This window comes from Lissotriton helveticus, chromosome 3_1 (assembly GCF_964261635.1).
Source record: "Lissotriton helveticus chromosome 3_1, aLisHel1.1, whole genome shotgun sequence".
Classification (NCBI taxonomy): domain Eukaryota; kingdom Metazoa; phylum Chordata; class Amphibia; order Caudata; family Salamandridae; genus Lissotriton; species Lissotriton helveticus.
Window position 1 is genome coordinate 514,322,442 of NC_136061.1, and position 72,089 is coordinate 514,394,530.

The window sequence follows — 72,089 nt, forward strand, 5'->3', positions numbered from 1 at the left end:
TCCTCCAACCCGCTGCGTGTTGGGGCGTGCTGCGACTTGTGAACTACGTAGGAGCACTTAAAGTGAGGAACTATGTGTCGTGCAGTGATGGGTGTTGGTGGAGTGGTGTGGGTTAAAAATATCTGACTAGTGAGCGGAATTGCTTTATTCTTGCTCTAGTTGATATATTAAAAACGGGGTGGGTCTCTAGGTATTCCTGGTGATTCAATGAGTCAGGAGCCCTAGTAGAGTGCAAACATGTTTTGAGCTGTACCCCATAAGCTCTTCTTCAGGACAGCACAGGGACCAGCCCTGTGAGTACCACTCCAACGTGTAATGTGAGTAAATGCCTATCAATGAGCATATAAAATAAATCAAGATATATACATACGACACAACAATATTCAGTTGTTATCTGTAATGGAAACAGAGGAACAAAGTGAGGATGTAGCGCCCTGTCTAGTGTAGGATCTTCTCTTTCCCTCGTGTTTAAGGGAAAAACACAAGTAAATATGCGGTGCTTTCATTCTCCTGAAAATGCATAAAAGTGATGTCTAATTCAGGATACAATATGGTGCCTGGATTAGGAAAAAAGGACAAAAATATATATATGCACCAGCATTAACCATAAATGCCCTCGTGAAAGCTGCATGCATCTGGCCCTAGAATATAAGGACATTAGATCGATGTGCACGGCGTTTCTGAAATTTAAAATAGACCCATGATAGTGGAGGTGATACCTAAATTAAGTGACATACAAGACAACAAAATAAACAGCATGTAACATTACACGTACTTTTAGTTAGGCCGTCCTGAGCCTCATGGTCATATCGAGGGAGAGGAGGCCTGTGATTCTAAACTAAAAACGAAAAAGAAAGCGTGGTTACTTTTCCGCTAGTAGCAGTTTTTACAGGATCGGGTTGACGGCGCAGGCTCTGTGTATCAAACAAAGTGAAAGAAGCCTTCGGTCAGTCGTTTACTGCAAAAGAATGGACTTACTTCTCACGATGCTTCTCCTTGCCGGATTACCTGCTCGGTGTCCCTTCGAGACCGGATGATGCCGTCTCTATGCGCGGAACTGTTAAAGAAGGAAGTGTTCCCGCCTAGTCATGAGAACAAGACTAGAGCGGGGACTTCTCAAGATGGCCACCAGCTAATGGGCCGAGGTGGAATCCCTGTTGGGTGTCTCATAATGAAACCAAATCGAACACATGAGACAGAAACACACCCGGTGGGACAAGACATAATGATATGATAATAATAAACGGGTAATAATAATAATAATGGTCTAAGCCATGAGTTGCTAAAAAAGAGAGAGAGAGGAGCTGAGTATCACAGATGGTGATGATCTCTCTGTTAGTGGTATTGTTATCAGTAAAGGCTATGTGAAAAATGGAAATATTTTATCTCCTACTCAATTCGTCAATGCAGATTGAATGGGACCTTGGTGAGACTGTGGAAATTTTGAAAGGGTTAAAAAACAATGTCAGTAGTTAGTTGGGTATTTTTTTTTAAAACGATTGATTTCGTTGGAATAAATGTGTTTTTGATTGAATGCTTTTTTAGAAAATACTGCGTTTTTACAAAAAGCTGCGTTTTAGAAAAACTGGTCTCTCCAAAAGCATTTTGAGAACCAAACTCTCAGGTAGAGGACACCAAGGGGAGTGATCTTGCCAGCTTCCCCATGAAATGGCATCATTTAGGCCATTAGTCTTTGTGTGTAACTTGTACACCCATCGTTGCTCTTTCTGTAACAGGCGGTTTTCCAGGTTATCATTGTTTTCAAGATGTTCTAGAATCACCCATTTCATATCATTGGGTGTGGTGTTTTTCAATGAAGTGCGACATCATTTTTGTCGCGTTTCTTTTGCACCTAATGTTGCTTCGGTGCTCGACTATTCTTATGCTTGCTTTCCTGGTAGTCATTCCAATGTAATGTAAGTTACAAATGCATGTAATCATATATACAACGCCAGAAGTGTTGCAGTTGGTGAAATCACGGTTTTCCCAAGTCATTTTGTTGTTAAATTGTACCTTCTTCGTTGCACTAGTCAAGTGACAGACACTGCAGTTGCTGCATGGGTAGTGTCCTGTGGGAAAAGTTCTAAGGGTGCTTTGTTTACTTCCCTTGTCATCAGTTAAAGGACGTGTGTGGACTAAATAGTCTCTTAGGTTTTTTCCTTTTTTGTGACTAAACATTGGTTTGGGGATGTCGAGATTCCCGCAGTTTAAGGTATGCCAATGTTTTTTGATGATTTTTGTAACCTGTCAGAGGCGATATTACATGTGGTGATGCATATGGGTCTTTGATCACCTGTTGTCTCTTGTCTGACTTTTGGTTCCAGGAGCGCATCTATGTTGTTATTCGCTGCTCTTTTCTTTGCCTTTGTGACTAGATGTTGTGGGTAGTGTCGGTTGATGAGTTTTTTAGTGAGGTCTTTAGCTTGTTTGTTGAAGTCCTTTTTCTCAGTGCAATTATGCCTCAATCTCAAAAATTGGCCAAAAGGCAGATTTTCTTTTAACTGTCTTGGGTGGAAGCTATCGTAGACCAAAAGGCAGTTCCTCGCAGTTGGTTTAAAATGATTGGTGGTAATCAGGGTGTCAGCAGTTGCAATAATGTTCAGGTCGAGGAACACCAGTTCTGACTTACTCATGGTGTAAGTGCATTTTAGAAAAGGATCCTGAAGATTTAGCCAGTCTATGAAGTCAGTAGCTTCCGTTTCAGTCCCATCCCATATCAGTAAAACATTGTCGATGTATCTATTCCACAGTCCTAGATATTTTCTGTAGGGGTTGGAGTCATTGATGATCTTTTGTTTCTCCAGGTGATGTACGTAGAGTCCCGCTACACTCGGCGCAAAAGTGCTGCCCATGCTAGTTCCATGTGTCTGGTGGAATAGGGTGTCTTCAAATCTGAAATCTTTTTCAATCAGGGCGAGGCGACAGCATTATAATATGACATGTCTTGGTGTCTGGTATAGCCATGTATTTTCAAAAAGGACATCTTCCAAAATCTGTAATGTTTCAGGATGGGGGAGGCTAGTTTATAAACTCTCCACGTCTAATCTAATTGGGATGTTTTTGGTGGGGTCAAAGTGGACGTCTTGCAGGAGGCAGAGGACTGATTTTGTGTCCTTTAGGTATGTGTCCGTATTTTGAATGATGGGTCTTAAAAATGCGTCTGCAAATTTTGACAATGGTTGAAGGATTGAGCAAATACCGGACACAATGGGTCTGCCTGGTGGTTTTGTGATTGATTTATGAATTGTTGGTATCGTGTAAAAGTAAGGGATTATGAGCTTAGCGTTCTCCAAGAAGTCTGCTTCCTTTTTAGTCATCCAATTATTAGCTGCTGACTCTTCTATTAGGAAGGCGATTTCTTTCCTAAGACGGTCTGTAGGATCTTCTGTGGTCTTGATAAAGTTCCTTACATCTGACAGGAGGTTTAGGCATACTTCTCTGTCAGAGCTGGTGTTTTGTAGTACTATTGCGCCTCCTTTGTCCCCCGGTTTTATTGTGCCTTCCTTCAATTGTGCCAAGTTTTTCAAAGCCTCACTTTCTTTTTTACTCAGATTGTGGAAAACCTTGATGGATTTTGGGTCTATCTCGCCGATTTCCTTCATCCCAGCTTTTTCAAAAGCCAAAAGTTCTACTGGCAGATTGGCGTTCGGTGGTGTGAAGTTGGATTTTTTATGTAGGCCTGTGTCACCAGTGTTTTCAGTGATAGGAGCTTTGTCTTTGAAGAAACCTGGAGTTTGATCTTTCTTATGAACTCATGTAGTTCACATGCTAATAGGAATTTGTCCATACTTGGGGTAGGTACACAGCCCAAGCCCTTTTCCAGGACTTTTTGTTGGATGTCAGTGATGGGGCTGTTAGAAAGATTTACCACTAGGCTGGTGGTTTGCTGGTTGTTGGTTGTTCTTTTGGGCCCATGCTCCTGGTGTGGCTCCTTGTTAATTCCAGTGGTTGTGCCCATTGCACTTGTTGTCCTCTCCTGGATTTTGCCCTCTACTGTCCTCTTCGTCACACTAAAAAAGAGCTCTTTTGTACATGTGATTTCAGAGTTGTGCTCCTGAGGCGGAGAGCCAGGAGCGAGGCATCTTTTTTTAAAACTTTGAGTGTCACAGATTGAATTGTGTTTTAAACTTTAAACTGTCACAGAATACTTGTGTAGTTTCTTAAAATTTCACTCACTTGTTGCTAGCAAGCAGTCACAGCGTAGCAGCGCTCCGTCGCGCCCTCGCCACGAGCGGAGGCCACGCCCCCTGCTTAGGCCACGCCCCCAAGCCGACCACTACAAAGGCGTCGATTTTGGGCACCAGGCAGATTTCAGAGTTGTGCTCCTGAGGCGGAAAGCCGGGAGCGAGGCATCTTTTTTTAAAACTTTGAGTGTCACAGATTGAATTGTGTTTTAAACTTTAAACTGTCACAGAATACTTGTGTAGTTTTTAAAATTTCACTCACTTGTTGCTAGCAAGCAGTCACAGCGTAGCAGCGCTCCCTCGCGTCCTCGCCACGAGCGGAGGCCACGCCCCCTGCTTAGGTCACGCCCCCAAGCCGCTTAGGCCACGCCCCCAAGCCGACCACTACAAAGGCGTCGATTTTGGGCGCCAGGCAGATTTCAGAGTTGTGCTCCTGAGGCGGAAAGCCAGGAGCGAGGCACTTTTTTTAAAAACTTTGAGCGTCACAGATTGAATTGTGTTTTAAACTTTAAACTGTCACAGAATACTTGTGTAGTTTTAAAAATTTCACTCACTTGTTGCTAGCAAGCAGTCACAGCGTAGCAGCGCTCCCTCGCGCCATCGCCACGAGCGGAGGCCACGCCCCCTGCTTAGGCCACGCCCTAAGCTGCTTAGGCCACGCCCCCAAGCCGACCACTACAAAGGCGTCGATTTTGGGCGCCAGGCAGATTTCAAAATTGTGCTCCTGAGGCGGAAAGCCGGGAGCGAGGCATCTTTTTTTAAAACTTTGAGTGTCCCAGATTGAATTGTGTTTTAAACTTTAAACTGTCACAGAATAATTGTGTAGTTTTTAAAATTTCACTCACTTGTTGCTAGCAAGCAGTCACAGCGTAGCAGCGCTCCCTCGCGCCCTCGCCACGAGCGGAGACCACGCCCCGTGCTTAGGCCACGCCCCCAAGCCGCTTAGGCCACGCCCCCAAGCCGACCACTACAAAGGCGTCGATTTTGGGCGCCAGGCAGATTTCAGAGTTGTGCTCCTGAGGCGGAAAGCCAGGAGCGAGGCATCTTTTTTGAAAACTTTGAGTGTCACAGATTGAATTGTGTTTTAAACTTTAAACTGTCACAGAATACTTGTGTAGTTTTAAAAATTTCACTCACTTGTTGCTAGCAAGCAGTCACAGCGTAGCAGCGCTCCCTCGCGCCCTCGCCACGAGCGGAGGCCACGCCCCCTGCTTAGGCCACGCCCCCAAGCCGACTCCTCCCCCACCTGCAACGGTACAAATTATGTGCATATCTCGGTCGCGCAGCGGGCGAGCGCAGCGGGCACGCCGAAGGCGCGCCTTAAGGCAAGCCCGTCTGCGCCCGTCCGCGACCAGAACGCGGCCGGGGCCGGACCCGCTGACGGTGAGAGCACTCAAATAGATAGAATTGTCTGGTCGAGGGATAACCTATGGTCTCTCAATACTTTGGCGGAAACCTGTGCACACAGCATCGATCTTGGGTCCTCCACTCTCCCTTATACCTGTAGGACATGTGGGCTACAACTAGGCATACCGGCCAGTACAAAGGCTGGAGGATCTACTAAATCCAAGCCACCAATCAGTAAAAACCTTAGCGCGGGACTTGTGAACTGTAGATCCCTTGCAAAGCATGCAGATGATATATGGCTGCTGTTGGAAGGTCACCAATGGGACATATTGTTTCTAACAGAAACCTGGCTTAACGATGATAACATGACTGCCATTGCACTGGCTATCCCCTCTGGATATAAAATTTGTTTCTCCAATCGACTAGGTGATAAAAGAGGGGGGGAGTGGCAGTTATATTTAAAGAACAGCTCACACTCACCTCCTCCGCCCCCATATACACCCAGGGTCTAGAGGGACTACACTTCTGCTTCCAGGTGGGATCTCAGCTATCCCTAGCAGGACTAGTTATCTACAGGCCTCCGGGGGGGAAAGAATCCAACCTCACTACTCTGATGGATATGATCATACAAAGCTCCCTCCCTCACCCTCAGTTTCTTGTTGTCGGAGACTTCAACGTTCACATGGACAGGGCAGATTGTCCTTCAGCAGATTTACTGAGATCTACATTGATCTCAGCTAACCTCAGACTCGTTAATAAGGCCCCCACACACAGAGCGGGCCACACGCTTGACCTAATAATAACCAACATTCCAAACGTGTCGGCAAATATACCGCTACCTCTAATTTGGTCAGATCATTTTCTGATACCATTCCTAATCAAAATAACAGTTGATAAACCGGCGCCAAGCAAGTGCTCTTTTATGAAAAGACAATGGAGCAAATTAGTCCCCGATATCATGGGTCCAGTTCTTGCCCAGAACCCTCCGACCCTCACCTCCAATGTGGAGACGGATGCCCGACTACTCAATGACTGGATTGGAAATATGGTAACATATATTGCCCCGGCGACGGCCGCTACATCTAAACGAGACTCTCCATCTGCTCCCTAGTTCTCTCAGGAGCTTAGACTACAAAAATCAGATTGCAAAAAACTGGAGCGCTTATGGAGGAAAAACTACGAACCTCTACAGAAGACTTACTATAATGAAGCATCCAAAAAATTGCATAGAGCTATTAGAAAAGCAAAAAAACAGTTCTATGCAAACTCTATTCAGCAAGCTGAACACCCAAGTAGGGAAACTTTCAAAATAGTACAGTCTTTCTTTAAACCTATGAGTGTTGAGAGGGATGTCCTCCCATCGGTCTCATTCTGTAATAGCATCTCTGACTTCTTTGACTCTAAAATAAAGAAAGTCTATGAGTCCTTTGGCCCAGAGAAGATCACGGAAAAAACCGATCTAGCTGGCACTACATCGGACCGCGCTATCTTGACACAATTTGCTCCGATAGACCTGAGTACAGTTAAGCTAGAACTCAGCCAATGCAAATCGGGCTCGCCGGACGACCCATGCCCTCCCAAACTTTGGAGTCGCATAGCCGACTTCGTGGCCCCCACTATTCAGCATATATGGAATTCATCCATCTCTTCGGGGACATTCCCGAATATCTGGAAACATGCTACTCTACTCCCCTTAAAGAAAAAACCAAATGGGGACCCCAAGGAACTCAACAATCTTCGCCCGATCTCCCTCCTGGCAGCACCAGGCAAAATGCTTGAGAAAGTTATCCAGCGCCAATTGAATCAATTTATTGAGCAAAACAAAATATTACACGAGATACAATCAGGCTTTAGACCCGGCTTTAGCACTGAAACAGCACTAATTGAGGTGGCCGAGTCAGTGAGGTGGTCGATGGATTCGGGAGACTCAGCTATATTGGTGCTCCTGGATCTGTCGGCCGCCTTTGATTCGGTCGACCACAATATTCTGCTGCTGCGACTGGCGAAGCTAGGCATCCAGAGCCAGGCTTTGGAGTGGATACAATCATACCAGACTCAAAGGACTCAGAAGGTGGCTCTAAAGAATGTCTCCTCTTCTCCAAAAACCCTCAGCTGTGGTGTCCCCCAGGGATCGGCCTTGAGCCCACTCCTATTTAATGTTTACCTTGCTCCACTCTTCACGCTAATTGCCAACTGGGGGATCAAGGCAATTTCATACGCCGATGACACCCAGCTGGTGTTCCCATATTCAGAGGTGTCAGAGACATCCTTTCTGAGTCTGAAGGGGTGCCTACAAGACGTGGCCTGCTGGATGAACACCAATAAACTAAAACTCAATGCCAGCAAGACAGAGGTGATCTTTTTCGGAAAAAGCCCCCCTCCACCATCTGAACTATGGTGGCCGGCAGAGATGGGACACGCCCCCTCGCCCAGCCACTCAGCAAGAAATCTTGGAGTCCGGTGGGACGACAAGCTGTCATTTGCTTCACACATCCAGCAAGTGGCAGGTTGCTGCATGAGCAAATTGAGAAATCTCCGCAAGATTCTCCGATTTTTACCAACTAGCTGCCGAAAAACTGTAATCCATGCCACAGTTACTTCAAGGCTGGATTACGCCAATGGCTTGTATCTGGGCTTACCAAAGTATCTTATACGACAACTCCAAATGGTCCAAAATGCGGCTGCGAGACTTTTAATGAGGATTCCTTACAAACACTCTATCTCTCCGCATCTCCTTTCCCTTCACTGGTTACCAGTGGCAAGCAGAATAACATTTAAAGCACTCACCCTGGCTTTTAGATCTCTGTTCGGCAACTGCCCAAATTACCTGAAAGCTAGACTACCAAGATACACCCAAGGCCGGTCCCTTAGATCCAACAACAGTGTACGCATTACAGCCCCTAGAGCAAAAAGAGCCAGGTTAGGTGGACGCACCTTCTCGGCCAATGTGGCGGCACTATGGAACTCGCTACCCCCTGCTCTCCAACAGGCTCCATCCGAAGCATGTTTCAAGCGATTACTGAAAACCTGGCTGTTTGCCCAACCACGCTAGGCACCACGTTAGACTCCAGCTCTCTACCTAAACGGGCACAACACTGTTGCTATAGCGCCGGGACACCTCCTCGTGAGGTAGCTATTCGCGCTTTATAAAACTCTGTATTATTATTATTATTATTATTATTATGTGTCTGAGATTGATCCCAATAGGCGTTGGGTTGTTGTTGGTATGCTGGAGGACCATAGAAGAAAGGGGATGGTCCGTCATATGGTGGTGGCCCGTAGTATCCTGGCCAGTTGAAGTTTTGTCCTCCTCTGTTCCTGAGGCGTCCTCCTCTGGAGCCTCTTGGTCTATTCCGGGTGTTGTTCTGGCTGCCATCGGACTAGTCTGAACTTGTATCTGATCCTTCAGATCCGTGTTATATTCTGGGTTTCTACTAGAAGAGACATAATCTTCTTTTGTGTATGGATAAACTTTCTCATGTGAGAAGTTTTTTAAGTCTATCTTGAAATGTGTGTATTTTATATCTTTAATACTGATTTCCAGGTCAGTCATCTGTTTATTTAGCTCTTCAAGACGTTTTTTCAGGTCTGTTACATTCTGGAAGCTTTTGAGACGTACTTCCAATTTGAGTGCCTCGACTTTAATTTCTTCACATAGCCTACCAGCTGTTTTTATAATTAGCACTATCCAGTTCCTGGTGCAATGCCAGGAAATGAGAGACCAATTTGTTTTGAATTTTTTATATTGTTGAAAAATAAATGGTTTGTTTCTTACAATCAGCCCGCGTGGGGCGGTGTTTGATCGCAGATATTCGGCCACCATAACGCCATGTACCAGGGTTTTAGCTTGGTTCTTTTTCAGTTTTGACAATTCACTCCAACATTTTGACCCATCTGAGTCTCGGTGTGTAATGTCTGTGTGGGGTAACATGGATGCTAAACTTTCTTTCCACTTCTTCCTCAGAAAAAGTGAGGCCTGTAATTTCAGCCATGTTTTATTATGTCACTTAACAAAGGGTGTTGTGGGTCTAGAAGTAAGGTTAGTTTCAGTACAGAGACTCCCACAGCTTTTCGTTGTAAATTACGAAATACAAAAGAAGGGGGGAGTCAGAGGGAAGGATGCTAGGTTCACCCTCCTAATCTAGTATGTGAGAAACTAAAAATCCGGGATGCTGGATAGAGAACTTAGCGGGTAGAGAAGATTATTATCAATAATGGATGTAATCTTGTAAAAGGAAAAAATATCCTTTTTCTTTAGTCCCCTCACTCAGGCAGGCAGGGTGCTACATCCTAACTTTGTTACTCTGTTTCCATTACAGATAATGACTGAATATTGTGTCGTATGTATATAATTTGATTTATTTTATATGCTCATTGATATGCATTTACTCACATTACACTTTGGAGTGGTACTCACAAGGCTGGTCCCTGTGCTGTCCTGAAGAAGAGCTTATGGGGTACAGCTCTAAACATGTTGACACTCTACTAGGGCTCCTGACTCATTTGATCACCAGGAATACCTAGAGACCCACCCCGTTTTTCATATATCAACTAGGAGCAAGAATAAAGCAATTCCACCCACTAGTCAGATATTTTTAACCCAAACCACTCCACCAACACCCATCACTGCACCACACATAGTTCCTCACTTTAAGTGCTCCTATCTAGCTCGCAAGTTGCAGCACGTCCCTAACTGCAGCGGGTTGGGAGGACCCCAATGATGAAAAATGTCACCGTGAGGAAACTCTGGTGAGTGAGGGGACTAAAGAAAAAGGATATTTTTTCCTTTTACAAGATTACATCCATTATTGATAGTAATCTTCTCTACCCGCTAGGTTCTCTATCCGGCATCCCGGATTTTTGGTTTCTCAATGACCAATGGTGAGAGGGATTCTGCAAGCAGTTGAGGAAAGAGTCTCATATAGCCTGGCAGTCTGTACATTACAACACAGGTAAGAGAGGCCATAGGGGATTCTAACTTAATAAGAAGTCAGTCGGTAGAGGGGATAATGAATGATGACAGGCTAGAGAAAATGTTACCCTTTTTACTAATGGCCTAGTCAAAGTATGTTGCCTTTCAATGTAGTCCCTAAAAAAAAAGAAGATGTTCACATGGCTTCCCTTGCCTTGGTAATATTTCACAATGTTATCCAAGGCATGGGTATTCTTGTTAACCAGCTGAGGGAAACTTTTAAGTGGTTTTCAATCTCACACTGTTGTCCAATGGCTATAATTTCTCATTTCCTCCCACGTAGTGAAATCTATTCCAGAGGAGAGATTTGTCTATGCCAACCCACAGGCTTGGCCATCAGAAATAGCCAGCAGGTTGACCATCAGAGAGAGGGCTGCTATCTCTAATGTTTAGGAGGTGATTGATGAAGGGGAGAAAGCTGCTCCTCACCAGGAGTGTCCGCTACTTAAGGCAACTGAGAGAACATACAGGTGCATCTACATTGAGTGGGTATATAGGGGAGTCAACCTGTAGGTTGAGTGCTGTGTAGACATATGTTCTGCTTAGCCGGGAAGAGCATTAGAGGTTGCTTAGATGGTGTCTGGGGACTAGACATCTTCAAGTGAGACTTTGGCGGAAGATTGCTGGCAGTCGTGAGGTGGTCGTACTTGATGGTTGCTAGCAGGGGCCCACAGTGTTTTCTTTCTCTGCTTCCAACACTTTCTTCTTCTTCAGTGGCAGCTGTGGAAATAGCTCCTTGGAAGAAGAATGGATTTTCGCCTGGGACATCACAGTTTTCATTCAATGGGTGTTTTTTGTTTCACTAATAACTTCGGTGCTGTTTAACAACTATGCATGAAACTTTAAAAACCAAAAAGGTTCATCCACCTCCTTATTTTCCACAGAAGGTGTCAGGCTTATCCATCAAGTGGGGGCCAAGAAAAAGGAGGATGCCTATATGTTGATTTCCCATATTAATTCCCATTGGAACTTTTGCCCTCTGATACAGAAAAAACAGCTGAATGGAATCACCCCAAATTTTGTGAAAAGTAAAATGTTTACACAGTAAGTGTGCTTTTTGTGATTTGGTGTAAATCTGGCCAGTTTTAATAAGTTTGGGACCCATTATCATGACGGGCGGATGGCCACCGCCCTAGCGGCGGTGGCGATCTGCCCGACAAAACACCCCGCCGGATGGACTATTACCGCCACCACATTAGCATGGCAGGGGGTACCGCGGCGGATGGAAAGACCATCTGCCGCTTTTCTTCCGGGAGGCAATCATCATGATTGCCTACCGGGCAGAAAAGGCCTGCAAAATGGTGGGAGTGCCTTGCAGACACCGCCATCCATAATATGATGTTGGTGGTTCAATGCCTTTCCATGGCGGAGACTCCGCCATGGAAAAGCATGCAGTCTTTACTGTGGGGGCGCGTTGCAGGCCCCTGGGAGGTGGGGGGGTGGGTGCTGCACTTGGGTGGCATTGACATACACTAGGTGGCAGGCACCGCACGGTGCCTGTCACGTTGTGCATGCCAATGCACAACATGGACATATTGCATTGTGGCGGGTGAGACTTACAGAACCGCCCACCACAATGCAATATATACGGGATGCCACCACCACCAATGGCAGTGGCATTCTGATTGCCATGGCGGTACCGCTGCACCTCTGGCAGTCGGTCCCGAGTACCATTACGGTGGCAATGGACCCCTTTGTGTTCAAGAGGGGCTTTGGTGGGCTTAAAGGGGTTAGAAAGTTAGGTATATCCGAACAATGGTCCTGCAGTACCAAAAAAAATTAAAATTAGGTCCGTCCTAACAGCTAAGGGAGCTTTCTCTCCCATCTGCCACCACAGTACGGGTGCCAATCCTGAAATACCTAGCAATCTGCCTGGCAGGCTGCAACTCTGAAAAAAATGCTGTGGCCTCCAATACAGGACTCAGGGCCTATCTGCAAAATATTGTTTTTTTAAAAAGGGCATACCGGTAGAGACACCCTGACAACCAGGCAGGTTTGGGGGGGACCCACAAGGAACTCCACCTCCAAGATGTTAAAGAACATGTTTCATGTGACAGTACCATTAGGTAGAAGGCCAATTCTCATAGGTTAACTGCATAGAGAAACATAGTTTCATTAAATGCAAGGAGGCTAGCATTATGCATCAACTTCCATTCTCTTCTTTTGAGCAGCAAACAGTTTAAAGATCCAACAACCATAACACTAAATGAGCACACAATAACATTGAATTCTACAGTCCTATATAATTGTTTTGTCCACAACTTCCCTCCTATTTTGGGGCTGATTTGTTACTCTGATCTTCCTCCTCTATGCAACCATCAACCTTCTTTGTTGATGGTTTGCAATATAAAACATTTTCTCTCCATGTCTGAAAATAATCTTGGCAATGTACACCTTTTAAAGAACAAATTACTTATAATGTTAATTTTCTGTAAACACTAAAACAGTAAGGGCCAGATGTAGGAGCCCAAATACCGGTCAGTAACGGCCGATTTCGGCCGTTACCGACCGGTATTTAGGATTTGGCATGTAGGAGGCATGTCATTTACAGAATCGGTAAATTTACTGATTCGGTAAATATACAGAATCGGTAAAATACCGAATCGGTAAATTTACCGATTCTGTAAATGAGATGTAGGTGGCACTTCAAAGAGTGCCACAGGCCCTTAAGAGTCGGTATTTTACCACCCAATTCTATTGGGTGGTAAAATACCGAATACAGGTGCGCATGCACATCTGTGCATGCACACCTGTGCAATGTGACACACAGACATGCCCTTAGGGCATGTATGTGTGCCACATGTTACACGTGCCTGTATTCGGGGTGCTAGAGGGTGTCAAAGTGACACCCCCTGCACCCTTGCAGGATTCGGTATTTACCGAATCGGTAAATACCGAATCGGTATTGCCCATTGATTCCTATGGGCTTCAAGGCCCATAGGAGTCAATGGGAAATACCGAATCGGTATTTACCGATTCGGTAAATACCGATTTTTACAGATTCGGAATAAAAAAAAAATTCTCCTACATCTCCCTCCTTCTAATTTACCGATTCATAAATACCGAATCGGTAAATTTCGGTATTTATGAGTCGGTAAATTAGAATTACCTACATCTAGCCCTAGGTATCTTACTTCTGTCAAAGCCCTCTCCCAAGGGTTAGAAGGAGGAACTAAGTTCATCACTTTATTTTTGATGCAATTGTGATTATCCATGCAATAAACTTATCAGAATCAGCATGTTATGGCAAGACAGGAGGTTAGTGTTATGCATGTTATGCATGTTCAAAGCCTTTCAAAGCACAGCTTGAAACAAGCTTTATTGTTTTAAAGAATGTACTAAACATATCAGTTTTAGACAGATCTGATGTCTTTAAAAACAATTCCAATCTTACCCATGTGATGAAAACCTTACCCAGCATAGCACCTAGTACAGAATATGCTGTAAATAGAGAAATAGGCACCTGCCTTCTTCATAACTGATCTCACCGATTTCACAATGGTAGCAGTACCCTTAAACAGTTTCGTATAAGAAATAAAAAATTGATCCACACATGCACTCCTCCTCTCCAATACCCTAGTATAATATCCCTTGATGCATTGTATTACATGACTTTGGACAGTTATCAAATCTCAGATAAAAAAGGATTTAAACATAATATTTATTCTTCTTCAAATCTCACACACAAATTAATTCAGTTGATAAAATCTACTGTTAACATTCTATGCCCTTACATGTGATACTCCTGAAGGAAACTCAACATAACAAAGTACCCAAACTCCCACAATAGATCCTTTGCTCCAAATTATGTTTTGATTGGCCACCTCTCAAACAACCTAAAAGTGAAATCCACATGCAAAAGGGATTCATGTCTCAATGTAGGGGCTGTCTTCACTCTACAAACTCAAGGAATTCTGCCAATTGACATTCCCTCTACTAAAACTTTCCAGCTGCTATAGCTGATCTGTAACCGTTGGCTGTTATGTATGTTAAACCATTTTTAAACAAATATGTGAAAAAATTATCAATCATTACCTCATCAGGCTCCACAGATCCATGGGATCCAGATCCTTTGCCACGCACCAACATAGCAAGCACCCCATGCACTCCTGTATCTATTTCTACTACCTGGTGACCGAGACGCATTGAGGAATTCCGAAACTGTTCCAAAAAGCTCTCTGAGTCTTCCTAATTTCTTTTAATCTTCCAAACTAGAAGCAGTCCCTTGTAGGATCTAATTCATTATTGCACCTCCATCACCTACTTCACCACTGTTGAAAGCAAAGACTAAGTTGGCCCAACAAGAGTCACCAAGACGTACTGACAATTCTGTTGCCTCACCTGAATTAATGCTCTCCATATCAGAGAGAAAGGTAGAAATGTGAAACCTCTAATTTCTCTCCAATCTTGTGTGAAAGCATCCACCACTGTAACACCTGCATCTGGTTTCCAATTTCTATAATCCTCTAACCGAAAAGTCAATCAGGTTGCAAAAAGATTCACTCTAAATGGCCCTATAAAACTCTGAATCAACTGAAAAAAACTCTTCCTTTAATTTCCAATCATTGAAACCTATCATATCTCTTAATTTCCAGTCATCTCATTGCTTATCCTGGGCACAATGCTGGGCCATTAAATCAATGTTGTGTTCCATAAAAAAAACACATTTTAACTGATAAATCTGAAAATGTTTTTGATCTGCTTCCCAATTTGTTTATGTAAGCCACTGCTGCAACACTGCCCATATACAGCAACACTGAATTCCCTTCAATCTAAGACATTATACTGTATACTTTACGCACCACCTGCAATTTAGTATAAGTTGGGCACCACACCTCCGTTCACATTCTTGTTGCATCACTCGCCACACAGCATTAAATATAATCTGCCACTCTACCATGCACTATGTCTCCAAAAATGATGTAATTTGAGATATCAGAAATGTTATAATGACTGCTCTATGTTCAGATGGTATATGTTATATAATATGCAAGTGTATATCCAGTGCATAAAGAAAGGGCGAGTTATAGTTAATGTTTTGTAGCAAGTGATGTGACAACAATAAGTGTAGAGGTACATGACATATAGTGATTTGAACATGGTGCATAACTTACTTAAGTAACTGGGGATGTGCAAATAAAAAATGTAAATTATAATTATAACTTTAGAATATTTAAAGTTTCTAAAATGTATGTTTATAGAAGGAATATTTTTTTCCCAACTATTACTTAGTTTTACCTTTGTTTAATTCATTACATATAATGATTTTTATTTTTTATAAAAATGTGTTCCAAATCTCAGTGTCTAGTGTCATTCAGCTGAGTGTTGTTAAGTGGCGCTTGGTAGAGTATAGTGTGATACAGTGTAATAGAGTGTACTGTGTTAAAACCTAGTGTTGTACAGTGGAATATAATGCAGTAGATTGGCATACAGTGGAGTATGGTATAGTGCAGTAGCATACAGTGGAATACTTTAGAGTGAAGTGGCGAGGAGTGACATAGAGCGGAGTGAAGTAAAGTACAGTGGTGTATAGTGGAATAGCATACATTGTAGTGGTGTACAGTGTAGTGGCATGCAGTGTATTGGCATACACTGCAATGGCATCTGTGGAGTGGTGTACAATGGAATAGGATACATTAGAGTGGTATACAATAGAGTATTGTAGACTGTAGCAGCTGTGAGTGAAATGAGATACACTGGAGTTCCGTTCAGTCGAACAATGTACATTGAAGTAGCAAAGATTGTAGTAAAGTACAGTGGGATGCTGTAGACTGCTGTGGCGTAGAACAGAAGTGGCATAGAGTGGAATGGAATAGAGTCTAAAGTTGTAGAGTGAACTGGTGTACAGTGGAGTGCAGTAGAGTGGTGTGACATATAGTGGAGTGGCATACGGTGAAAAAGGGTACAGTTGAGTGGCTTATAGTGGTGTGGCGTAGACTGAAGTTGACTAGTGTAGAGTGGAGTGGGGAACAGTAGAGTTACACACAGTGGAATAGCCTACAGTAGAGTGGAGTAGAGTGGATTGTCTTTCTGTGGAGTGGTATAGACTAGAGAGGTGAAGTGTGGAGTGCATTGGGGTAGAGTAGAATAGTGGAGAGTGCTGTGTTGTAGAGTTGTTTACACTTGAGTGGGGTAGCTTGTAGTTGTGTACAGTCTAATAGTGTAGAGGGAAGAAGCATAGAGTGCCATAGAGCAGCATACTGTGGAGTAGAGAGGAGTGATGTAGAAGGAAATAACGTTCAGTGTAGTAGCATACAGTGTTGTATGTAGAGTGGAGCTGTGTAGAGTGGAATGGCATACAGTGGAATAGTATATGATGGAGAAGCATAGAGTAAAGTGCTGCAGAGTGGAGTGGTATAGACTACATTGTCAAATAGTGGTGTGGCATACGGTGCAGCAGCATAGAGTAGAGTAGAATAACATTAAGTGGAGTGAGATACCCTACATTGGGGGAACGTGTATGGGTGTACAATGTAATAGAGGACAGTGGAGTGGTGTACAAAGGAGTGGCATAGAGTGCACTGTCGTATAGTAGAATAATGTAAAGTTTAGTGGCATGGAGTGCAGTGGCATAGAGTGGAGTAGTATAAAGTGGAATAGCGTGGACTGGACTGTCATAGAGTGAAGTGGCATACAGGTGAGTGGCATACAGTGGAATATGGTATAGTGGAGTGGCATGTACTGAATTATAGCTTGTTGGTCTGTTTATTGGTAACTTCTGTGGGGTTTCATGGTTATATGCAGACAATGGCCATCAGAATTGCAGTTTGACCTTGTAAATCTAAATTGGTCTGGTGTATTTATGTCTGATGTTTGCATATAAGTATATTGTTTTTATGATTTAACTTTTACATTACCTGCCTTGCATTTTGGTTTTAAGAGATCAATGTTTTAATCATATTATAACCAATTATGTAATATTTTGTGCTTTTATGGCTCAGTGAATCTGTGCCGAATAAAGCTTAATGATGATGAGGTGATTTATAGGGTGCATTGATAGTGCATACATGAGTGCATGCATAGTATCTGGCAAACTGGATGAGTGCATGAGTAGTGTTTTAATGATTGGATCAGTACATGGCTGCTGTCCATGTGTTTTTGGTTGAGTGAACAGCTAGTGCCCGGGCGTACATGGGCGATGCCTGGATAATTGAATGAGTACATCAGTAGTGCCTGAGTGTTTGGATGAGTGCATGGGTTGTGCCGCAGTATTTCGATGAGTGTATGAGTTGTAAGTGGGTGTCTGGATGAGTGCATGGGTTGGGCCTAGGTGTTTGAATGACTGCTTAGGTACAGCATTGGTGATTGGATAAGTGAGTGGTTAGTACTAGGTGATTGGATGAATGCATTGTTAGTGCCTGCGTAGCTCAGAGAGTTCATAATTAGTGCCTACATCATTGGATGAGTGCATGTTTAGTGCCTCAGTGATTGATTATGTGTGTAGATAGTGTGTGAGTGAGTCAATGACTGCCTGAGAACTGGCTGGGTGATTGGATGAGTACCTGAATGAGTACATGAGTACTGTATCATTGACTCATAGTTTAAGTCCAATGTCAGTTTCAAACTACTTGTTTTAGTGCATCTTTCCTTTTCTACTGAGCTATGTGTGAGTGACGTCTAGATATCACACGTGATATATAATTGGATACATGGCTTCCTAGGAGCATGCACTGTTTTGTTAGTGTGCATACGCATCAGTATGTTTCTAAAACTGAAAACAAGTCTTTCTTTTTCAAAGCCCTAAACCTTGTCTTAGTGGCATACCTACATAATTTCTCAAATATTTCTTGTATTTTTAAAACACATATTGAACATTTCTCAGAAAATTTACACACCAAGTGAAGCTAGCACAAGTACTCTCAAGAGGCATTCTGCAGTATTAATACTCCTCAATTTTAAACAGAGCATGTTTAAAGAAATACACGACCTTCATAATATACATGATTATTCAACAGCCTTAAAGAACTTAGATCACCATGTTAACATATATGTGGTTTCATAATAGATATACAGCTTCAGGCCATCTTTCCAAAAATATATAGTTCTCTGCATCATTAATTAAACTCAAGATTTTTATCATACATATAACTATCTGCAACCAGAAAAAATATATCACTATCCAAGCATATGCAAACTGGTCATATAAGTTAAAAAACCACATTGAGAAACACATCCTATTACACACCTAACAAGTATTACTACTTTATAATTTATATACAGGCACAGCATACTTTTTATCTTTTATTTGTGACTATACTACTCGTGTTTAATAATGTGACTACAAGTACTATAGCTCTCAGAATGCAAATAGCATAAATGTATCTATTCTGCACATAATGCTTAAGCATTAAAAACATTCTTAGTTTATAACACACTAGCAGCCCGTCCCGACGTATGAAATAGAATGTGTGTACTGTGTGTTTTTGGCAAGGGCAATTTATTTTAAAATCTCGCGGTAGACAACATTTTTTGTTTCATTAGAATAGGGACGGAGAAGGGCCAGCTGCAGCCCTGGTTGATGTTAGCAGGCGCGTGTAATTGGTGTAGTGATCCGCCGCCTGAGCCCAGCTACAGCCCTGGTTGATGTTAGCAGGCGCGTGTAATGTCGTTAAATGAGAGAGTTATCAGCCGTGGGTAAATCCGTTTAATGAGAGAGTTCAGTGACAGTGAGTAGGAGAGGCTGCAGTAATTGTCCCCGCAGACACGCTCATTTGCGTGTTCCGCCGCTTGAGGCCCAGATGCAGGCATGTTTGATGTTAGCAGGAGCGTGTTCTTCCGCTTAAGGCCCAGCTTCAGCCCTGGTTAATGTTATCAGGCACGTGTAATTAGTGTACTGATCCGCAGCCTGAGCCCGGCTAGAGCCCTGGTAGATGGTAGCAGGCACGTCTAATTTCGTTGAATGAGAGAGTTCAGTAACAGCGCGCAGGAGAGGCTGAAGTAATGTTACTTACCAGGCCTCCTGCTGAATGCGTTTGTCATGCCCCCAGCACACGGCCACAGCAGACGATCTTCTGATTAATGTACGACCCACATCGCATGAGGGGCGGAACGTAGCACACGCCCCCAGCATGCCCCTTGATGCGGCGCAATTGCAATCACATGGCCGGACACATGCCCCCAGCGTTTCTCATGCCCCCAGCGTTTCTCACGCCCCCAGCATTTCTCACGCCCCCAGCATTTCTCACGCCCCCAGCGTGCCCCTTGATGCTGCGTAGCAACGTAATTGGCGCTTGTATGTACGACTTACATGGCATGAAGGGCGGACACACGCCCCCAGTGTTTGTCACGCCCCCAGTGTTTGTCACGCCCCCAGCACATGCCCACAGCCCACGATGTGATGGCCATACCACATGCCCCAGCGTTAGTCACGCCCCCAGCCCACGCCCACAGTACAACGCAGACACGCCCACAAGGGACTACTTTGCTGGCACGGTTCTTTTACCTTTTAAATGTATATGGTGTCCTACGGTACAATTGTATGTCTTGCACTGTATGATTGTGATGAACACCACTGTTTCTTGAAAAGTTAATAAAAACAATTAAAACAAATTTTTTATGGTGGCTGTCTGCATAGCCTATGTCCTTCTGCTGCAACTGCCCTTTCCAACGCTGTATTGGGTGTTGTGATTGGTGCTGTGGTTACTGAGATTGCCCGCCTCAATGGTTTGGGCTCTCTCTTTATAATATTAGTATGGATTCCTCATTGTAACTTTCAACAATACTATACTGTTGTTTTTCTATAAAGTAAACAACAGAATGAACTCATTTTCCTCTTGCTTCCCAACACATTTGGGACTAACATTTTAAACACATACCCTCTTTCAGATACAGTTAATCTGATATATTTTATTCATATCACTGTGATACTGTTTTTTATCGAACTCCTATATACATCTTCATTTTTAATGTAATTTTCCTAAATGATTACAAAGTTATGTACATACCAGTGAACTGAGTTTGGAGATTATATTGTTGTTTTAGCTCTTTTTGGATAGTTGTGAAAATGTTAGGATTTGTAAACTGTAAGCACAAGCGAGTTATACCACTTTCCTGCAAAGCTTCCATGAAATGGCAAGCTCTTCAACGTTGCACTCTAATATCAGGAGAAAGGCAGCAAATGAAATCATGTTTTTTATTTTAAACTACTGTATCTCCACTTGTGAATGGTTAGTACCTGTTAACCCTTTCTCCCTTATTTCAAAAAGAGATTGCTCTCAATGCATATCTGCGATGTTTTCGCGATCAACACAGAGTAATCATAAAAAAATGTCCAAACCTATATTTACCTTTAGCTGTTCTTTTTATTTAAATATGACAAAACTGTCTATTACGTAGTCCTGAATTGGGAATTAAACTGTATAATTAGTTAAATTTTGTCATAACTCCTCTAGGGGGGCGTTCCTTGGCGCTTGACAGGGAAACACCATCATTCCAGCACCTCCAGCTGCCACAAAAGCGCTGCTGACCTCCTGCAGCGCGGGGCGCGTTCCTTGGCACTTGACACCTGCCGTGAGGGGAACGGCCTGGAAGATCCTTGTACTGCTGTGAGGGGAACGGGTCAGGCATCTTCTCCAATGCCATGAGGGGAACGGCCTACAATCCCTAGCAGCCCCTTCCCGGCGTAGGGAAACACCGTCATAACAGCGCCTCTAGCTGCCACAAAAGCGCTGCTGACCTCTCACAGCGCGGGGCGCCTTCCTGACACCTGCCTTGAGGGGAACAGCCTGGAAGCTCATTGTACCGCCGTGAGGGGAACGACTCAGGCATCTTCTCCAATGCCGTGAGGGGAACGGCATACATTCCCCAGCAACTCCTACCCGGCATAGGGAAACACAAAAGTGCTGCTGACCTCCGGCAGCGCGGGAATGCGCTCGGGCAGCCAAGGGCAGACCCGTCTTTTCCCATCATCGCCAGGAAGAGGCAGGGCAGGGCCATTACCCTAACATCTAGGATTCCGCTTCTTAAATACGATCCGCCAGAAAGGTACTGTGACCGACAAACTTGAGTGCGCCACTATCTGTAACTGGTTGTAGGCTGTGAATTTTGTCACTTATTGGCGACCCTAAATAACTTGCAATTTGCACCTTAAAAATCTCTGCCGTTCGTATATTTGGACTTTGCATTTTTTGCACTTTGCTCATTTTATTCTTTTAATAGTATTCTAACAGTATTTGTACAGTTTGTGAAACCTCCATTATTTAATAATGATCTGTTGATAACTGTAATCTAGTGACAGTATTTGCACTTTTCCCTTCTGGACATTGATATTATTATAGGAAAAAGCATATTGCACTTTACATTTTGTGGGGTAGAGCTAGTGTATAGTTTGTGTATTGGTTGACCCTTCTTCTCGAGAATACTGAGTTGTAGTCCTACAATTATAGTAGGTTATTGATTGATCAATACTAGGGGGAAAAGCAGGCGGCGAGCCACACACCAAAAACACCAACTAAGCATAGGAAGATCAACATGACTTTGTTGAACTATTTAACAGGAGCAGTCGGTGATACTGAAAGACAGATCATCTCCGTGGAGGAAACATTAAATATTGATACAGTGGATCCACTATTACTATCACAAACAACAATGGATAGTATTATGCCAAGGGACATAGAGGGGGTTGAGAAAGATCTCCCAGGCGATATTCCCCTGGAGCAGCGGAAAAATGGGTGTATTCAGGAAATTTCCAAAGACATTTCTATTGGGGAATTAGAATATGACCAACTACCTCCTCCAAAAAAACCTTGTAATCACCAAATTCAAGACTATCCAACAATACTGTAGAAGGTATAGTTACAATTCATCCGACTCTTACCTCTACCCCCAGATTAACTAAGATCCACCCAAGAAAGTTACAGGGAATAAAAAATAAAATGCAGAGCAAAGTAGGCAGCGAAAGTGCCCTGCGGGGAAAAAACACCTGAAATTAATCTATATGTGAACTGGCTAATTTCCCCTCTGTTATTAAAGACCTAAAGGAGTTTGTTACACAAACCATCAATACTCTCGCTGGCAGATTGTATAAAATTGAAGTCGGTCTAGGGAAGATCCTAGCAGCTCAGAACAAGGCCATGCAAGAAAGGGGTGCAAAAACTCAGAAGCCATTGGGTGTGCACACACATCCAGAGATGGGAGTCTTTAAAACTATACCCGGGCCAGTAAAAGGACTACAAGGAGTACGTGAACAGGGTGAGCGACATGATTTGTCTGCAAATGTACTTGTGAATACAGAAAGTAGTACCCCACTAGAGAGTAAGGTGCATAGATTCAAAGAGACGGGAGGGACTTGCCATAAAATAGCTGAAAGAGAGAAGGGTGGGGAAAGCACAAGCACAATGATTACCAATGTCCCCGGGGTGACGCACAGTGCACAAACACTTAAACTGCCACCGGCAGCCACACCGTATACTATTATTTTAGCCAATGTTCCCTTGCTCCCTTTAGCAGCAACAGAAACCTGGCCCGCCCTAAGAAATAAAACCATAATTTGACTGGGAAATAGGACAGGTCTGACCAATGTACTCTTCAGGGAATTCAAGATGGTGAGGAGAATTAATTGGGTAGGAAACAACAGTAAATTTTATGAAGGTGACTGTATAGTTCTCTCATCGGGATCACCTGCCTTGGTAGGGGAAATTTTATTGAGAATACAAAAAACAAACCCTATTAATACTAGTATCCAAGTTCTGCCACTGTGCTTCATTTATCAGCCATCATGCCGAACTAAATATAAAAATTATGGGCCTTATAGGCAGCTTTTGGATGGTCCCCGCTATAATCTAGCAGTGTCATATAGATTTGGGCCTCTAACTACCTTGGATGAAAATGACTGACAACAAACCAATAGGAACCCGCCAGAGAAAGAGAACAACCATATTGCTGAAAATCCAAGTGTATCAACCCTGTTTTTCTTGAGCCAGGTTGAGCAAGTGGATGAAGAGGAAAGTAATCTTAATAGTGAAGATTTTACTGAGGTAGATTATACAGAAACAATTGACCAACTAGCAGGAGTATGTAGAATCCTTTTTTTGGAATATAGCGGGCCTAAGGAATAAAGTGAATGATCCAATTTAGTTGAATTGTATTAGCAGTTTTGATGTTTTGTGCTTGCAAGAGACATGGGTCATCGATAAAGTACACATCAATGGATTTAAAACATTTCACACACCTGCTATGCAGTCACCAAGTGGAAGATCAAAGAGGGAATTATGTGTATATGTCTCAGATGGTCAGTTCCGAAACCTATTACCAAATCGTCCTAATACATATGGACATAAACTGAACACTGGTTCTGATCAATTTTTATAACAACGTGGAAAAAGGGCAGTTGGGTGTTATATTAAAGAAGCCTAGTGAGAATATTAGTAATTTAAAACTAAAAGGTGAGATTGAAACTATTCCTATTTGGGGTGGGGATTTTAATATTAGTTTGTGCCCATTGGCTGAAATAGGAAAATATGGTTTAACTTTGGATGAGGATTCACTTTTTACATTCAGATAAAGGAGAGCTGTATGAACACGACTTTGGTTTCTCAAATTGTTTATGCACGCCCAAAGTGGAGTTTGGCCACACATTTATAGGCAGAGGTGCTATATCAACCATAGATTTTATCATCATGCCAAATCGCCATGCAAGCTATGTGAAAGGGTATAATATCCACCAAAATGTCATGAGTGACCACTTGGCAAAAAGTGTAAAAATAGCTATTTCAAAAAATATAAAATATAACAAGGAAATGCAAAATATAGAACTGGGAAGGCAAAATGGTTACGCAATCCGCTGGGCGAGCCGGGACCCTGCGGAGTTAAGTAAGGAAATAGTTACAAAGGCATTACACCCAATTTTAATATGTTTAAGTGACAGTCCAACATATGAAAATGATTTAAAAGCCTTTACCTGTATTACAAAGATGGTTAAAAGCACACTGCAAGCAGAATGTAAAGTTATGTGTAATTCTAAGAAGAGATGGTTTGACAATAATTGCACAAAAAGTTATTCAAACCTAAAAAATGCTCAACACAGGGCGGCAAGAGATAAAGAGGAGATTAGGGCCTCTAGAAAGTTGTATAATGAAGTTAGAAAAAGCAGGACTATTGAGCTAAAAGAAAAGGCCTGGAAGAACCTTAGTGATGCCTCCTCAAGCAGGGACAGCTCGAAATTCTGGTTACCAGTGAATGCCCCATTCCTCAGTAATAAACTAGTTGCACCATCAATTGAGATGGCAATAGAGGAAAGTACTTTTTTTCAAGGGCTACCGAGAAAACAGCCCATAGGCAGGATATAGGGACGACTCAACAGAATTTCACGCCAATTAATTTTCATATTTCACTCCAAGACGTTATTGCAGCAGTAAAGGCAAGCAAGAGTGTTAAGTCCACTGGCCCGGATGGGGTACCTATTGATCTCTTTAAGTCGAACTTGGAGATGTGGGGCCCCATCTTAACTAGGGTTTTACAAGCATGTCGCGAAAAAGGGATTTATAATCACATGGTCAGAATCAATTATAGTCCCCAGTTTTTAAAAAGGGTGAGCGGGAAAAGCCTGCCTGCTACCGTCCAATATCTCTGTTAGACTCCCTAATGAAGGTAGTTGGCAGGATTGTTTTAGATCGGTTACAGGCATGGGCTGAAGAAAAAAGTATTGTAAGTGATGTACAGTATGGTTTTAGATTCGGTTTAGGAACTAACGAGCAGATTCTTAATCTTAGCATTTTAATTGGAAAATGTACGCAGGCGAAAAACAGGGAAATTTTATTTGGCATTTGTCGACCTCACAGCTGCCTTTGACTGTGTAAATCACAATAAGCTGTAGGGTGTCCTTAGTGAATTAAAGGTCGACCCTGTTTAATCCAGTTTGTAAGGCAGCTGTATTCTGGTGCTACTGCAAAAGTCAGTTATGGACTCAAGGGAGAGTGTACTGTGTCATTTAAAGTGGAGAGGGGCATAAGGCAAAGTTGCGTTTTGGCACCACTCCTGTTCACATTATATACCAATGCCTTGGAACAGGAGTTTGTGTCACACTCTAGGGACCCACCATTTGTAAATACTAGCCCGATAGCCTCTCTTCTCTATGCCGATGATGCGGTACTTATGGCTCACACCTAGATCAGTTTACAGAGGGCTCTCACCTTTTATACCAGTATTATGAACAATCTTGCGTTAAAAATTAACGCAAACAAAAGTTTCATCATGTCATGTGGGAGAGGGCAAAATAAGAATAGGAGTTACTACGTGAGAGGAGCAGGGTGGAAACTATTAACTCTTTTTGTTATCATGGTGTCCTTTTTAATCAAACCGGTTCTTGGGCACAAGCGATTAAGGCCAGGAGCCTACTTGCTATGAAGTCCACTGCTGCCTTTACAAAAAGATTGGGGAAAAGGCTGCCAGAAATTCTTTTCAAAATTTACCAAGACAAATGTTTGAGCATAGCAGTCTATGGGTCAGGCATTTGGGGCTTTCAAGAATGTATATCGATCCAATGTATTGAAAACACCTTTCTAAGATTTATTTTACCGGTCCCAGCCAGTGCCCCAGTTTTTAATTGTCACAGCGAGTTAGGATTACTATATATTTCTGACTTAATTATGGTTCAACCTGTGTTTCTCTGGCATGGAATTTGGACTTCTGCTAGCACTGGCCTTAACAGGGAAATAATACCGGATGCAATGAGATTAGATAATGCCTGTAAGATCTTATTGCTTAAACATGTAAAAAATGTATACTGGACATCGGACACCCATAATTTTTTTCTTCATCTAAAAATATGAATTCTATCAACCGGAAGGATTTAAAAAAAATCTGTATGACCCACCTGGAAGATAATAGGTTAATCCTTGAAATGAATAAACCTATGGTGGTCAAGCACCAAGTAACCACTATAACATATGACATTTAACCATATCTGATATGTATCTTGGGTGGATATGATAGATATCTAGTAACAAGATTTAGATTTGGGACTTTCCACTGCTTGATTAGCCATCCAGTTATTAACAATTGGTCAAGGGAACTCTGCTGATGTCCTTGTGACAACATTTCCTTACAAACAACAATACATGTAATTTTATTTTGTACATTTTATAGCAATGAAAGGCAAAGATAGGTAATACCCCTACTAAAACAGGGAGGATGGAGACAATGTTGCCCAGCCTTTTTGTATTTACAGATGTTGGGAAATTGTTACTGTATTGGTTCTATGGTGGGTTTTCTAAAGAGTGTACTCAGGATTAGGAAATGTTTAAGTACTTAAATCGTAAGATATGAAACATATCAGAAGGAATGGGTTTGAGATGGGAAATATTATGAATAGTAACATAAATTTCGCTCTTTGGACGTAATAAAAACTATTGATTGTGTATTTGAATTTTTAGGAACTTGTATTTATTCTATGTGTTTCGATAAACTTTAGATATAAAATGAAATACTTTTTTACATGCCTGCTTATATGATTTTAATGTCTTAAATCGAATAAAGCTTGTTTCGATTGATTGATTGACTTTTTATAAAATGTTCTGTTTCTTTACACCCTTCCCACAAAAAAAGAGTGTGTGTAGCAGTTAGGTGGAAATAGCATGTCACAAGTTCACTGCACATTCTTAAAGGACCATTCTACTTTCAAATGAGCTGCAGCAGGTATGGTTTTCTCCACAGATTCAAAAGAATATCCATGTCTGTATCGCATTTCTTTTTTAAACAACAGCCAATAATAGGACTTCTTGCTCATGCATTCAACACACTGCCTAGTTTTATTCAATTACATGCTGACAGCATTCAATGAAATATATATGTTTTTCAAAAAAAGAAAACACCTCCATTCCAACTGCTTTTCATTTGGACAACTACCTCATTCAGCTCCAACCTTCTCCTGACAGCTATTGCTCCTTCACTTTGTAATGCTTAGAGTGTGGATTTTTTGTGACAGCTATGTCTATTGGGCTAAAGAGGCTGTAAAAAAAGAGATTTATTGGCAGGGACTTGGGTTTGCCATATGTGGAGATTACTTGGTTTGGCCAGAGAGGGTTACATTTTCATCAGTTTCTGGCTTTGCCTAAAACCACTGTGGACTGTGGAGCTCCTCAACTCAAGATTGTGCACTGTGGTGGAAATTACCTAGTGTTAGACCTGGCATCTTTTGGCATGTCCCCCTGGCTTTCTGCTTCTGACCTCCCGTTTTTCACTCTGTTTTTTGCTGGATTTATATCAATGCAAACTTTGTCACTGCTGTTCAGTGTTACAGTGCAACCGCTCCTGTTGTATATTATGTTATGGTTTGCTGTTTCCATGATTGGCATATTTGGTTACTAGTCCCTATTGAAGTGCACTGAGAGTACCAAGGCCTGTAAATCAAATGCTGCTGGTGGGCCTACACTACTGAGTGCCACCGACTCAAGCAGCCCTGAAAAGGGGTCTCATACCTGCTACTGCAGTATCTGTGCACAGTCTGTAACTACTATGTCGACCTGGCAAGTGAACCAACTTGCCAGGCCCTAATCTTCCCTTTTCTTACATGCAAGTCACTCCTAAGGTAGGCCCAAGGTACCTCTGTGGGCAGGGTGCTGTGTATTTTAAAGGTAGGACATGTACTGGTGTGTGTGACATGTCCTGGTGGTGAATTACAGTGTATTTTGTTTTTCACCACTGCTAGGCTATCTGTCCCATAGGATGGAATATCTTACCATTGGGACAAGATAGGGAAACAGAGTTTGGTATGCCTTGACTCAGAAGGTAAAAATGCATCTTTTGGTAAAGATGATTTTTATGTTCTGTGTTTAAAAATACCACTTTTAGAAAGTTGGTATTTTCGTCTGACTTTGAAGTGACAGGGGCTGGGGATGTGCATTCACTGCAGACAGCCTCTGGGGGGTTGAGGTGTGTCGTGACTTCCCTAGATGAGTCAGGCTGGGCTGAGTAGACGTAGGCTGCATTTAGAGTAGTGGGAGGAGATTTCCTTGCACCTGAATGGGCCAGAGAGAACAGAACTGGTTTGGACTGGGCCCAGAGTCTCCCTACCTGAGGGAACAAGGAGAAACTGACTATAAATATGGGGGCCCAAACCCCTGAACTTTGGAACTCGCTGGAATAAAGGAGCCTGACAAGAGGAGGAGCTGGAAGAGCTGCCAGGAGCAGACTGCCCCTTTGCTGTTTTGGTGCTCTGTTGGGTTGGCCTTCAGTTGTTGCTTCTGCTTTGGGCAGAGAAGGGACTCGACTGATCCTTCTCAATTTGTTTTGAGTATCTTCAAGGGCTTGCAGTAGAGCTTGTCTACTGAAGTCTCAAGGACTGCAAAGACTTTGCCAACCTCTGGGCATCACTTCAGGGACCATTGTTTCAGTTGCCACAGAGAAGGGAAAAGCAAACGCCTCTGTCACCAACTCCCTTGCTGGCTCTATCTCAGCCTGGGTGATGAATGGTAATTCCCAGAAACCGGTCCCAGGATGCTTGTTTCCGGACCAGGGAGGAGCTGGCTTAATAGTTCGGCCTGGACTGGTCCCATGAGGCACAGGGTCAAGACTGATTTGCATATGGCTGGGTCTAAACTGGGGTGGCATGGTGAGCAAAAGAACGATGGATTTAACCTAGATCTCTTGACTGGGGGTGAATGTATGATTTATTCAGCATTCCGTCCCTCACTTGTTTACTTAGCATGGCTCTATGTCCTGAAAGTCACCTCTGCATCTCGCACCGCAACCCTTGTCTTACGACGACGACAACTGAGGCCACTACTACAAGCCGCTGCTTGCTCCATGACCTGTGTGCACCACACTCCTCACCGCTTTGCTACACTTCGCCGTGCTGGTCTCACCGACGCCGTAGCTGCCTGCTGACTTTGACACCCGTGACCGCATTATGGTTGGGGCACAGCTTCACTTCACATCACAACCAAAACGGTTGCCTTGACCAGCTGGCATCAACATGTCAGACGCAATGAAAAAGGTACTGTTAACGAGTCTGCAGACATCCCCGACCTGTTTTCAGTATCGCAGTAGCCCCGTGCAGAGCTATAGACTCCGAAGAAGTGTGTTTTTGAGATATTTCTGCAAATATTTTAAAGTAAAGTATGTTGGACTCTCATCATTTGGTTTTGTTTTGGATATATAAAAATATTGGATATTTTTCTAAACTGGTGTGGTGTCCTATTGTAGTGTTTTCACTGTATTACTGTTGGTTATGTGCAAATGCTTTACACACTGCCTCTGAGATAAGCCTGAATGCTCATGCCAAGCTACCAAGTGGGTGAGCAGGGGTCATTTTATGAGTGTAACTCCCTTAACCTGACTAGGAAGAAGGGTCCCTATTTAATCCCCATAAACTCTTAAAACTGTTACACTTGCTTGATGATGTCATCAGGTTTAACATCAGTGATGTCATTTGAGATGTCATGAGTGATGTCACTGACCACGTCATGACTGATGTCACTGACAATGTCATGAGTGATTAAATATGTGAGGTCATAATCAGTGCATTGCTAGGGCATACTTTACAGTTAGCTTAGGTACCTATAACTACTGAATTTCACTGGCTTTGTATGAGAAAATTTGAGTCTTACTATTACGTTCCTGTAACCTTTGTTTTTTCAGTGAATTTCTATGTTTAAAAAAATTATATTTCCTAACTATAATGTCCCTGTAACCTATGGGGTTTTCTGTGAATTTCTATGGGTTCATAACTGGTAGTTGCATTTTGCACAACCAGCTCACAGGAATCCGGCTGTAAGGAATTTATTGGAGATAATGAGAGGGCTTCTTGGCCCACAGGGTCCCTCAGCATCCAAGAATACTTCATCCACCAACTTCCTTTGTGCCAGGACGCACTTTTGCAGAGTAGTAGAGAGAGGGGGAATGGCACCGGAAGTGCTCACAGCAATCACGCTTTGTGGTAACAGAAGGATAGCTGGCCTCAAGGACCCCATGCATCCAAGGGGACTTCATCCCCCAACCAGCAGTGCACCAGGAGGCGTATTTGCAGAGTGGTGTAGAGATACTAGCTGTTCATTTTTTTTCACACTTTATTTTTTGGGGAGGAGGCAGCATGACCCCCCCCCCCACCTATCACTGGGCAGATTTCAGCCCTGGGGACCCCATTCCTGGGGAATTGGTGGTCCTAGGGGCTGTGGGGAGGCTGCATAGCCCCTGCTTAGTTTATCAATAGAGCCCCAGAGAGGTGGCAGTCCTTGGGACTGTGGGGGGCCATGCAGGCCTCTGCATCAGTGTATTATTGTTTGCCCTGAGAGGTGGTCACTCCTGGGGTGCTGGAGGTACTACATGGGCACCCCTGCATATATAACACCGCACCAGGATGTAGCCTACTCAGGGACATCCTAAAAAGATGCGTGGGAGACCACACATCATTTTTTTAATTGTGTATATGTATGACCCTGTATAAAGCTACGGTTGAAACATGTAGGCCACCGCATGCTGTTAAAATGCACCTGGTGTAAACATTTCATGTAAATATAAACCTTTTTTGCACATCGGTTTAGACGTGCCATGTTCTGTTTTCCCAAAAGCAAAGGCGGGGAGTGAGCAGGGAACGCGGGGGCATTGAGGTTCGCCCCGCGGTCCACAACAAGAGGCAATGCCCCGGGGATGGTAATCCCGGGGCCGAAAATGGCCGGCGAGGGCAGCCACAAACAGAAACAGCTTTATTGACATTCTTCCTAGTCTTCTCAATCTGTGGACTAAATTTATTTGACCACTCCCACTTCTGTCTTTGGCATATATTAGAGTATACAAAGACAGTGTGAGGGAAAAGTGACATCAGTTGTGCAAAGGTATCCTCAAATATGACTTCCAATCCTACCCCAGTCAATGTGCCTAGGTCATTTCCACCACAATGCACAATCGTGAGGTCAAGGGGTTGGAGATGCAAAAATGTTTTAACCAAAGCCAATTGTTGCCACTTTAATCCTCTCTATGCAAACCATTTAATACCCACATTTTGCAAACCTAGGTCTTTGTAAATACCTCTCTGTTAAGCATACCTTTTGCTCCCGACAAGATAGCTGTGCCGTACAATCCATACTATAAGCATTTTGAAGGTATGTGTGGAAGGAATCAAAAGACATCTGCAGCTGAGTAAGTCAGTTGGTAGAATGAGAGGTATCTAAAATGGTGGAGCTAGTGTTTTTGAAAAAGCCGATAACTGATTGGCGGTTCATCAACATTGTGCACTCAAAAATTGATGCATGTTAGTTTGCAGATCAAGCATCTTTTTGATTGGTTATAGAAACAAGTTTAAAAGGTACAGTAGAGAGAATAAGCTAATATTTTGAAAAGCCAACCACACCTGCTCTCCGCAGCATTGGTAAGCTAGTGTGCTGAATTTGCAAATATGGTGAACTTGTCACCTGCTGGTACAGTTTAATGTTGCAGAAAGAATGGAAACAAGGATTAAACAGAATGGGAAAAGGTTGAATCTTAACTGTGCTTTTAAAAAATGAAATGTTAAGTGATTTATAAGTTATATGCTACTACAGTAAGATTTCCCAAATCAGTATTATGTTTAGAAGTGATTTTTTGTTTTTTTCTTAAAAATATACACTTGTATTATTGGAAATAAGTTTTTGAACTCTTGTAAGGATTCACGGTTCCATCACAATGCTGAACTGTGGCATCATAGTGGAGTCGTGACTCCAATAAACTACAGAAGCATATTGGGTAGTTTTAGAAGAGAGTAATAAAGGGTCAATATGTGTAACCAGTAGAAATGTGTTTTAGAATTTTAAAAACTGAATGGAACATTTTGACTTTTTACTTACATTCATTTCAGTGTAAATAGAGAGGGAAAAATTGCCATTACTAGTTTTACCTTGTTCAGAGTTGTGCGCCACATTTATTGTGTTGGAAAGAAAATCTTTTAGGAGTTTCTAACATTTTTATATTCTGCAATAGTATTTCAGAGGAGAGTTACATATGTGTAAGGTGTGTTATGTGTTGCGTAGGAGTACTTCAGTATTTGTAATGATATTTTGAACTTTTTAATGCATTATTTATAACGCTTGTAAACCATTAGAGAAATGTGATGTTTGAAATATGTTATCAAATGACCAAAAGGTGTAATGCAGTTTGTTTCATTGTACTGAAATACAAATTGAAGGTCAAGTTGAAGTTTTGCATGCTTCGTAATGAAAGTATGAGAGAAAAATGAGGTTTAGAAAATATGTAGGCAGATGTATTAAAATGTATACCAGTCCTTATAGCACTGTATCCATGTGCCCTGTATTATGAGCAGAAAGCATACATATATTTTGATGCAGGCACTACTCTTGCATTCATCCGGTCCCCCCAGCACTGCCCATAAATTCATCCAATCAATCAACCACTATCCTTGCACTCAACCATTAACTCAGGCCCTATTCATGTCTCATTTATTCTATCACCAAGGTATTAGACATGTACTTTTTACGTTCTCTCTGGCAATACCCATGCACTGATGCAGTCACCCAAGCACTACCCATGCACTCATGCAATCTCTAATCCACTACCCATGCACTGATTTAGTTACTCAGGTACCATTATTCCTCTTTCTGTATATTTCTTCCTCTTTATGGAGTTCTCTTGCTTCTTTCTGTATTTGCCATGTCTCTTTCTGTACTTCTCTTGCTTCTTTCTGAACCCCTCCTACCTCTTTTTGCACTCCTCTTCCCTATTTTTGCAACTCGCTTGCCTCTTTCTACACATCTGTTGCTTCTCTCAGGACTTTCTTGCTTCTCTCTGGTACCTTCTTGCCTCTTTCTGCACTCCTCTTCTCTCTCTTTATGTACATCTCTTGCCTCTTTATATACCTTTCTTGCACTTTCTGTACCTTTCTTCTTCTTTAGGCACCTCTCTCATCTCTTTTTGCACCTCTCTTTACTCTTTCTGTACCTCTTTTGCCTCTTACTGCACACCCTGTTCTCTATTTCTGCACTTCTCTTGCCTCTTTCAGCACCTCTGTTGCTTCTTTCTGCAATTCTCTTGCTTCTTTCTGAACGTCTCTTGCTTTTTTCTGTACTTCTCTTCCTTCTTCCTGCACTTGTCTTGCTTCTGTCTGCACTGCTCTTGCCTCTTTTAGCACCCCTCTTCCCTGTTTCTGTACCTCTCTTGCCTCTTTCTGTACCCCCTTCCCTTTTTTGTACCTCTCTTTCTTCTTTTTGCACCTCTTTTGCCTCTTTCTGGACTACTCTTGCATATTTCTACACTTATGTTGCTTGCTTCAGGACTTTTTTTGTTTCTCTCTGCAACCCTCTTGCCTCTTTCTATTCCCCTCTGCCCTCTTTTTCACCTCTCTTGCCTCTTTGTGCATATCTCTTGCCTCTTCCTTTATCCTTCCTACCCTTTTCTGCATCTCTCTTGTCTCTTTATGTACCTTTCTTCCTCTTTCTGCACCTTTCTTCTTCTTTCTATATCCCTCTTCTGCCCCTTTTTGCACACCTCTTCCCTCTTCTGCGCCTCTCGTGCCTCTTTCTGGACATCTTTTGCCTATTTCTGTACCTGTTGTTTCTTTCAGGTCCTGCTTGTTTCTGCACCCCTCTTGCCTTTTTCCGTACCTCTCCTTCTTTCTTGTCTCTTCCTGCAATTCTCTGTCCTCTGTCTGCAATTTTCTAGCATTTTCTGCATCCCTGTTGCTTCAGTCTGTGTCCCTCGTGCCTCTTTCTGCACCACTCTTCCCTCTTTCTGCACCTCTTTTGCCTCTTTGTGTACCTCTCTTGCCTCTTTCTGCACTTTTCTTGTCTCTTTCTGCACTTCTCTTGTCTCTTTTTGTACCTTTGTTGCTTCTTTCTATACCCTTCTTCCCTCTTTCAATACTTCTCTTGCCTCTTTCTGCACCCCTCTTCCCTTCTTTTAAATGTTTTTATTAGAGTTTAAGGTCAAACAATAACTACAAACAAAAAGCAAATCATATAATCAATGAAGGCACCATTGAAGGAATATTAACATACCAGGGTCAGTGTGGCCAACAGGAGGCGGGAGTAAGAGCAAAGCATCATTGTTAAACAGAAATTAGATCAAATATACACACCACATTGAAACAAAAAGATATAAACAATGTCAAAAGGGAAAATAAAATTATGGAAACAAGATTCAGCAAGGAGGCCAGTACATTACGGATTGATTACAGTCCACTCTTCCCTTTTTCTGCACATCTCTTACTTCTTTCTGCACTTGCCTTGCTTCTTTCTGAATCCCTTTTCCCACTTCTCCATCTATCTTGCTTCTTTTTGTACTTCTCTTGCCTCTTTCTGTACTTCTCTTGCTTCTATATGTACCTCCATTGCTTCTTTTTGTACCCTCTTTCTGCACCTTTCTGCACCTTTCCTGCCTCTTTATGTGTCTCCCTTGTCTCTTTCTGCAACTCTCTTTTATCTTTCGTCACCCATCTTCCCTCATTTTGCTCCTCTGTTGCTTCTTCAGCACTTGTCTTTCTTCTATCTACACCCCTCTTTCTATACCTCTATTACCGATTTCTGCACCTCTCTTGCCTCTTTCTGTACTTGTCTTGCTTCTTTCTACAACTCTGTTGCTTCTTTCAAATAACATTCTGAGCAGTTGGTGAATAGTGAAGCTGGAAGGTAAAAGTGATGTTTGAAACATGTTGGCAGAGGGATTACTACTTAGGCTACTTTGTATGAGTCAGTGAAAAGGTACACTGGAAGAAGGCTGTATACATTTAGATGTGTGCTTCAAACGAAAGTGTAGTCTGTTAAGTTTAGTGCTCTGCATTCTCTAGTGACTGAGGTAAGTGCCTACTTGTACATGTATTCTCACATATGTTAGGCATCTGAAAATAATAGCTTAATAACTGGTAGCTTTTCCTACAGGTGTAGAAATCTTCTTAGTTCTGCTCTGTCAGGTTGACATATCTTACATGTATAGGTGTAATAGAGCCCCTCGAATAGCAAATCACTACCTATGTGCACTGTTTTATGAGTAGAAAGGAATACATACACTTTCTTGTACACAAACTTAGAGCACACAGTCTGCAACACATTTATTCAACAATTTGTATGTTTCTTTTTATGTATCATGCTACTAGCAAAAGGTACAGACACACTCAGGAATATGGTGAGACTTACAATAGTGACATGGGAAGGATGGCTAGGCCCAAAATTCAGAGCAGTCGGTGAATAGTGAAGCTGCAAGAGAAAAGTGAGGTTTAAGACATATTGGCAGAGGGATTAATGATTAGGCTACTTCATATGAGTGTGTGGAAAGGTAAAATTAAAGTAGGTCGGATTTATGTAGGTATCTGCTTGAAACGGGAAATGCAGTCCCTCAAGTTTAAAGGTCTGCTTACTCTTGTGACTGAGGTATGTATCTATTTGTGCGTGTATTCTCGTATGTGTTATGATTCTAGCTGAAAAATCTGGTAGCTTCTCTTGCAGGTCCAATTTTTCCTCTATGAAACATGGCTGACTGCAGCACCAACACCAGACATTACCACAGCCTTCATCAACATATACAAGATCATCAGGCAATTAAAACAACACACACAAAAAGGGGAAATCACCATTATCTTTCAAGACTTGCCAAACCCATCAAGAACAGCTTCAACAGTAGCAAAGATATGTTCAACATTATCATGGATTTCACCACACCTGCAGCAACCACCAGCAACATCACACCAATTCCAAGAACGGTGCAATTACCTGTCAAACGTTTTTTGCAGCAAAATCACAGCCTTATTCAGCAAGTTCAACCCACACATCCAGACCTCAGCACCCTTGTATCAGATAAAAGCACCACTCTGACCACATAGAACACCATCATCACAAATGAAACCACAGCAATCATGAAGACCTTCAGTTCAGGTCCCAGTGAAACATTTAACCCCCATGCCTTCAACAAAGGGTCAATTCTCCTAGAAGAAAAGCTATCCTTAACATCTCCATCCACACATCCGAAGATTGGTAGCACACAAGTCCACCTGAAAAAACCCTCAGCAGATCCAACCAAGCTCACTAATTAACAATACTGACCAATCTCCCTCCCATCTTACCCAACTAAGGTTTTAAAAAAGCCATCAACAAACACCACGAAAACCTCCCTGTAGCACCTCTACACCATGCAATCAGGATTCAGACCAAATCACAGCACAGAGACAGCCCTCATTACTGCATCAGATGACATCCAGATGATATTCGACTGTGAAAATCACAGCCCCATACTACTCAGCCTCTCTACAGTCTTTGACACAGACTCACATCCTATCCTGATCCATGGACTGCACGGGCCAGTATTCAAAGACCCACCCTCGAATGGATCTGCACCTTCTTTACTATAAGAACCTAAACAGTCAATGTGCTGCAACACTCTTCAGAAGTCTAGGAGTTCATTTGGAGAGTCTAGCAAGGTTCTTTGCTCAGCCCGGCACTCTGCAACATCTTGATGATGCTCTGCTGACATCATCCGTGCACATAATAGCAACATAGTCACCTATGCCAATGGCACACAACTGATACTGTCCCTATCAGATAAACCACTAAGCACCAGCAACAACTTGAACTCCCAAATGACCGAAGTAGCCGCCTAAAAGAACAGAAAAAATATCAAAGTGGTGATCATCGGAAAAGATGTCTCACCGTGGGGAGCCTCCTGGTGGCCACAGTCCTCTAACCCACACTCATCCTCAGCCCACAAGCAAGAGATCATTTTCAACAACAAGATGGACTTGTCTGCCCAGGTCAATGATGTCACCACATCTTGCTTTCACAAGCTAAAGATACTTAAAAAGATATAAAAGTGGCTAACAACTAACACCAGGAAGCCCTTCTACACAGGAATCATCAACCAACTACAAAAAAGATAACATATTATCAAAATTGCAGCAGCCAGACTAGTCCTAAGCCGTGCACACTGTTTTCATGTCACACCACACCTGTGGGTACTCCACTGGCTCCAGATATATAAGAGCACACAATTCAAACATTTCATCCACAGATACAAAACACTATACAGTACATTCCTTACCTTTTCCTGCTTGAGTAGCCATGTACAGGTTCAATAGCCCTCCAGACAACTCCGCTAAGCAGGACTCTCATTTGCACAAGTAACATGCATACACAAAAGCAGATCATGAGGTCTTGCCTTCTCTTTCATGTCTCCCCAAAGCTTGGGCCCGCCTCCTACACCACATCAGAGCTTCATCATCTCCTCAGGAATTTTTCAAGAAGCTGACAACCTAGTTCTTCCAGTAAGTCCTCCTCAAGGACAGTCTCACTTACCTGCATGCACCGGGATATTCACATTGGTGACAGTGTACTACAAAAATAACATAACAGAAAACACCTAGATCTAACTTTTTGCTATTCACAATTTTGAAGGAGGTGATGTAACAAGATGTAGACTTACCAGTCTCTACTCACTGTTATTATGGGGTGGATATTCATACAACCTAATGTATAACTGTAAAGTTTCTACAAATATTGTTATGAGTATATTTTATGTTCCACCTATTTTGTGGAAATATCCACCACATAGGTGGAGACCTCCACCACCTTGCTTAATGTCCTAGTGGAAGGGAATAGGCCAATATAATACACATGATCCAAATCACCCACTCATAGCACCCATTCACTTTCAAACCTCTAAATACAGCCCACATGCGAGCATATGCCTTCTTCCTCTTAGACAATGTGATCATGCAGCCAAAAGAACCGACATCCCCCCTCTAGGAACCACACATAAAGAAGAGAAAGATAAATGCAATTGAAGGTGAGAAAACCCTTGTAGTTACAACTGTGGTCACCATCATAAGCAGTAACACTGACTTCCTCCAAACAACATCAGTGGAGCAGTGAAGGCAGCCTTATGGCAGGTGCTCACAAGCAGGTTCAGTACATGCATTGGGATTGAGAGGCATGCACAATCTAATGGGGTCATTAAAAAGAAATTGCAGTATGTGAAGAGGTATGTGAGGGAGGTGTTTTCTAGTATTCATGTGGCATTGTCTGTTCCTGGAGGCAGATCCTCTCACTACCTCACATCCCTAAAGGAGTGTGTCCTGGTAATAAAGACTTCATGTTGCAGACAACACTAATTTAATGCTGATTGGTTGATAGCTTTATTTCGATATGCATATATCATAAAAGCATTACATGTATAAAACAGCACATCGTAAATATAAAAAACTGATTCAAGTTAAGAACAAGTAAAAAAAAAAAGGAAGTACCATTAGTACACAGAATATATTAGTTAAAAAAGAATTAAATTGCAATGGAAAGTCTCTTCAAGCGGATCAACCAGGCCCATTTTAAAAATTTGGAAACGCCACAGACTATGAGGGAAGAAGTGTCAGATAATAAAATGCGTAGCGCCACCCTATGCTGGCGAGTTCCCAGTTGTCTACAAAGAGGTTTAAGCCAGCGATTTCTTGGACGGGAATAATCGGGGCACTCAAAAAGGAAATGTGCCACCGTTTCACGCCTAGTGGAGCAGAGGGCACAATAGGGTGATACTTGACGGAGGAGGACGTCGCTTTGCCAGGCCACGTAGGAACCAGGGGATGCTGCAGCTTACTTTACCAAGAGTGTCTAAACAATAGAATCACCCTTTACCTCTTCGCCTTAAAGAACATATAAGTAGACGACAGACGGAATCCCCCCTACTCTCTTTACCCTGGTTCCATTATTATTGGACTATTATCCTCATTTGGATGTGGCTTACATACACATTACTGAAATTTTGCCTATCACGGATGTGACTCGGTTGAATTTGACCAAGATAAGAAACATACCATCTTTTAAAATAATTGATGTGCCGGAACAGAATCTTCACAGTTTATTTTGCTGAAAAACGGGATACCACCTGTACAAGAGCTCAAATTCATGAAAATGTTGGCGTACCCTTTAACAACGAGAGAAGACCCAAGAACGTCACCTTTAGTGACTATATTGCCCTGAAGAAGTCCCTTGAGGACGAAACGCGTCGGCTGTAGATCCCATGTATATTTTTTCCTTTCAACTGACCTGAATAAAGAACTGTCAAGATTACAAGAAATAGCTGATGTGATCATTTCTGTTGACTATATCAAATTTAACAGTTTCTAAAAACGTTTAAGTGGTGCACCTTGACCTGTTTGCAAAAAAAAGTTTTCATAGTTCATGTATTGAACCAACATTGTAACAGTGGGTGTTTTGAAGTGTGCACACAGACTGCCCCTAAACTAGAGGGTGGGCCCAAAAAACCTTTTGGAGAATTTTTTGACTAGGTGCTGTCCGTTTGGGAATCTTCCACTGTTATCCTTCTCTCTAAAAAGGCACAATAGGGTGATGCCTGCGCAGGCATGTTCCATCTTGAGAGTAGGTCACCTAGGGGTAAGGTACCCACTCTGAATTTGATGTAAAGTGCCCGGTCTGCAGGAATTGTAATCAAGTCCAGATAGGGCTCAAAGGCAACCACGTCTCTGATTTTCAAAAAGCTACGGTGGAGTTGCAGTGACGTGGATTGCAAGTGAGCTGGGCAGAGACCCACTCCCAGTATAGTTTTTTTAGGGTTGCCTTCGGTGGGGCAGATTTTGTAGTCCAACAAGACCCCAAACCCAATTCACCCAAAAGTTTTTTAATGTCCCTTAATCACTTGATCTTGTGCCAACCACCCATTTCCATCACCTCTGACAATCCATCCGCATAGGTTTTCAGTTTGGGGACTCTCCACAGACGTGCCCATAGAAGGAGGGGCCGGAGGTGAGCCTGGTCCATAATAGGTTTGCATCCCACGTCCAGTAGCCTTGGGACAGTTGGGGTACTGAGAGGAATGGCCAGAATGTCCTTCAGAAATTTATTCTCTGCCTTGGATAGAGCCTCCAAATTTCCAAGGCCCCATAACTCCCCCCCATATAATGATGCCGTGACGGCTCTGGCTTTATAAATGTCGATTACGGGAGCTACACATTGTTTTGATGAATTACGATACTCCCTTAGCAATGCTCTCCCCACCCTTTTGTGACTAAGGATCATATTGTTAATGTGGGGTGACCAGCTCATTGCATCACTCATACGAATTCCCAAATAATCAAATTCGGAAACTCTCTCAAGAGGAACAGTGTTCAGGACTGGGGGACGACCAAGTTTCCGTGGAGGGTGCATGATCAAATATTTCGTCTTATCCACATTTATGACCAGCCCTCGTTTTGAGCAAAAGTCCTGGAAGCGGTTCAAGAGATTCTGCAGACCTTGGGGAGTTTTAGAGATGAGGAGGGTGTCGTCCGCGAACAACAGGGTAGGAATCCGCACACCCTCCAGGGAGGGTGCATCTGCTGGTTCGTCAAGCAGGTGCTCTACCACACCATTTACGTACAAGGAGAATAGTGTGGGAGCTAAAAACGCATCCCTGTCGGACAGCCATAAGGACCGGGATCCTATCGGTCTTTTCCCCGTTCTGGCCCCACCGTACCTGTGCATAAATATCAGTATGTAATTTAATAAGGAGCGACAGAATATAGGGGGGCAGCCCAAGACCCTGCAGAACCCTCCAGAGTTCCTCCCTAGGAACCAGGTCAAAGGCAGTCTTTAAGTCAATAAAAGCCAAGTAAAGACTGCCTTTGCCCAGCTCCACCACCTTCCAATGTAGAAGCATCAATCTGAACACTTGCTCGATAGTTCCCGTACCGGAATGAAAGCCTGCCTGATAGTCAGACAATATGTGGTTTTCGTCCACCCAATGAAGAAGCTTCCCCAGGATCGCTTTTCCCGCCACCTTCTGAGTTGAGTCTATCAGGCTTATCGGCCTGTAGTTCCCTGGATGATCCCGACAGCCTTTATTAAAAATTGGAACAACCTCTGCCCCTTTCCAGGACTCAGGCACAGGGCCTCCCTCTAGGATGGCATTCAGAAGCACAAAAAACAGTTAACCCCATTCGCTCGGGTAGTCTTGGAGTAGGTCCCCTGGAAGCCCGTCAGGGCCAGCTGCTTTCAAGGGTACCAGGGATTTAATAACGTTCATAACCTCTCGTGCAGCAAAGAGGTCTGTTGCTCTATCCAATGAGAGTGGGGGAAGGGAAAAAGGCTCATTAAGAGGCCCTTCTACTGCTGAATATAGGGCCTTAAAGTGGTTAAACCACGTCTGGGCTGGAATCGTACATGTCCTCAGTGTGTCATCAGGACGGTTCCTGGAGCCCACCAAGTTCCAAAATCCCTTAGCATCCTTCCCTCGACTAGCGGCCAAGAGATCCCGCCAAAAATTATCCTCCCACTCTTTTTTTGCGGTTTTCATGCAATGGGAGTAGAGCTTCCTGGCCTCCCTAGTCCTTGTTTGGGACTTGGATTTTACAGCTTCAATAAGCACTGCCTTTGACTCCCTGCATTTGTGGTTATACCAACCCTGTCTTCTCCTTGGATGTGTCTTAGCCCCAATGTGTCTGGATTGGACAATAAACAGGTTACTTATGGCCAGGGTCAGGTCACAAAATACCCCTGACAACTCTACTGGCCCTCCCTCAAGGGGATTCAAATTGTCAAGGACTGCGGCTAATAGCTGCGTTATGATGGTCACCTTCTCTACCGAGAGTGTGAGCTTGACCCACTTCAGCCGTCTGCCGCAGTTTCGAGACAACTGTTTCACCGGGAGCAATGGTGCGTGGAGAGGGGCCCCCTGTGCCCACCAACCACCAAGGAGTCAAGGCAAGGGAGAGGAGATTATGATCACTCTCCATGGACGATATAATTTCCATATCTTTCACCGCGCTCCATAGGTGAACGTCTAGCAGAATGTAATCAATTCTTGACGTATGGTTAGGCCTATTAAACGTATGGGCGCCCGCTCTATCAGATCTTGTCCTACCATTAAGGGCCCTCAGGTCAAACTCCATAGTGAGAGTATTAATCTGAAGGGCCACTTCCGTCCATCTCTTGATTGGGGTTAGCTCTAGGGCCGGAATCCCCCTCCTCTGATCTTCCTCCTCCTGTTCAAGGGTGACGTCTGAGCCAAGGGGCTCGAACGTACAGTTAAAGTTACCCGCGACCAGGGTGCATGATTTGTAGGGGGACAACCTAAGTAGGCTCTCTAAGAGAGCTATAGTGGGCGATTGTCTGCCTCCCTTTGTGCCCCGAGCATAGATGTTAAAAATGTTCAAAATAACACAACCCCTGGAGTTTATTAGGGTAATATTGAAGAGATCCGGACAGTTAGTTTGGTGCTCCTCTACCCTACAGTTAAGAGAAGAGGCCACCCAAATAAGGAGGCCTCCCGAGGGGCGTCCCCTGGCTGATTCCGGATAGACAGCAGGTATTGAGTGGGAGGAGTAACCCGCCTTATGTGTGGGTTCCCTGCTCCATGTCTCCTGGAACACACAAATGGAGTATTCCTCCACAAGGCAGTTCCAGTCAGGCAAGGCCAACTTCCTGTCTAGTCCAGCCACGTTCCAACTGAGAACCCTAAGAAGTGGGTCCGTCACAGCTGTAACACTACTGGACGCGACATCACCGCCCATGTCTACCTCAACCGGAGTAGGAGGGCCACTATCATCTCCATTAATGTCCCGCCCCTTACCCAAATCCCGTCTAACCATAGGGACTACATGCCTTCCTATTGTGGTAGAAGGACTAATCAGCGTTCGGGAGAGAAAGGGAGCCCCACCAAGTGTAAGATCCCCCCTACCCTCCCCGAGGGAATCAACAAGTCAGTACCCGATAGGACCCAAACTCAACCTTGGCCATACCGCATGCGGCTGGAACTGGGGTATCCCAGGATACCGTTGGCCACCAAAGTTGTTTTGGTAGGTGACCACATCGGATAGGCCGTTGAGGTTCATGACTGGCCGCGGGTAGAAGCATGATAAATCCACCACATCAATACCAGGACCGCCCACAACCTGATTGGAATTGCAGATTGCGTGGGCAACTCTAGTATCTTGAAAGTTGACTACCACGCAATCGCCTTCACATAGTTTCTTACCCTGTCCTACCCAATCTACCCTACGCACTCCAAGAATTAGACCATCCACACCGCTGGGTAGGGGTTTGTTGGCTTTTAGCCAGTGCATGGTTTTGTTCTTAAGGGCCTGGTGGGTTTCCAACTGGGCATCCTTCAAGATGGGGACATTGACGAGGACAGCAACATAAGGGTGGCACTCCGGGGGGAGATTTACTGGCAGACATTTTGGGGCCGCCTTCTGCGTAGAGACCGCTGAGGGAGGAGCTCCCAAATGGCTCGTTGCTGTTCTTGCCTTTGCAGCTAGGCCAACTCCCCTGGCATCAACCATGGACTGCGCCGGTTGTTTTGGCTTAGATTGGTCCCTTCCTACTGGCAACCTCATTTGGCCTGGTTTAGTTTTTGCATTCTTTGATGGCTGGGGGGTACTTGCGTGGACCTGGGCAGTGTGAATAATGATTCCCGGTTGAACGATAGCAGGGACCGCGGAAACACTAGTCAAGGCCTTGCCTGCTACTGTAGTGGATGCAATCGTAAACGGGAGTTTTGCCTGGGTTAAACCCACTGTAGCCCCCTTTCCATCATTCCCATCCATACTGTCCTCTCTAGCTCTGGACTGGAGTTTGATAAGAGTTTTCGTGGAAAAAAAGTTATCTAGGGTGGTCTGCTCGAACCTATCTAGCCTTTCCCCCAGACCTTTAACTTGGTCAACGAGCGGGACCAATAGGGACTTAACCAGGTTCTCGAGTAGCTTTAGGGGAGGCAGTTCCTGTGGTGCTGCTAGTAAGGCACTAGGGATGGGGTGAGCCTGGACAGCTTCAGCCACAGCTACCAGAGGATCATTACCTCCTACTAGAGCAGAGTTCCGCATAGCAGAGCCGCAGCTATTTGTTAAACCGGGGCCACTTGGCGCATGCTTCCTCGGGCGCTTATGGAGTGATGTAGAGCTGCACTTCCGGGTAATCGCAGCCTTTTTCCTTTTAATACGGACCAAGGAGTCATGGGCCAGGCACACCCGTTTCGGGGCCGAGGGCAGGGCCTGAATGGGTAAGTGGCAGACCTGGCCGATGGAGGGACTTGGCAACACAGTGGGACATAGTCCCGTGACTGCAGGGCTGGAACTAGGGGGCAATGGTTGTACTACCAAACTTTCCAACCTATCAATACTTTCCCCTATTGCATCAAGCCGTGGCTGCTCGGTCATAATCCCAGGGAGAGGAGGGGTAGGATGGATGAAACTAGGAGAGAGGGCCTGTGCAACCGCTCCCAGCGAGGAGCGTCTCGCTGGAAAAAATTCTTGTGAGAGGCGGCGCTCCGTCATCACAATCTCTTTTTCTATAACGGCAGCTACTCTAGTGATGAATGTATCCATCGTACCTATCGTAGTGCACCCTGCAGCCCCCTCTCCCCCTCCCCTCAACACTTTCCCTGAACGGGTAGACATTATGGCAACAGGCTCCCCAACCAGAAGACAACTGTCTTTAACTTAATGGATAGCAGATGACAGGGGGGTGGCCCAGCCCAGCCTCAGTCAGCCACTGACTGCCACAGACTGCCCGCCCTTTGCCCGGGCTTTGCTCGGCGTCCCGCTGAGCGTCAGGCGAGCTGTTAAGTAAGGGGCGTTGCAGGCGGGGGGGCGTGTCTCGCTGGGGGCGCGGCCGTGCACACCCGAACAGCGCAGGGACTCCTGGTCTTGTGAGTCCCTGCTAGCACAAGCCCTCGTTGGTCGTGAAGTCCTCCTCCCAACAACACCAACAGTCCAAGCAGCCACCGCCCCTCGCTGCTGACCGCGAAGCGGCACCCGCGAATCGGGTGCGGCAAGCAGTGGCGGCAAACAGCGGTATCCCGAGGGATAAAGGGCAGGCTACTCCAGCTCCAACAGCACCCAGATGAGGAATAGCGTTTGTGGCGTCCCCTAATTTAATGCCAGGTAACAACTGAACCCCTGTCTATCCCTACAGGTTATCCTGCAACCATTGATAACACTCTGCCCTGTATCCTATGCTATGCTGTAATTCAGATATGATGGACCGATCCCTTATGCAAATGATCTTATAGTCACATCCTTCAAATACAATACTATTTATATTAATTACCTTCTACTCCAACAGTCATCATCACAAGTAATTATATTACTAAACATGGACTAGTTCCTAACGTGGCAGGGAGACAAAAAGGACTTGTCTCGTAGCACATCCCTACAACACACACACATAAGCCGGTATACTCTCATTGACTCTAATATGCTATAGGTGATGTTTACCCTTTTATTGGTTGGACCATATTAGTATAGGTGTTTTCTTTCAACAGATAAATTTTTTCAAAGCATAATGTTAGAATAGAAAAATATACTTTAGCCTTGTTTTATGTAAGTTACCATTTGCTGCACCATTTTGTGTAAGGGCACCATTTAGTATCACAATCAAACCTAATCCTTTGCCATTTACGAGAAAAGGCCTTCTCTACGTTATGTTTCTTCAAAGCTGAGTTCTATTACACTAATTAATCCACTGTTCTTATTAGTGCATACCTTCCCTTTAGACTTAAGCCTTCTCCCACTTCTCTGGTGGTGGGTACAGGTAGAGTGACCTTGACTAGTAGATAAGGTGTGCCTGGCCTCAGAATTAAAATGTACTCCTTTGTAATTTACTACCCAGCTGCATCTCCTTGGAAAATTCCATGATGGGCATGTTTCATTGGTTTCGAAATGTACATAATGTATTGTTATGCTTGCTGACGTCAGGCCCTCTACAACACTTCTAGCGACTGGACAAACAGGGCTCAGCTCTGAGTGTACTTTGAATAAACTGTTATTGGTTTGTATTCTCTACTGTCTGACCATCTCTTCATTTGTATGGAAGGCTGAGAGGTCGTCGTGAGTGACCCTAATCGGGCCACTTCCTTCACAGGTATTACTACACGTTGTCATTCACCACAACTTACCATTACAGCACATACTTTTACCATGAATATGCCTTTACCAGGCATGCCATTACTACGCAAAAGCATGAGTGGTAAAGGTATACTCTTGGTAAAAGTATCCAAGGTAAGTTACACTACCCTGCCCTACCCTAAACCCTGATTTTGTACCCCTGCACGACCCCCCCGAGCCCCAATATTTTCCCTACCCTAAACCCTAAATCACTACCCTTGCATGACCCCAACCCCCAATCCTTTCCCCAACCTAAAGCACCACTCCTGCACAATCCCTCATCCCACAGTCCTCTACCTACCATAAAACACTACCCTGCACAGCCCCAACCGAACTCTACACCCTAAAACACTACCCTGGACCACCGTCCTCTGACCCCTCAGTCCTCTCCTTACACTACAATATTACCCTGCATGATCCCCCTGACCCTACTAACGCTGGCCGTAGTACTATGCTACACTCGCGGAGCATGCGTAGTTTGCGCTGCCACGTGCTATGCGCATTGGATATAGAACAGTGCAAAAGCGCATAGCCTAGCGTAGTGGCATTGTTTGCTTTCTCGCGGTTCTCAACATCAAGTTGGTGACCGCGAGTGAGCAAAATCAACATTCCGGCGAGACTTTTTCCTCATTTGCAATCAGCAACATCAAGTTGCCGAAAGCAAACATGTAAAATAAACCTCTTGGCAAGATTCACAATGCGGGGAGGTCAGGTTTCTCATTGCGAGTGGTCGCGTATGCTCACGACCGCTCGCGATGAGAAACTACTAGTCCGCATTGAGAAAGCTGTGCTCGAGTACAAAACTACTCGAGCGGCAGAACGCGACTGCTTGCACTGAGTAAGATGCCATTTGCAATGATTGCACAGTGCGGACAAGCATCCATCACTGTACAATCAGTGCAAACAGCATTTTCCCTAAAGCACTACGTAGTTTGCGTAGCGTGACTACGCAAACTTTGCCGAGGGTTAGACCCTACCCTAAACCGTAAATCACTACCCCCTGCATGACTCTCCTCGGCACCCAGTCCTCTCCTTACATTAAAAGACTACCCTGCATGAAACTACCCAAAACCCTACAACACTTCACCTGCACAACCTTCCCCGACCCCCAGTCCTCTCCTTACACTAAAATATTACCCTGTATGACCCCTCGACCCTACCCTAAACTGTAAATCACTACCACCTTCATGACCCTCCCTAACCCCCTGTCCTCTCCTTACACTAAAAGTCTACCCTGCACTACCCCGACTCTACCCTAAACCCTAAAACACTACCCCCTGCTTGACCCACCCCCAGCCCCAGTCCTCTCCCTACCCTAAAACACTACCCTGCACAACCTCCCCGGCCGTACCCTAAACCCTAAAACACTACCCCCTGCTTGACCCAGCCCCGTCCTCTCTAAACCCTAAATCGCTACCTTGCATGACTCCCCTGACCCCCAGTCCTCTCTCTACCCTAAAACACTACCCTGACCCTACCCAAAACCATAAAACAGTACCTTGCACGACACACCAACCCTCTTTTACCCTAAAAAAGTAACCCCCACCCCAGGCCCAATCCCCCTTACCTCTCTCTCCTTGTGGTTCTCTCAACGCTCCTTTGACATCTTTCCGCTGGCTATTCAGGCTGATGGAGCACCTTGATTTATTCACATTGTTCACTGCCCTTCCTCCATCACTCACCCTCACTTTTGCACATTGCTACATCAATTCCTCCTTTATCCACTTCTGGCGCACCTATGCACAACTTTATTGATAAATGTGCTGTGTTTTGAACATGATGAAATATATGTTCAACTTGATTAAATATTCTCCACATGTATAAACATTGTTTGTAATTGATTTATCAGGTGATGTTGATATCTATGTAACATAGTGTTTCCACTGGGACCAGCCCCCTTTTTTTGTACTGAGTTTCACCCAGGTCCTAGTGACATGTCTGCATAAACCCCATTATTTTGTGACTATATTTTTTTACAAGGCATGTGCTTTTACTACACATACCTTTATAATAAAATTTGTTGTAAAGGCATGTCTGGTAGAAGCACATGTGTTGTAAAAAAATTGCGTAGTAATGACTATGAGCTGTTACAACGCAAGCGTGGTAATGCTTTTTTTTCTTATGTCATCATATAACCTCCATGGAATATGATCCTCTTGGTCTTAACCATCCCAATTTCTTATAACTTGGGGTCTGATCTCAGCTGATGTTCATGCGAGACCCATCCACCATTTACATTATGAGATGACCAAAGGTATAATCATTTTTGGAATATTATTCCAACTATAACCGACTGTTCTGGGTCTAATAATTTCCAGGATAACCTGTGCTCTGTTCTTTTCCTGAAACAATTAACCTTTTGGTCCAAGTCTCTAAAGAATTTCACAGAATTCGACCAGCCTCTCCATGTTGGGTGGGCCACCTGGCACCAGCTCTTACATATTTCCCTTCTTGCTAAAAGGATCAGGTAGAAAACAAGTTTACTCTGCAATCCCGAGAAGGCGTCCGCACCCTCTGAAGACAGCACAATACCAAACAGGATTAAGGAGGAGCTTACCTCAACTTCTTTGCCCAATGCATCTGAAAGGGTCTTACCCACATTATCCCAAAATTCTTACAGCAGTGGGCAGGTAGTAAAAATGTGTTTGTCATTCTCCTCCTGGAATCCAACCCTTGTACATCTGGCTTCTCCACCACCTCTTATTTTGGATAACCTGAGTGGGGACCAATAAATCCTGTGAAGTGTGAAAAAATGGTTTCTCCTTAGTGCAGCGAATTTAATCAATGGGTAAAGCATGTCTAAAGATACTTGCAATAAATGCTCCAGATCCTCATCAGGCAAGCAGTTCTTCCAGACCAGGTGGGGATGATCCAACTTCTTAATGGATGCAGTAAGTAGATGATTATACCAGCGTAATACTTCTTTTTTCTTTAATTTTGAGTCTTATAGGTCTTCCTAAATTGAGTTATCAAAGGGACAGTGCCACTGCTGGCTCTTGTACCATGTTGAGATCTGATAATATTTAAATCTAGATAGCGTACCATTAGTTAGATTACTCCAAGTATCCGAAGGCAAACCGTTATTTCCTTCCACTATGTCCCCCCAACGTGTGACACTCACTAGTTTCAGTGGTTTTACTAGAACACCCAGAAGGCACTCCGGTGTTCCCAGGGAGTCCCTTAAGGGGGACCATTCACTGTAGTCGGATATGCCCAGTCTTGAACGGCAATCAAACCAAAGTTTAGCAGCAGCATATAAGTCCTCAGGCGAACATTTTAAAATAATTTAGGGGCACCAAATTTATACATAAAACCCTCATCTGGGCTGTCCACCAGCATAGCCTTAAACATGCGGCCAATCAAAGTGTCATTAGGTCTAAGAAAGAGCATCTTGCATTTCTTTAATTGATATGCCCAACAATATAATTGGAGGTCTGGCAGGCCCAAAACCGGCATGTGCAAGCTTGCATCTTACATTTTTCCAAGAGAACCTGATCCCCTTGGTAGTCCATAAATATGCAGAGAGCCTTCCCTGGGTTTTAACATGAAGGCTCTTATCGAACACCAAGGTTATATTCTTCAACAGATAGGCAAACTTAGGCTAGACACAGATTTTGACAGGATTTGTCCGCCCATACTGTGTGAGGGAGAGACTCTGCCATCTCTTCAACAATATATTAACTTTTTCCAAGAGAACCTGATCCCCTTGCCAGTCCATAGAAATGCAGAGATCATTCCCTGGATTTTAAAAAGAAGGCTCTTATCAAAAACCAAGGGTATATTGTTAAAGAGATAGGCAAACTTAGGCAAGACACACATTTTGACCAAATTTGTTTGTCCGTACTGTGTAAGGGGGATACTCTACCATATCTTCAACAATATATTAACTTCCTTAGAGACTCTCAGTAAGTTTATTTTAGGCATCTCATTTACATTTTGTGCTAAATTTACCCCTAGACATCGTATCTCTGTTGATAGCCTAACCCCTGTGCTTTCAAATTCCAGGCCATGACTTCCGTCTTTCCACTGTTAACTCATAAACAGACATTTTACCAAATGCATGTACTTCAGTGAATAGTTCTTGGAGGGCTTGGTTAATGTTGGATGTAAACACAATCAGGTCATCGGCGTATAAAGCTAGCTTCCTAGAGAAGCCAAATATGATAAAAGGTGGTATGTTCGTTTTTTGCATAAGACTTTGGGCCGGTGGTTCGATATATAAATCAGAAAGAATAGGAGACAGCGGGCATCCTTGCATGGTGTTGTGCCCTATAAATATAGGGGATGTAATAGTACCATTAACTCGAATTTGAGCATGGGGCCTTATACATTTTTTAAAGAACCTCCCTAAAGGTTTTGCCGAAACCAAAATGACCTACCCAAATAGCACCAGTTAACCCGATAATAAGGCTTTTGCAGGGTCAATGGTTATTATCGATAGTGGTGTGTTATGAGTCATTGCAAGGTCTATTGAGCCAACTAAAGTATGTACTAGGGGCTAGATGTAGGTAATTCCCATTTACAGACTCTTAAATACCGAATTTTACCGATTCGGTATTTCAGAGTCTGTAAATGGGAAGGGGGCAGATGTAGGTATTTCCGAATTCAGGAATACCGAATCTTACAGATCTGTAAGATTGGGTATTTACCGATTCGGTAAATACCGAATCGGTATTGCCCATTGATTCCTATGATTCAGAAAAGGGGGTGGTAATGAACAGAGTGCCTGAATTAAGCAGACCACTCTTACCCAGTCCAAAGATCAGGGCTTGATCCATCACCGTTTTTTAGCTCACTGCACCATCCCAGCTCAGAACTTGGCTATATGCAAATTAGTCTGTTCCTGTCCCAGTGCATGATGGGAACAGGGCAAACCAAACTACCAAGCCAATTCTTATACTGGGAAGGAAACAAGCTTCCGGGGACCGGTTTCTGCCATTTCAGGCGTCGTCGGCCCGGCTTGCTTGAATCCTGATGGTGCAATGAGCAAGGGACTCACATCTGAGTATACCCTTCCACGCTTATGGTGGACAAAATGATTCAGAAAAGGGGGTGGTGATGAACAGAGTGCCTGAATTAAGCAGACCACTCTTACCCAGTCCAAAGATCAGGGCTTAATCCATCACCGTTTCTTAGCTCACTGCACCATCCCAGCTCAGAACTTGGCTATATGCAAATTAGTCTGTTCCTGTCCCAGTGCATGATGGGAACAGGGCAAACCAAACTACCAAGCCAATTCTTATACTGGGAAGGAAACAAGCTTCCGGGGACCGGTTTCTGCCATTTCAGGCGTCGTCGGCCCGGCTTGCTTGAATCCTGATGGTGCAATGAGCAAGGGACTCACATCTGAGTATACCCTTCCACACTTATGGTGGACAAAATGATTCAGAAAAGGGGGTGGTGATGAACAGAGTGCCTGAATTAAGCAGACCACTCTTACCCAGTCCAAAAATCAGGGCTTGATCCTGTAGTGTAGTTCCTATCTTCCCAATAGGCTCTGCGCATTGGAATAATACCTACAGCAGTAAAGGCCTAGGCCAGACGTTAACTAGGTCTACTACTGTCGATACTAGACTTAAGTTTTGGGTTTGCCAGCGTAGCTCAGAGTTCGCTAGAAACTTTCTCGAATGTTCAAGGAGGAATTAACTTCCCTGATTAGACAAGAAGGGATTTAGTTTCTGACAACCATAGAACATGACAACTTTGCTCTCCCCTAATCAAGAGTCAATCTCGAGAGTCGTGTGAACAAAAGGCAAATTATTTTACTCAGTCAGTACGTGCATTCTTAGTCTCATCAGAATGTAGAGAAAAGGAAGAGACGGGCGTGTTCAATAAAAAGGTGTTATTTATTGATCAGTCTCTTTTCTCGTACAAGAGAAATGGATCGATATTATTGCGATACTTATAGTTAAGTAAAGTGCATACATTAAAAGCAATAGTATAAAGTAATACTGTAAAAACATTGATATGGTTTCTAAGCCATATGATGTTTTAAAATGAATAAAATATATTTACATACACATATACATTTGACTAAACGTACTCAACTGGTGTTTCTAAATACGCCTACCCCGTGTACCTGACCTAAGTCTAATGCGTGGGCGGGAATAGAAAGTTACAGTTTAAGTTAAGTTTGTTTTTGCCAAGTGAATAACTAAAGAATTCTCTGTGAGGGGTTATTCAGCTCTGTACCTGGAAGTTAGGATGAATGAGGAATGGTATCTCTCTCTCTGGTCTCGATATTCCAGGCGGCCTGCGAGGGCTGCCCAGAAACGCCGGTGCTGGATTCTCGGCAGGAGAAAGCAGCGCGTCTCTCAGCGCGTCAGAAAGGCGGGGCTGCTGCCAGCGGGGTCTGCTCTGCTCTCGGCTTCGGCAAGTATGGCTGCTCCGTCTCGTCACCACGCGTGTGTTTGCATATGGCAAGATCGGTAATATTTATACCTTTAAGGTGCCGAGATTGACGTAAGGATGGACATAGATACGTCAATAAAGATGTCATACGACTTGCTCGTTAGCACATTCTTTTACTAAAGTTCTCGGTGAAATCAAAACAATGGCCGCAGGGTTTTGCCCAGGTTGTCATAGGTTTGATTTGTTATGAGAACTCCGTATGCCTTATCAGGGGCTGGAGGAATATCGCTTGTCTAATTAGATCGCAAGCGTTATGACCTAATCAGATAACACGTTCCTGTGCCGTAGTGTGACTGCGTCAGATAACGGTATCTGCATCATGGGGAATTTCTGCCTCATGGGCTGACTGCTAGTTAACTTGTTGGTTTGTTTAACTAGAATAGGGTCAGGAATAGGGGGATCGATTCAGAACCGATAGGAATACATGACACCCACTCCACGCTAACTATGGACATATTTACTAATCTAGGCATAGTATAACATAGTACAACATACTATAGAGTAGTGTGTATACCTTACCACCCCAAAATACATAAATGCATTTTGAAATTTTCAAATATACTGAAAAATTGCAGACATATATATATAGTATGCACTCAAGCTGTAGAAAAATGCCAAAGTAATTGCATTTGTATACATTATTGCTTATTTGGTATATGAGAATTACACATGAAATGGTGTCTTACAGAAAAAAGTTTCGAGACCATTCCATCACAGAATAAAATATCTTTATGAACATGCCAGCGGGCAGCTAATGTCTATAAGCTATCTAAAATTTAGAAACCTTAGTTCTTTAAGAATAGTTCTTACTTTAAGCAGAAGATAGTGTCCAGAAAAATATGCAAAAATATTTGGGGCTGCTGAAAAAACTGCTGTCCGTGAACTGGAGCGAAAATGTTCATGTGACTTTATTTTTAAAGTTGAAGGCCGAATTCAGGGAACGCCGTGTGCGAGCTTGCTCAAAAGTCTCTATTTCTGTTCGGGTGAGAACATCATATCATTTAGGCTTTCGAAAAAACTGTCAACAGCTTCCTGGGAAAGTTCCACTAACTCGGAAATAGGTGTAATCATGCATTCTTGCGCATGATTGTCTCCATTGACATTCTGATTTGTATTACTGACAGAAGGTCGTACCTGTTCGATGCTGCTTTCATCTTGAACTTCACTACCCATCAATCGTAGTGGTGAAGCTTCCACGAATGCCGTCATCAGGATTGGTAGCCTTTGAGGGCAGCACAAAGCATGAACCTTGATCGGGCTCAACAATGTTTCTGCATCCATCGGCGCATCCGATTGTAGCGTCAGACAGGTGTCTAACACGCATTCTTCTCCGCATTGCAGACACCTCAGTACAGGTAAAACACATCTTTGCCACATTGGTCGAAATGATAGAAACCAAGTCATGTTTAGGTCTCTAAGCCGGGAGAGTCCCAGGATTTTTGATATCCGGTCCCGGTATCCAATGGCTAGGACTGTTTCTTCCCTTGTCGCAAGACTTTTGTCTGTGACATGGGTTGCCATAACGAAAAATAAGGACTAAGAATAAGATTCCTGCAATTAGTCCCAGGATCAGGGGAAGTCCGCCAAAAATCGAATGGACGAAATCTGGAAAAATACCCAGTATGGCTTTGAATGGTGTTAATGCCATCGAAAATACTGTCTTAAATACATTTGAGACCCCATTGGTATCAGAAATATTTAAGATTTCACTCAGGATTTCCGCGAAATGTACGGGGGAATTAGTTGATAATAATGTATGTATCTCTGCAGTCGTCCTTGCGACTTGTAGATCATACGTTTCTTTTGATGACGAGAGCCTGGTAGGCGTCTGAAGAAGGACTGTTTTCATTCTGCTTAAAGTATCTATTCGAATAGAAGTAATTTTCAAATCGGGCCATGCCCTTGCCTCCCTGTCTGGGAAGGAGCTGGGGAACAATGATCGTCCACAGCACTTGACCTTCGCAGTCGTAGTAACTAGATAAGGAGTCCCGGGCATAAGACTACAACATCTGCGGTCTACAATAAGAATGTAACTCCCATTATAGAGTCTTTGAAAGAATGGTTCTATTTCAGTTGCAGGTGCGCCTTGCTGGTGACATGAAAGGTTGTATGAATTCCCTTCACAGGCTCCATGCAAACTAATTCCGTTACACAGAAGCGGGCCGCTTAGTGACATCTCACAATTGTTGCCACTAAGAAACACTTTCTGGCCTTTATTACTGACACATGCATGTGAATAGGGCAGGTTCCATGTTGTTTTAAGGTACCCCTTTCCCAATTTCTCGTACATGCCAGCCTGTATATATTTTTGGCAGTATTGAAACCTGAAGGTTGAGATTGGAATATTTATGATTCCGTGTATTATCCATTCACTGACAGGTCGTTCTGACATTGTCATTGGTAATCTTTCTAGTTTTTCAATGCTCAAGATTGTATAATCAGCACCCTTTTGTGCCATACCGATTTGTCTATCAGTAAGGTTAAAGATTTGGAATAGTGACGTTGTGTTGATTAAACGCCAAGGCACATAGCCTGAACGCAGATTTTGTAACGTCCAGCCAAGCTGTACAATAGAACGCAATTGTGACTGACCATGTTGTAATAACAGTAAGTCTTGCGATAATATATCGATTGCTGAAGACACAATGCTGTCCAATGAAAAAATTCTGGAGGACAGAGTCATTAACCCATTGTCCACTACAGAAAGTGATTTTTCCAAATTAATACGGTCAATTTCCCGTATTCTCTCTGCTGTTTCAATTTGAGTAACCTTCCAGGCCTCATTGTATGCTGCATATACAGAGGCTGCTATGAAACGCTTTTGACGCTGTTTGCGTGGTCCCAAAGTGAAATCACGCAAGTCAGCACCATCAGTAAGTAAAGTTAGGTGTTGCTTAATTTCAGCCAGTGTGGAAGTTTGTAGCCATTGAAGGCATAATTTGCCCACACTGTAGGTGGTTATTATCCCTGGGTGATGTCTTTGGGGATATCTAGGGTCTGGCCTGTTCATTTTGAAACCCTGTGTTTTGTTCAGGAATCTGTCTTGACAGTTATTAGTATCTGTGGGCCAGATCAACCACTGTTTCCAATCAGGATGTGTTCTGTTTTGGTTTAATAAATGGTTTACGTCTATCTCTTCATCTTTAGAAGTGTTGCTAAACATTGTTGGCTTTGGAATAGACGGGTTATTTAAATCTTTGATTTTGGCTAGGCCAAGACAGGTGGTTTGTTGAACAGTGTCATTTAAAAATATCATTTGTTCTGGGATCATGCAGGCTCTAAACAAAGCTTCTATACCCTGTACTTGCCAATCTTTTGTACCCCAAACACTTTTCAATTAAACATTTTGGTCCCAATAATCAAATCCAAAGGTATTCATTTGTTTAAAAAATGAGTCTGAATATAACAATTTTGTGTTGGTTATCATGGTTTTGGTTCCTGTCTTGTTTGACAATTTAAAATAAAATGTTTCAGCATTACTTGTGTTAAAACCTGAAAAATATGAATATTTGTCGTAAACGGTTCTTGAGCTCCCTTTTGGAGGTGTTGCACAATGTTCCCATTGATTATAATTTAACACATTTCTAGGTTGTGCAGATCTATGTAAAAAGTGATTACCATAGTGGTTATAGCAATACATACTGTCATAATTTGTAGAACCCTGCAAATAATCATGTTTGGTAAATTTAGCAGACATTACTAAGTCAGACATCATATTATTAATACTTTCGAAGTCCCAATCATCAGCAAATGAGTTTGGTTTTGCAAAGTCACTCAATGAGATCTTAATTTGGTGTGGATATTTCAGGATCTCGACCGGACCATAAATTTCATAGTCAGTGTTGTCCCAGGCTACCCCACCAGGTATCGGATTGGCTGTGAAGTTGGCTGAAGAAAGTTCTCTTTTCTCGACGTGTGAAGATGTGTGTGGTTTGAGGACCAAGTTGATGTTCTGGCTTGCTGTGTCCATTTTAGCATATTTTCCCTCAATGAAGCGTCCCAAAGTAAGTACCATGATGAGCCAAAGTATGAGGATAAATGCACCAAAACCCACCCAAAATTCAATCCATGGGGAAATCAGATATGTTTCTTTCAGTTCTTTCAAAAGTTCCTTAGTTTTGTCTTTAAAGGATTTTGATGATGGCTGTGTCTTTGATTCACTGAAGTCTTCAGAGGAATCATCGAAGTTTATGAAGTAGCCGGATGCAGTTCTGTCAATAGTTCCAATTGCTTCAGGATTTCTGTTTCTTGCATTTTCACTTGGTACTTCATTATAGATTGGTGTGTCTCTGCTAAATGTTTTTATTTGGGTTTTCAGAGGTCTGAGTTCTATTGCATTGTTGCATAGTCCTTGTTGTTCTTCTGTAGGCGTTTCGAATGTGATGAGCCTCTTCGTTAGGACCTCTGTACTGGTAGCAAACTTTGGTGTTCTGCTACTTATTGGGAGTCCACTTGGCCTACTGTTTGTTATCGGCCACATGTTGTGGTTTTACCAGGTCGATGGATACAACTCGGTTCTCCTTTTTATCAGCAAGTGGCGGTAGTACAACTGATCTTGTCCCGTTGACAGACAAGACAGGAACTGCTTTTCTGTAAGAAGGACCAAATTCCTTCTTTACCGCGATCTTTTCCCTGACTAGATCCCCGACTTTTGGAATCCAGACAGGTCTTGCTGGGACAGGTGGTGGTTCTTCAGTGGTTGTTGGCTGTTGTTTCAACTTTATGTTGCTCAGGTCTTTTCTTGTTTTGTTTAAGTCCTGCAAAATAGCCAAACGGTCTTTGATATCAAAGCTTTTTTCTTTCACCACTGAAGTCTGACTATCAATGTCAGAGATAATCATCCTAGTTCCAAATAATAATTCGTACGCACTGAATCCCTTCAGAGAATTTCTTGGCAAGTTATTGAGACTACGTTGGACACTTATTGGATGTTTGACCCACCCAGCTCCCGAACCTAATACCTTTGCCGTTATAGATTGCTTTATGTCACGGTTTTTTCTTTCAACAATTCCGTTCCCCTCAGGGTGAAATGGACAAGAGTACCGCAATTGCACGCCCATGCTGACCATGGCCTCCTTATAAGCCCGAGAGCTAAAAGCAGGACCATTGTCCGAATGCAGCATGCCAATTGCGTATGTGCCGATAAAGACTCGCAAATCTTTTATAACAGTTCTGGCGTCAGCCGTTCGCTGGGGTTACATCCATATGAATCTCGTGCATGAATCCACTGCGACCAAGATATATTTATAGTTACCATCCCTTTGTAAGGGACCGCAGTGGTCTAGATAAACACAGGCTAATGGTTTATCCGAGATTAGAAGGGGCGTTTGCGCTGGACGTCTCACCGTTGATACTTTCATTTTTTGACATATTTCACATTCTAGAACATAGTTCCTTGTTTGTCTTCTCATTTGTGGCCACCAGTATCTCTGCTTTAATAATGATACTGTGGCTGAGACGCCAGCATGAATAGAAGCAAGCCCTTCATGTGCCGCTATTATTAGTCCTAACCTATGTTCCATGTTTGGAATTGCCCTATCCCCCACCCCAGGGATTCGAGCAAAAGGAACATTGTTTGCATCAGTTATGTATGAGTATTTTACTGGAAAGCCTTTAGGGAGTGGTTCTATCGAATCCTTTTCTGAAGCGCTGACAGCTTGTAATATTTCGCTGTCTATTTTTGTTTTTGACCGGGTGACGGCAGCTACGGAAGCCGTTTGCACAGCTGCCTTCGCGGCCTCATCAGCCAATGAATTCCCTGCAACGTGAACGCCATCACGTTGATGACTCAGTGTATGTATCACGTGAGTCTTTGGTAGTTCTTTTTGTAAAAGAACTACTTGTTCCCAGAGCATTTTATGCTTGATTGTGCCACCTTTCGCATCCTTGAAACCATTCTGAAGCCAGATCTGCAAGTATTCATTGTAAGATTGAACGCAATAATACGAATCGCACACTATGAGTGTGGGGAATTCTCGATCGGTATTTTCAAGCGCCATCTTGAACGCCAGTAGTTCAGCTCGCTGAGCTGTACAATCTCCTAAAGATTGTGTTTTAGTGATTGCTGGTTTAAATTTTCCTTCGTGCCAGCGGCCTTTAACGATCGCGCACGCAGCACTGTAAGCTTGCTTACCCCCCACTGCGGGTTGTGCTGATCTGTCTGTATATATTATACAGCCGTAGTGGTCTAGAGGCAGAATTTCGGTTGGCGGAGGACATTCAAATTCATATTGGAGAAATTCTTGTGTTTTTAAGTAAGGATCAAATTCGTACACCACGTCTGTTGCAGCAAGAGAATTAGCCCATTGTATCCATCTCGGATGGAGTGCTTTAGCATTTGGAATGCTTGCCTTTGTTACCGCCTCTAGGGCTGGTATTGGTGTCACGATTATTATTCGTTTACCTTGTGCCAGGGCTCGTTCTTTTGCTATAGCTGTCTGTGTTGCTGTAAGAATTTTTTCCGTTGGGCTAAATTTCATTTCAGCCTTAGTGTACAAGTGTGATTTGAATGCAATTGGTACCTTTTCCCCCTCATTAGAGGTCAGGTATGTGAATCCGCATCTCCCTGGGATGACTCGAATCACAAGATTACGTGTATTATCACGTGTTTCTAATTTTGTTTTAATTAACATGTCTGTTTGTAAGGATCTCAAAATTTCTGTGTGTATTTGAGTCCAATTGGATCTTTTAAAATCTGGTTTAATTAAGTCATAAAGGGGTTTGACCCTTTCTGCGTAATTTGCAATGTATGTTCTTCCGAAATTTAGGAAGCCTAGAATTGACTGTAGGTTTTTTAGTGTTCTAGGTGCTTGGAGTACGGCACATTTCTCTAGGAAATTGTCAGCCAGGCTTTTGCCTTCACTTGATAACTCATATCCTAAGAACAGGACTGTCAGATGGGCAATTCTGGACTTTTTAAAGTTGAATTTGTAACCCTCTGCAGCAAACCCAAGTATTATGGTGTTCACTCTTTTCAAGTGAGTATCCAAGTCCTCATCTGTTAAGTAAATGTCATCGACATAAGATAATGCTTCATCATCATATAGTTGAAGTAATTCTGTTACTCTCGCTGAGAATACCCCCGGGCTGTTCTTGTACCCCTGGGCTAACCGACAGAATTGTTTTTGAGTGCCATTTACTGAGAATGCAGTTAAATATCTGCTCTCTGGTGCTATGTTTTGACAAAAGAATCCATTGGAGATGTCCAAGGTTGTTTTGTATTTTTTGCGCACTATGTTATTCATTAGTGCAGCACTGTGTGAGTTTTGCACTGCAAAAGTTTTGCAACATGTGTTAAGGTGTCGGTAATCCAAAACTAGACGATATGAATTGTCTGGTTTGGAGACCGGAAACAAAGGGTTGTTCATTTGTGAGGTGCAAGTTTCAATCACCCCCTGGTATTCTAGCTGATCTAGTATTTCATTTACCTGTTTTTTAGCTTCTTGCTTAATTGGGTACTGCCTTTGTGCAGTAGGTTGTGATTTTAGCTGGATTTTGTGAGGAGGAGAATCCTCATCCCATCCTACATGATTTTTATATAAAGCAGGTGCTAGAGCCACTGCCCACTTTCTAGCAAGTGTGTATTTTTTATGAATTGGAATTTGATTTGAGAAGGCAGGCATAATTACTTCTTCGCCATGAGGGCACTCCCTGACAAACTCTGGTGGCCAGTCTTTTTCAGCTAGAAGGATATCATAGCCCTTGGAGAGATTATCCCAAAATAGTCCCCTTATTTTCCTAGTCTTATCTCCCTCTATACGTAATGTTATCTCGTATATCTTGTGAGGTTTGCTAACCCTGGTGTCTGCAGTTTCCACTTGAAGATATTCATTCGTGTCCACTGTCTCCAGATGATTCATAAGGACTTTGCGAGCTATGCTCACTTCTGCTGCGCTGTCTAGCATTGTCTGAGCCCACTCTCCGTTTTTCAGTTGTGTCCTCAGTATTCTCGGCATTGTTAACTACCTTGATACTGGCTACCTTCTTTTTTTGGAAATTGTAATTTCTTTTTTAGCTGAGCAGGTTCCTTGTCTTTGGACTTGGTGTGCTCTTCTCTTTGTTCTGATCGTCCTCTTCTTTCCGATTTCTGCGAGGAATTCTGAAAAGATTGAGAGGGACGTGTATCAATGTCTTGATATCTATCAGGTTTTTTAATATTATCCCTATTTCTAAGGTTATATCTATTCCCAGAGGGGTCACTCTGCGGTGACCTCTGTCTTCGGTTTGGAGATTTTTCTCTTCGCCTAGGAGACCTTCCTCTGGACTGGAATTTCTTTTCTTTAGGATTGAATTGTTTGTTTCCATCCCAGTTCTTTTTTGGTGAATTATTATTAAAAAATATTTTTTCTGGACTTTCAGTCAGTTGCGGTTTTACTGGTATTCCACCTAAACTATCTCTACCTAGTTCCTCATAGGATTTTTCTATGATTCTGGCAATTTCAGCTGGTTGGTCTGCTATATCTGTCTCTTTTAACCTCTGGCGGATCGCCACGTTTGCTGCTTCACCTTTTATGTTGGCTAATAATATAGCCGAGACCTGCTTGAAGTCTTTTAGTAATTTCATACCAAGAGTTAAAGCAGGTTCTGGACCGTATTCGTCTTGAATTTGTTTTAGCACATCTGGTATCACCGAAATGGATGGAACACCGTGCGTTTTTGTGTAGATAGAAGCGAAGACTGTACCCCAAGTGTCACAGTCCTCTATGTGTGGTGCGATTCCCATTGGAAGACAGATAGTCAGAATCCTATGTTTTTCTAACGGGGTGGTGTCAGGAAACACCGCCTCTATTTGGGTAATTTTCTGTGCCAACCAGAATGGTATTTGTTCCCGTTTAGCCGGTACTTTACCTAGGCAGGATTGGATGTTCTGTGGTGTAATTTTATTTGTGTTCCCCTGGTGAGGGGTCAGCTGTGGAAGTTTAATCGTTGGCTGAATTGTTGATGTCCGCATCACATACTGGACTAATTGTCTGTGAATTTTTAGTAATTAATTTAGCTGTATTAACAGCTCTCCAGTAGACATCCCTTCGATGTCTGGGTGTGGTGTGTATCCGGCTAAGACCGGCCACGTTGCTCCTGGTCTACCTAAAGGACCGAGCCTGGTGATGTGATTGTTATGTCTTAGGGCGCCATCAAATAAGAGCAAATGCTCTTGGAATTTGAGTGGTACTTCCACCTCCTCGAATGGAGTGTAAATGTCAGGTGGTACCTCTATTTTGTAATAGTGGAAGTACTTTGTTACAGCATTTGCTGCTGGAAAATGTATCCATGTATAGTATACCTCTGTCTGCCGATATTCGTGTGCCTCAATTACGAATATGACTGTGCCACCCCTAGGTGTCAGTCCATTTTCTATAAGTTTTAAGGTTATAGATTTCCTTTTGGTGACCGGGATTAGTATTATATCCGGGTCTGCTGCTTGCATGGTAGCATCAGCATCTGCGAGTTCAGTTGCTAATCTAACTGCCTCTCTTTCATCATCACTCTCTGCCATTTTACCGACAGGAAGCTTATTTTGTTTGTTTGCAGATCAGGTTTCTTATGGAACAAAGATTAGATGCACAATATTTTGGAACTGTTTATCCTTCAACGTTGACAAAACCAAGAACCATACATAGGAGTTCCCTCCTGCGAGGTCTGGCGGATATTACCTTTCACCCACTCCAGACGTCTTTGGAGTATGTGGGAAAAGGGGTCTGAGTGAGAAAGCACGACTGAGTTACTCTAAATGTCTTACGTTCGTTTTATCGCCCTTTCCAAACGCGTTGGGCGCCATGTAGTGTAGTTCCTATCTTCCCAATAGGCTCTGCGCATTGGAATAATACCTACAGCAGTAAAGGCCTAGGCCAGACGTTAACTAGGTCTACTACTGTCGATACTAGACTTAAGTTTTGGGTTTGCCAGCGTAGCTCAGAGTTCGCTAGAAACTTTCTCGAATGTTCAAGGAGGAATTAACTTCCCTGATTAGACAAGAAGGGATTTAGTTTCTGACAACCATAGAACATGACAACTTTGCTCTCCCCTAATCAAGAGTCAATCTCGAGAGTCGTGTGAACAAAAGGCAAATTATTTTACTCAGTCAGTACGTGCATTCTTAGTCTCATCAGAATGTAGAGAAAAGGAAGAGACGGGCGTGTTCAATAAAAAGGTGTTATTTATTGATCAGTCTCTTTTCTCGTACAAGAGAAATGGATCGATATTATTGCGATACTTATAGTTAAGTAAAGTGCATACATTAAAAGCAATAGTATAAAGTAATACTGTAAAAACATTGATATGGTTTCTAAGCCATATGATGTTTTAAAATGTATAAAATATATTTACATACACATATACATTTGACTAAACGTACTCAACTGGTGTTTCTAAATACGCCTACCCCGTGTACCTGACCTAAGTCTAATGCGTGGGCGGGAATAGAAAGTTACAGTTTAAGTTAAGTTTGTTTTTGCCAAGTGAATAACTAAAGAATTCTCTGTGAGGGGTTATTCAGCTCTGGACCTGGAAGTTAGGATGAATGAGGAATGGTATCTCTCTCTCTGGTCTCGATATTCCAGGCGGCCTGCGAGGGCTGCCCAGAAACGCCGGTGCTGGATTCTCGGCAGGAGAAAGCAGCGCGTCTCTCAGCGCGTCAGAAAGGCGGGGCTGCTGCCAGCGGGGTCTGCTCTGCTCTCGGCTTCGGCAAGTATGGCTGCTCCATCTCGTCACCACGCGTGTGTTTGCATATGGCAAGATCGGTAATATTTATACCTTTAAGGTGCCGAGATTGACGTAAGGATGGACATAGATACGTCAATAAAGATGTCATACGACTTGCTCGTTAGCACATTCTTTTACTAAAGTTCTCGGTGAAATCAAAACAATGGCCGCAGGGTTTTGCCCAGGTTGTCATAGGTTTGATTTGTTATGAGAACTCCGTATGCCTTATCAGGGGCTGGAGGAATATCGCTTGTCTAATTAGATCGCAAGCGTTATGACCTAATCAGATAACACGTTCCTGTGCCGTAGTGTGACTGCGTCAGATAACGGTATCTGCATCATGGGGAATTTCTGCCTCATGGGCTGACTGCTAGTTAACTTGTTGGTTTGTTTAACTAGAATAGGGTCAGGAATAGGGGGATCGATTCAGAACCGATAGGAATACATGACAATCCATCACCGTTTTTTAGCTCACTGCACCATCCCAGCTCAGAACTTGGCTATATGCAAATTAGTCTGTTCCTGGCCCAGTGCATGATGGGAACAGGGCAAACCAAACTACCAAGCCAATTCTTATACTGGGAAGGAAACAAGCATCCGGGGACCGGTTTCTGCCATTTCAGGCGTCGTCGGCCCGGCTTGCTTGAATCCTGATGGTGCAATGAGCAAGGGACTCACATCTGAGTATACCCTTCCACGCTTGGTCTGCTTAATTCAGACACTCTGTTCATCACCACCCCCTTTTCTGAATCGTTTTTGGCCACTATAGGTGTGGCAGGGTATACTCAGACATGAGTCCCTTGCTCACTGCTCCATCAGGATTCAAGCAAGCCGGGCCGACGAGACTGAAATGCCAGAAACCGGTCCCCGGTAGCTTGTATCCTTTCTGGTGAAGAATTGGCTTGGTAGTTTGGTCTGCCCTGTTCCCATGATGCACTGGGCCAGGGACAGACTAATTTGCATATAGCCAGGTTCTGAGCTGGGATGGGGCAGTGAGCTAAATAACGGTGATGGATCAAGCCCTGATCTTTGGACTGGGTAAGAGTGGTCTGCTTAATTCAGACACTCTGTTCATCACCACCCCCTTTTCTGAATCATTGATTCCTATGGGCCTTGAAGCCCATAGGAATCAATGGGCAATACCGATTCGGTATTTACCGAATCGGTAAATACCGAATCCTGCAAGGGTGCAGGGGGTGTCACTTTGACACCCTCTAGCACCCCAAGTACAGGCTTGTGTGACATGTGGCACACATACATGCCCTAAGGGCATGTCTGTGTGTCACATTGCACAGGTGTGCATGCACAGATGTGCATGCACACCTGAATTCGGTATTTTACCACACAATAGGATTGTGTGGTAAAATACCGACTCTTAAGGGCCTGTGGCACTGTAAACTGTCAACGAAACACCAAATGTCCTAGTTCTTAAGGCAATTTGCTTACAAGTCTGTGGACATCACTGGTACGTCAAATAATCACCCCAGCACACCTCTGGCTCTAGAGATTATTACGATGTCCCAGTCTATTGCCATACTAAAGGCAGCCAAACTCTGATCAACAAACTTTACAGACAACACAGGACCCACATTCACCATAAAGGACGACGAAAAAAATGTGTGAATAGCTAGGTGGCACCTCACGGGCGCACCACCAATGGGACCCCTGGTTGGTACTCACCAGGATGGCCCTGTTCTCATCATCGGTGCCACCTAGCTTTAACGTAAACGTGTCCAAGACCCCAAAAAAGGAAAAAAGACAGTGAATGGTGCAGTGAACACAAACTTATATGTGACAAGGACTAACAACGTTCAACATATAACAAAAAAAGGTTACTGCGCAAACAGGACAAAAACTTTTATTTGCGTTCCTTTTTTGCAAACAGTAAACACATACACATAAAAAAGAGAGATGTGAATACTACCTATCGATTCACACCCTACTTACAGCCGCTGGGGGTCGCGTAACTAGTTAGCATGGAGGAGTCTCGTTCGTTATCGGAATTAACCAGACAAATCGCAGTAACCTTTTTTTTGTAATGTATGAAGGGACTGTGAATACTAATCCTGCAGGGTAGCTGTGAATGGGGGGAGGCCTCGACTTGCGTGGGGGGTCTTGAGGGGATTGATAGAAGGCCTGCATATGTATTGGTTGATGTTGCTACTTCCCAATTTGGAAGGGGGGCCCTGATTGTGTGTTGGGAGGGTCTTTCTCCATTATGGGACACTGATCTAGTTCAGGACGATCGTTGGACTACTTACTGAACTGTAAGGGGGGGGTCGGTGGGGGCCCCGGATGCTGGACTTGGTTGCACCGCTCACCCCTGAGTTTATTGTTTCAAGGGCTACAGGCGCAATGCTTGTTGGGGATGTCTGGCGCGGTTGGCCGGCATAGCAGGGTAGCAGGGTGAGGGGCTGTTGAGGGGGGAAATGGGGGATATGTTCTGGTTTTCATTTTCTGTTTTTGTATTGTATGACTGTTTTGATTCCATCGACACACTCAAAGAGCGGGTGGGAGGGGAGTGGTAGGGCGAGATGGTTACTACCCTTTAGCTTTTGCGGGGACAATGGCAGGATCATTCACATCTAAGATGCAACACATAGACATACTATCCTGGAATGTGAACGGCCTGTAGAATCAGATCAAACGTACGGTTGTGTTGCAGTACCTCCGCAGACACGCTCCGGATGTTGTCCTCCTACAGGAGACACATCTGCTGGGGAACCACTGCAAGGCCCTGGACATATTTGGCTACACCCTACGTGCCCACTCTGGCTTTACAACGGGCTCCAGGGGAGTGGGTATACTAATTAAAAACTCCTTGTCACTGGTACTGGGGCGATGCTGTTCTGAACCCTTGGGTCGTTTTGCGGCACTATCTGCACAGTGGGAGGGCCGCACTCTGAATTTTTGCTCGCTATACATCCCTCCGAAGCTACACGCGACCACCCTCCCTCATGTGGGAAAGTTGCTGTTGGAAATGCCTACGGGGACATTGGTCCTGGGAGGGGACATGAACGAAGTGATGGCAAGAGATTTGGACAGATCGCCGACTACACTGTGTAGGGGAGGGGCAAGCCACCTCAGGGATTTTGCACAGGCACTCTTCTTGATCTATTTATGAAGGGCGCATCACTCACATAAGAGACAATACACGCACATCTCCGCAGCCCACGGGTCATCCTCTAGGATTGATTACATATTCACACTAGCAGACTGCATGAACTTGTTTCGAGACGTACATCACAAGGCTAAAGGGATTTCTGACCACGCACCGGTGGGGGTCCAGTTGATGGGTCCCAAGAGAGATTGGAGCGTCCCCCCTCGCCTTGATTCCTTTCTATTTAAAGATAGTGACTTCCAGGAGAGGTTCAGTGAGAGGGTGGATCATTACTTCAATGAAAATGTAGCCTCTGTGAGCTCCCCTGGGATAGTGTGGGAGGCATACAAGAATGTGGCCAGAGATTTTGTACAGGCCGAGGTAGGGCGGAGGCGTAAAGATAAACATGCGCAGATGGAAAAATTGGAGTTGGAGCTTCATGCTCTGGAAAGTGGGACAGGGCTCACTCAGTATCAGGAGTGGGAAAGACTGCATAAGGCATGCCTCTTAAGCAAGGACATACGGTATGTCCTGACGGAACAGGCGCGGTCGCACGCACTAGCCACCCAATGGAGGGTGTACGACCTGGGGGACAAGGCGAATAAAATGATCGCCTGGTTGGAAAAGAGAGATCGGGACCACAGCTGGGTGCCGAGGATAGAGCGACCGGATGGGTAAGTGAGCACCACGAGCGTGGCAATAGCGGAAGACTTTGCGTGATATTATGAGGAGGTCTATCGGTCACACACGACAATGGACGGACAGGAGTGTCGCGATTTCCTGGCCCCCCTGCGGCTCCTTGTGCTGGAGCCCGCCGACAGGGGTGTGCTGGAAGCGAATATCACGTTCAAGGAAGTGGAGGAGGCCATGGGGGACCTGCAGACAGGAAAAGCCCCTGGGCCCAATGGGTTCCCAGTGGAGGCGTTTGGCTGTGTGGCTAGCCGCACGGCACCCCATATGTGCAGCATGTTCCTCGAGGTGCGGGAAACTGGGCAGCTTCCGAGGGACTTATGATTGGCTACGATCGTTGTGATCCATAAGGCAGGGAAACCACAGGGGGACTGCAGCTCATACAGACCTATCTCCCTCCTTAACTATGAGACAAAGGTCCTTGGGAAGATCCTGGCCACACGCCTGGATGCGGTGATTCAATCGCTGGTCCACCCGGACCAATCGGGCTTTATGCCCCACAGGAGCACGCGACTCAATTTGCATCGTTTATTCGGGGTCTTACAGACAGTAGCCGCGCACCGGGAGGTGCCAGCGTCATTGCTATCTCTTGATGCCCATATGGCCTTCAACAGTATTGAATGCTGCTACATCTACGCGGTCTTAGAGAAATTGGGCTTTGGGGACAACTTCTGTGCCTGGGTGAAACTACTGTACACGGGGCCACTGGGGAGAGTCGGGGTCAATGGGACTATGTCGCGGGAATTTCGATTGGGGTGCGGCACGACAGGGCTGCCCCCTATCCCCGACCCTCTTTGCCCTGGCATTGGAGCCACTGGCGCATTGGGTAAGGACAGACCCTGAGGTGTGGGGCATAGACATGGGGGGAGGATGGGAGGAACGTATTTCGCTATATGGCGACGACATATTGCTATATACCCAGCGACCGTCGGAGTACATACAACGGCTGATGGTCATCTTTCGCACATTCGGGGAATAATCCGGGTATCGTATCAACTGGAGCAAATCCTTGGGCTATGTTCTGGCGGGACCCCAGCCTCACACTGTGATCGGCTGCGAGTGCCTAGTCTGGCGCGCAATGTTACTTTATTTGGGGATATGGGTCACACCATCCGACACCGAGTTTCTCCAGCTCAATGTACAGACACAACTGGACCGCCTGCACAGTGACGTGCAGCACTGGCGGACCCTCCTGGTCTCCCTAATGGGAAGGGCAGTGTTATTCAAAATGATGACCCTTCCCTGTCTGCTATATGTGCTGCAGAGCTCGCCCTTCCCGATCTCGGAGCATGTCTTTAAGACGGTGGAAACAGAGTAACGCTCCTTATTATGGAGCGGAGGGTGTCCGAGGATTGCTCTGCGGAAACTGCAACGTGGTCCCTATGAGGGGGGGCTGGCAGTACCCGACATCCGTCTATGCTACTGGGCTTCACAGTTGATCAATATCAATGACTGGGTGTTTGCCCCACAGGAGGAACCTGCATATCGGGTGGATCGTATGGCCCTGGGAGTGGTTTCCTACTTAGCGGCTCTTTACTCTAAACCCATGCGCAGCCAGTCCCTGCCTCCCCAGACTGCGGTAGTGGTAGGGGTATGGAAGCGGGCAACGAAGTTGCTTGGGTGGGAGACGAGGCTTACGGCCCAAACGCCCTTATGGAAGGACGACTTCCTCAGGGAGGTGGTGAAACTCCGCGACCTGCGCCAGTGGAACCTGATCGTTATAGATACGCTGGGGGACGTCTGGAGGAGGGGGCAAGTGGTGAATTTGCGGCCCTTCAGACGGAATTCCAAATGGGTGATGGCGAATTCCTGCACTATCAACAACTCAAACTTGCCTTGTACACACATTTGACACAGGGGGATCAGCTACCTGAATATGCCCCACTTGAGGACAAGCTACTGCTAGACCCAATGATTGATAAGGCCATCTCACTTACCTACAAGAAGCTCATTAATAATATTCCGGGCACACTTGGGCCATTGAGGGAAAAGTGGGAATCAGACCTTGGTTTGTTAGAGGACGACCACTGGAGTGAGGCCCTACAATGTCCTAGGGAGGTGGCAATTCGAGCTAGATACAGATTGGTGCAGCTACGCATCCTCCATAGGTCCTACACCCCTCGAACGGTGCAATTTAAGACGGGGTATGCGACAACACACTTCTGCTTGAGAGGCTGTGGGGAGGAGGGCACATTCTTTCACATCCTATGGGACTGCCCTAAAATCCGTACATACTGGGTCAGGCTGAAGGACATCATGGAGGAGGTGGTTGGGGCGGAGGTTCCGCTGGAGGCTCGATGGCACGTTCTGGGGGTGACAGGTGAGGTTACATGGCCCAAAGGAGATAAGATATGGTTAGCCTTCGCGAGCATGGTGACCAAGAGGAACATCGCTCGATTCCGGGGGAATGACCTGATACCAACGGTAGAGGAATGGGAACGAGACATGGACTGGTGCCAAAGGGCAGAGAAAGTCATCTAAAATAGTCGGGCTGCCCCAAAAAATGGGAAAAGATACCGAGGGGAGTGGATGGATACCCCAGATGCTTCACGACTAAGATAAGGGTACCCCCTCATAGGAACCCCCCACTGAACACCACACACTGTACACACTCGATACATCCACTTCCTGAGAGGCTGTGAGCCTCGGCTTGTGAAAGGCTCTGAACATGCCGTGAGGGGGTTGGGGAGGGAGGAGGACAGGGAAGGCTCAGGTCAGGGAAGGGGGGCTGGACAGGGAGGTGGTAATGGGTTAGCGTAGCCACCTGCAATTTGTTGGGGTATGATCTGGGGGTAGACCGATAATATGTACGCCAACGAAAGGCTTTTTATAATCATCTACTGTGTAAGTTCACTTCCACTGCTATCTGATGTGTATTTTGATGGAGCTGTTTTGTTTCAATAAAAAGATCCCAAAAAAAAGAGTGGACAACATTTCATTCCCTTATATGTCCTAGCTACGGGACAGTAAACTATCAGTACTCAGCCTTGGAAGCTGTTTTTTTAAAAGCCACTGATCCAGGGTGACCTCATTCACTACTAAGTCTTCCTGATACAAGTCCTGAAAAGATTTAGTAAAAGCCATCTCTATGCCTTCTTTATCCTCAGCATACTGATCTGCACTTTCCAGCTCGATCTTCCTGATGTAATTCGGAGACCTATCCATACTGCTCTTCATTGCCAGCAGTTTCCCACAGTTTTCCCCCTGGTCGAAAACTCTTTTTTTGCTGACTTCCCATTTTTGTAACATGATTCAATCAATCAATCAGCACATTTATATAGCGCACTACTCACCCGGAGGGTCTCAAGACGCTTGGGGGGGGTCCGCTACTGCTCGAACAGCCAGGTCTTGAGCTGCTTTCTGAAGGCGAGGTGGTCTTGGGTCAAGCGGAGGTGGGTCGGGAGGGTGTTCCAAGTCTTGGCGGCCAGGTAGGAGAAGGATCTTCCTCCTGTGGTGGCTCTTCGGATGCGAGGGACGGCAGCGAGGGCGTTGCTGGTTGATCAGAGCTGACGAGTGGGGGTGTAGAAGTTGAGGCGGCTGTTGAGGTATCTTGGGCCTTGGTTGTGCAGGGCTTTGTGTGCATGGGTGAGGAGGCGGAAGGTGATTCTCTTGTTGACCGGGAGCCAGTGCAGGTCTCTCAGGTGTCCGGAGATGTGGCCATGTCGGGGGACGTCGAGGATGAGTCTTGCTGAGGCGTTCTGGATCCGCTGGAGTCTCTTCTGGAGCTTGGCGGTGGTTCCGGCATAGAGGGCGTTGCCGTAGTGCAGTCGGCTGGTGACGAGGGCCTGGGTGACTGTCTTCCTGGTCTCGGTGGGGATCCAGCGGAAGATCTTACGTAGCATGCGCAGGATGTTGAAGCATGACGAGGAGACGGCGTTGACTTGTCTGGCCATGGTGAGGGAGGAGTCCAAGATGAAGCCCAGGTTGCGTGCGTGGTCCGTTGGTTTGGGTGCGCTGCCCAGGGCGGGGGGCCACCAGGAGTCGTCCCAGGCGGAGGGCGAGGATCCCAGGATGAGGACTTTCGTCTTATCTGAGTTCAGTTTCAGGCGGCTGTTCATCATCCACTCGGCTACGTCTTTCATCCCTTCGTGTAGGTTGGTTCTGGTGGTGGCGGGGTCGTTGGTGAGGGAGAGGATCAGCTGGGTGTTGTCGACGTAGGAGATGATGTTGAGGTTGTGTTGGCGTGTGATGGCTGCAAGGGGGCTCATGTAGACATTGAAGAGGGTGGGGCTGAGCGAGGAGCCCTGTGGAACGCCGCAGATGACTTCGGTGGCTTCTGATCTGAATGGTGGTAGGCGGACTCTCTGTGTTCTTCCGGCGAGGAAGGAGATGATCCATTCTAGTGCCTTCTCCTGGATTCCAACGTTGCTGAGACGCTGCACTAGGGTGCGGTGGCAGACAGTGTCGAACGCCGCGGAGAGGTCCAGGAGGATGAGGGCCGCTGTTTCTCCGTTGTCGAGCAGGGCTCGGATGTCGTCGGTGGCTGCGATGAGGGCGGTCTCGGTGCTGTGGTTGGCCCGGAAGCCAGACTGCGAGAGGTCGAGGGATCCGTTCGTCTCGAGGAAGGCGGCCAGCTGCTTGTTGACAGTCTTCTCGATGACTTTGGCCGGGAACGGGAGGAGCGAGATGGGGCGGTAGTTTTTGAGTTCGGTGGAGTCTGCTGATGGTTTCTTCAGTAGAGCGCTGAGTTCGGCGTGCTTCCAGCTCTCTGGGAAGGTGGCTGTGTCAAAGGAGGTGTTGATGATGTCTCGCAGATGGGGTGCGATGATGGAGTCGGCCTTGTTGAAGACGTGGTGAGGGCAGGGGTCGGTTGGGGATCCGGAGTGGATGGAGTTCATCGTCCTGATGGTGTCTTCGGTGGTGATCGGGGTCCAGGCGCGGATGGTGGTGGTGGGGGTCGTCGGTGCTGTT